Source organism: Homalodisca vitripennis, chromosome 2, assembly GCF_021130785.1.
Source record: "Homalodisca vitripennis isolate AUS2020 chromosome 2, UT_GWSS_2.1, whole genome shotgun sequence".
Taxonomy (NCBI): Eukaryota; Metazoa; Arthropoda; class Insecta; order Hemiptera; family Cicadellidae; genus Homalodisca; species Homalodisca vitripennis.
The window spans coordinates 143,385,855-143,457,943 of NC_060208.1; the positions used below are offsets into that span (position 1 = coordinate 143,385,855).

At 34.4% G+C, this 72,089-nt stretch overlaps 1 protein-coding gene across 2 annotated transcripts; it reads left to right on the top strand.

Moving 5' to 3' along the window:
* The first annotated feature begins 733 nt into the window (after nt 1-733).
* LOC124354828 (protein bicaudal D) lies at nt 734-60,139 on the top strand. 2 transcript variants are annotated; one of them, XM_046805573.1, is made up of 14 exons: nt 734-807; nt 9,750-9,937; nt 13,631-13,771; nt 14,500-14,724; nt 15,245-15,382; nt 16,395-16,494; nt 17,271-17,443; nt 18,138-18,311; nt 22,488-22,649; nt 33,488-33,701; nt 34,826-35,026; nt 43,896-44,150; nt 50,683-50,920; nt 55,071-60,139. In XM_046805573.1, exons 1-14 carry the CDS (start codon nt 780-782, stop codon nt 55,102-55,104), a joined length of 2,271 nt encoding a protein of 756 aa, XP_046661529.1. In that variant the 5' UTR covers nt 734-779; the 3' UTR covers nt 55,105-60,139. The 2 variants fall into 2 exon arrangements, with proteins under 2 accessions (XP_046661529.1, XP_046661530.1); XM_046805574.1 differs by having other exon boundaries at nt 55,074-60,139.
* The last annotated feature ends 11,950 nt before the right edge of the window (nt 60,140-72,089 follow it).

The following is a 72,089-nucleotide window of genomic DNA, read 5'->3' on the forward strand; positions in this document are numbered from 1 at the left end:
AATTAACGAAAAATATGTTTTCACACAGATTTTAATAATATCATTGTGTAAAATGTGTACAGAACCAACTTTAATACTGTGTTTCCTACCGTAAGCCATTAATGTATTTAATTAATTTAGATATTATTATTCGGAAATCATTAAAATGTAAAAACATATTATTTCATTATATTGTAGGCGTAAGTAGGCTATGCTGCGTACATTCAACGATGTTGTTTATGCAGTCTGGTGACTTGCGCGTTCTTTATCTTATTATTTGTAAATTATTTGTTTTATATCACTAAACACAGATATAAACAAGCTACATGTTAATGTAACTTGCGTTATTGTAGATGTACTGGTCAATAGTTTGTGATCAATTTTCAAACTCTAAACATTTAAAGTTTTTGTCCGAGAATAGACACAGATTAATATTTTGTAAGTGTAAAAAGTTTTAAAATATATTTCACTTCATTTTTAACCTATAGTTAGTTTTCATGAAATTTGACCTTAACATTTACAAAGGACGCAATTTTGGTTTATTGAACCTTATTGAAATTATGTTTCCTTCTGCATAAATTAGTTGAAGACGTACAGCCTAAAGAGTGGAGAGGGGGGTTCCCCCCACCAAAACCCCCACGGCGCCCCCGTTTTGGTGGGGGGTTTCTGGTTTTACCCCCACCATCGCTCTTGCAGTGCCCAGTTCGTACCTGTGGCAGGGGTACTGCTTCAGTTAGTAGCGAGATAGCGGTGTGTGATAGAAGTGTGCATCAGATCCAGCTGAAGAACCAAGAAAGAAAATGGACACCTCAAGCCAACGCTTAGTAGGTAAGTAAATTAATTCATTCCTAATACGTACATGTATTTATATTTTGGCCGGTTAACAAATCTTATTCTTGTTTTACTCGGGTATTTGTTTTTTGAGGGTAATCTATTGATTAATCTCAAAAACACTAATGAACTTCCATTAAAACATTAGGCACACTTTTTATCATAATTCAATTTCATAATAAAGTATTGTTGAACCTAATATACATTTTTGTGTAGTACATTTGATAAATAATGTAAAATAGTTAAAGTTTTGCTTTTTCGCTTACATATTGTACTAAATAGACATATATTTCAAAAATATAATTTTTGAAAATTATATTTAGAAAGATACAGAATAATCTTTTTTTAATACGCAAGGAAACCCCCAAGGGTAACCGGTTTACATATTTAAGTAATAATTTGTTACTATTAAAAACACAAAGCACAGTATATTTTAAATAGTAACTTTTGGATTAAGAGTGATAAATATAACAGAGTTTGAACGTTAACCACAAACTAATTAAAAATTATCTTGTTTGTTTCTGCTTTTAGCCATACAAAATATACATTTATATATTTATATTTATAAACAATGACTTCATATCTGTAAAACCGAAAAATGTGCCAGTCATTTGTACTTTAGAAGTTCAAACTGAAAATTCATGACTTAAAAGTTTGTGATCCCATTAAGACCATGGTTATTTAACATCTCAATTAGTATTGACCATGTGGTTAAAAAAGTCGGCGTTGGTCTCGTTATGATGCTCAGGTGTGCAATTTTGATAACCACTGTTAACAATGTTTAGGTTTAATTGCGAGGGGTTTGTAAATATAACGTGACGGGCAGCGCCTGCTCGTTTGAACGCTCAATCCGCCAAACTACTAGGGCAGTGGACAGTGTAGCGGCTTGCGCATTCAAACGAGTAGGCGATGGCCGCAGTAAATTACAAAATACCTACTCAATTAAATCTTTATTAGTCATTAAACGTTTTAAATAGTGGTTTTCAAAATTACACATCCAAGATAATGGCTAGGCTCCATAACCAGACCAATCTTTTATTTAAGCACCTTTTTATTTAAAAACCGGCACCTTTTTTATTCTTAACGACAGGGAAATTGGAAATTATTGTCTGTTAATTATTTTAGTTCATATTCAAACACAAATATACAAATGCTAAGTTTTAATATAACTCCCGTTACTTTAGTTCTACTAGTTGTTAGTTTCCATATTATTCTATAGACGATTTAGAATGCCACTTTAATTACAATATTTTTAAAAGCAGGAGTGTGTCACTGATGTTTTATTACAAAACGCATTAAAATTTTAAATTACGTATATTGGCTAAAGAAATGTTCAACCAAATTACTCATTTAAATTGCTTGTTTCCTTTCACATAGCCTACTTATAATAAATGGTACCTGAAATCAGCATTTGCAAAGTTTTTGCACACTGTATAATATGAATCATTACTAAGAGTTTATTCAAATTATTATTTATTCTATATTGTAATATCACATATTTTGTTTCTCTTGTTCACTTTTGTTCCAAAACTTGTAATGTTACCATTTTTCTCAATATGTTGAAAGTTGATTTTAAAAGTACATCGGTTGTAGGTTATAACGAAAATAAAGAAATATTTTAGTAATTCGGCAAGAATTAAATTAAATTATTGGAAGGAATCAGAAAATTTAAGTTCTTTGAACTTAATTTTTTGCAGGCTTCAAAGCTTGTGTGCTTGTTAATGAAGTATAGTTTGTTGTAAAAAGAATAAAAAAGTTAAATTATTTAAGGATTATAATTTTAAAGTAAAATATACACGATTTTACCGAATTAAACACTTTTAAACCGTCTAATAATTTTAATTATATAAATTAGACTTGGACCTCTGGATTCTTCTACACTGGATGTTTTAGCGTTTATGTGTTTGTAAATTTCTGATTACTGTTTTTGTGGAGTGTGCATTACCTCCTTGTAAAGAATATAAAATATTTCAATGCAGATGGTGCCTAAAGAAACATCTTTTTAACAATGTTAAAATTATAATATAGACTAATTATTTTATTTTGTAGCGATTAATTTCAGTTTATACATTATGTAATAGAACTCATTATTCTATTAGGTACATTTAAAACATGCGGCTTTAATTGTGTGGAACTTAAAGACTTATGCTAATTCTGCCATGATCCCTCTTTATGGAAAGTATCTCGTACCAGTGGCGTAGCGAAGGGGGGGGGTCCAGGGGGTCCGGACCCCCCCGAAATTTTAAGACATATTAAAAAATAAAGCATGGAGCAGGAGAAAAAAAGGAGAGTTATCATTACTCTTGTCTATAAACATTACATTGATTGATTTAATTGATTGAAGTGACCATTGTTAAAAATATAATTGTCCTTTCGTTAAATAATAAAGTATCAAACGATAGATACTTTTGGGTTCGGCCTTTCGGATAGTGTAATCACGGTATTTCTATAGGGCGCGGTCACGTGACGTCGCAAAGTAACCTGAACCGTAACACGGCGAACAGTATTAGCGACCACTTCGTTCAAATTCGTCTTGGGGACGTATTCTTTCTTATCCAGTGAATCCAACATTACATTGGTGTCTTCTAGTCGGCCAGAATCGAACTTCGTAAAGTTTCTGTAGCTATACAAGAAAATTTGTGGTACTAGAGTTGCTGTGAGAGAGTTTAATTTGCCTATTACATCTTTCCACTTTCTATAAGGCGTAGTTACTAAAGCTCCATATTTTTGGTATTTACCTTTTACCAGTGAACTCATTGGCAAATAACACACAAAACGTCCCCCGGATCCCCGGTTTCGGATCCCCCCCCCCGAACGAAATTTCTGCCTACGCTACTGTCTCGTACTTTCGAAATATGGCAAGTATAAGTAAAGAGAGTACTATAAAAGTAGACTTAAGGGGAGTCCAACGTGAAAATATTTTTTTATTATTAAAATATAGTTTATGCTGAACATTTTGATACCAAAAACACGGATTTTTGAAATGTCTAATGTGGTAAAATAAATATTATAGAACATGCTTGCACTGACATTTTTACGTTTTGATCACAACACAGCGGATTCAAGAACTGCAGTAAGTGACAATAACGTTTATTTTAACATTTTTTATAGTCTAGAAATGAACAAATACAATATTAGGTATTTCTGTTGGTTGTGTTGGCAACGTTGAAAATGACAAACATTACACAATGTGTCATATGTTATGTTTTGTTGACAGTGGCGTAGCGAAGGGGAGGGGGTCCAGGGGGTCCGGACCCCCCCCCCGAAATTTTAAGACATTAATAAAATGAAGTATGGAGCAGGATAAAAAGGAGAGTTATCATTACTCTTGTCTACAAACATTAAATTGATTGATTTAATTTATTAAAGTGACCGCTGTTAAAAATATAATTGTCCTTTCGTTTAAATTATAAAGTATCAAACGATACTTTTGGGCTCGGCCTTTCGGATAGTGTAGTGTAATCACGGCATTTTTATAGGGCGCGGTCACGTGACGTCGCAAAGTAACCTGAACCGTAACACGGCGAACAGTATTAGCGACCACTTCGTTCAAATTCGTCTTGGGGACGTAAAATGACCGCTTAGAATTAAGTTACGACGTTGATTTTAGGTGTCATTAAACTGTAGACGTGTATATAATTATCGAAAAAAAATCACTTTTGGTCGGAAAATACACTTGAAAAACTCAACTAATTTGAACTTCAGTGATTGAGGTAAACGTGGTGTTTTCGGTTGAGTTAGGACGACGATTTTTGCTATCATTAAACTGTACACTGTACGGTACCTATATAATTATCGAGAAAAAAATCACTTCCGGTCGTTAAATACCGAAGAAAAGCTCTCTACAGATTCAAGTTTTAACGATTTTTGATTTCACTGGTTGAGTGGTTGAGGTAAAAGTGGTACTTAGAATTATGTTAGGACGTTGATTTTTGGTCTTAATTCAACGCCGACTAATACATATATAACTATCGAGACAAAGAACGATAAAATCATTTCCGGTGGGAAAATACCGATGAAAAGCTCTCTACAGATTTAAGTTTTGACGATTTTGGATTTCACTGGTTGAGTCGTTGAGATAAAAGTAAAACTTGGAATTATGTTAGAAAATTGATTTTGGGTATCAATTGAACGCCGACTAATAACTATGTAATTATCGAAGAAAAATTGAAAAAATCACTTCCGGTCGGATAATACACCGGAAAAACTCTACTGACAAGAAGTTCCGACTACTTTGGATTTCACTGACTGAGGTATTATTTTATTTTCCTTAGTATATTCCGATCGGAAGTGATTATTTTTGTTTTTTTCTCGATAATTATATATTTATTAGTCGGCGTTGAATTAATACCTAAAATCAATGTCGTAACATAATTATAAGTACTACTTTTACCTCAACCAGTGAAATTCAAAATCGTCAAAACTTGAATCTGTAGAGAGCTTTTCTTCGATATTTACCGACCGGAAGTGATTTTTTTTCTCAATAATGATATAGTTAGTCGAGTACAGTTTAATTATAACAAAAAACTGTCGCCCTAACTCGATCAAAAATACCACGTTTACCTCAATAACTGAAGTCCGAAGTAGTTGAAGTTCTAATCATTAGAGTTTTTCATGTATATTTTATTTCTGACCGAAAGTGATTTTTTTTATTTTTTCCTATAATTATGTACTCGTCTACAGTGTAATAGTACAAAAAATCGTCATTATAACTCATTCATAAATACCTCAATCAGTGAAATCCAAAGCAGCCGAACTTCTAATCAGTAGAGTTTTTCCGGTGCATTTTCAGACCGTTAGTTCGATCTGTACCCGAGCAACGCTAGAAAATTGCCCTCCTTTTCTAAAGGGGTTTCGGCCTTCAGTGGCCCAATGTCCCCGAAGGGGTATTTCATTTTCTCCACAGAATGTAATTAATTGTGTCAATTTTACGCTTGAGTGAAGCTCTGTTTTGTTCTTCTTCTTTCTTATCCAGTGAATGCAACATTACATTGGTGTCTTCTACTCGGCCAGAATCGAACTTCGTAAAGTTTCTGTAGCTATACAAGAAAATTTGTGGTACTAGAGTTGCTGTGAGAGAGTTTAATTTGCCTATTACATCTTTCCACTTTCCATAAGGCGTAGTTACTAAAGCTCCATATTTTTGGTATTTACCTTTTACCAGTGAACTCATTGGCAAATAACACACAAAACGTCCCCCGGATCCCCGGTTTCGGATCCCCCCCCGAACGAAATTTCTGGCTACGCTACTGTTTGTTGACAAATGTTATATTGTGCAAGTTTAGTTTTTCTGATTTGTGTTGGTTGTGATTTGTTGATTCATACTGTAATAAACTATACCGAGACAAAAAAGTTGGTGTTCTAAACGTAAGTTTACTGGTAACATACATACTAGAAAACTAAGTGTAGGCACAAATAGTTTATCTCAGCCTAATTCAACAGAGGCAAATTCTAGGTTAGGCCTATCCAGTGAAAAAGTAACTATCCCTCGTGCTTCTAAAAAGAAACTTTCGACAAGTTTAGAAGAGAGCGATCAATCCAGTTCTTCTTTCAGCAATATAATATTGTCTTTAGACATATTGTCAACTGTAATATCTCAATTTTCAGCTTTTAAACAATGTGGTTCTGATTTGATACTCATAGAGAATATCGGTAGTCGAAATGGACTCGCCTGTAAGCTGACATTGAAATGCAGTAGTATAAACGGTACTTTGGGATTATACCGACCACACCAGTATGAAGAACACAAAAATATAAATTTATAGAAATAAACATGATAGAACGAAAAAACAACTCTTTAATTACAAAATTACAAACTTACAAGCATTTCCAGGTATTGTGATCGGTATTGTTGTCGCTGTTATCTTATCTTTCTCGAGAATCCCGATTACTGCAGACCACGCGGCATCACATGATCATTTAAGTTTTTTGCACGGTACATAATTGCCTTTCCATTACAATTCAATTTATATTTCTAATCTGCTCCTTTAGAATTTGATATTTTACTGATAGGTACTATCTCGAGGGATGTTTTTCTTTCGTTGACATCAGCGCGGCGCAGCACCCAAGGTGCTGCCGAAGCCCGCCCTGATGGCCGGAGGCACTCGCATTTTGGGTGGCAGAGTGTGATCAAGAATAAAAACAAGTTTTTATTGTTTTTGTTTTTTCAAGAAAGAGTTTAGTTTTTATTTGGTAATGTTTGTTTTTGTTGAATTTTTGTGTTTGGAGAAATGTAGGGGTAAAATACGGAAGTACAACAAAGCGACGCACCAGCTGAACGGGCGGCGAGACTGCAATCACGTTATCTACTAGACCGCTCGACTTTTATCTCTGTCTGAGGATGGGGAGGGGTTTGCGATAAGACAATTCCTGTTTTATATTGAAGAAATATTGTTCTACGCTAATCTGGTAATCAGTAGAAGTAAAGTGTCAAATAACGATTCATGTCTGGGTGTGGTCGGTATAATCCCAAAGTACCGTATATAAACTGTGCGTTCAGTGCTGATTTTTGGAATTCAGGTAAATGTAAGGAAACATTTGAGGTTAACTCTAGATTATTCTACGGACTCCGCTGTATAGGAAAGGTCCTGAAGCGGGAAAAATGCTTTGTGGAATATTGAATTTACCCAGGCCTAGTACTAACGTAAGGAAGTATACGTCTGAAGTTAGGGATGCGCTTCATGATGTAGCCGAAATTATGATGGAACAGGTTACAAGAGAGGCAATTGAAGAAAATTCTGAAGCAACAACACCTAGTGATATTGCAATAGCTTTTGATGGAACCTGGCAAAAGCGGGGATTTGTCTCAAAAAACTGTGTGTGTACCGTTACTAGTGTTGACACCGGTAAAGTTTTAGATGTGGAAATTTTAAGTAAATATTGTAGTGGATGTAAAAGGAATGAAGGATCTTTAGAAAAGAAAAGTGCTCATGAACCCAACTGCTTGAAAAATTATTAAGGAACAAGTGGTGGGATGGAGACAGTTGCCGCTGAATCCGTTTGTCGACGATCTGTAAACAACCGGGGTGTTCGCTACGTCAAATTCCTCGCAGATGGCGATAGTAACAATTCAATGCAGTGTTAGAAAGTAGGCCTTATGGTGATATGCCTGTAGAAAAATTAGAGTGCATAGGACACGTATCTAAGCGTATGTGTTGTCGTCTTCGAAAATTAAAACAAAAGTTGGGCGGAACATTGCTATCTGACAAAAAATCAATAAAAGGTGCTGGAAGGCTGACTGATACCCTCATTGACAAGTTCCAGTAGTACTACGGTAATGCGATTAGGGGCAATGTCAATTATATAGACAATATGAGGAGAGCTGTTTGTGCAATTTACACACATAGCCTATCTACTGATGAAGATCCGAATCATATTCTTTGCCCAACAGGTCCTCAAACGTGGTGTAAATACAATAAATCTGTTCATGAAGGCAAAGACGGCATAGATTACAAGCACAACCACTGGGTACTGACCTAAAGCTGTGATGGAGGCTATCAGAGCTGTATTCAAGGACTTGGTACACCCTGCTCTTCTAAAACGCTGCCTTCATGGCAAAACCCAAAACGTTAATGAAAGTTTTAATAATGTTATGTGGAGTCGAGTGCCGAAAAATGTTTTTGTAGGGCGAAACACTTTTGAACTAGGAGTGTATGATGCCACAGTAACTTTTAATTAGGGAAATATAGGTAGAATCAAAGTATTTGAAAAGTTAGGGATCACAGACTTAGGCAAGAACACATTGGAAGCACTCAAGATAGCTGATGCATCGCGTGTAAGAAAAGCGGAACTAGCGGCTCAGTTGGCTACCAAGGAGGCTAGGATCAAAATAAGAAGGCAAAGATTGGCAGAAGAAAAAGTTGATGATCCTGACTACAGCCCTGGTGGATTAAAAAAATCAATTGTAAAATAAGTCTACTTTATTTGACAATATATTAGTTTTTCTTCATCTTCCGAAATTCCAATTTTTTTGTACTTAGGTACGCATAAAAAAACTATTTAACATAATGTCATGAAACTTTTTCTAAACCTTTAGTACTATCTAATACACATTTGGACGAAGAATCATTATGATTGGGTCGAAATTGCTATAGGTAAAAATATATATACATACAAAATTATTTAAAAAGTAGTATTTCCGAAAAAAAATCATAAGTATGGTTGTTTTTGACTATTTTCATTTGACTCTTCGTTGAAATGTACCTTAAAAATAGATGAACAAATGTGCAAAATTTCATTTCTTTATGATTATTAGTTTTATAGCAATATGTACCTAAAATAAGCCAATTTTAACATGGGCGGTATAGGGACATTGAACTCCCCTTAAACACTTCATTCATTATAGGGGTAATTAGCCTTCCAAAAAACCCATATAAGTTATGAATCGTACTTGCTTTTAAGATTTACGAAATGCATATAATTAGCCTATAGCGTAAGTTAGCCATAATACGTTATTTTATGACAAAATTACTAGCAACTTAGTCCTTAAGACACTTTATTTTTGACAAGGCAACTTTCTGAGAGATGTGGAACCGTACATTGCTACAATATTCACAAAAACAGCTTACGTCTGCTAACTTCAGTCCGGTGTTGGTTAACCTGCGCTTCCTGACACTTTTACCAGCTGATTTTGATTGTATGAGAAAGTGAATAAGCTAATTGTCTAGCACTGACTGTTGACTGACTGAAGTAGACTGTGAAGTGGATGTTCAACTGTTTTGTGATTTTTAACGTGGGATTCATGAATGAATTTAAAGTACATTATATATTATTATTTTGTTATAATGTTTAGGAAAATGTTAATATTTACTGCTCATTAATAACTACAAGTAGCCTATCATGTGCATTTGCGTATTCGGCAATTTTTAGTATCAACAGGGGGGTTTTGTGCTTAATCAATTTTTATAAGTATACTAATAAATTTTTTATGGATTTTCAAGACGTCGACACTCTCAAGCAGGAGCTTGAGAGGCTGCACAGGGAGCTGGACCAAGCCAGCTCCGAGAAGATCCAGTCTGCTCAATATGGCTTGGTGCTGCTTGAAGAGAAAGAGCTACTTCAACAACGATGTGAAGAACTGGAATCTTTGTTTTACAATACAAAGAATGAATTGGATATTACTCAGGAGGTTAGTATAGGCTACTATTTTTATTAGTTGTATTTGTCAATATGTAACTAATGGCATTCCTAGTGAAAGGGTTAAATGTAGGTTGTATTGTATTGATAGGTTATAGGCCTACATTACCATATGACTTATTGTCCTATCTACTTTATTCTCATGTGCTAAATGGCTGCAGTAGGCCACAGTATAATAAGAGGCCACCACCACAATAGAATCATACTTATGATTATCTAAACTATAGAAACAAAAATGTTGACATGAAGTATGTTATATAAAAACTAGGCTATCTATGTTACGTATCTATAAAATGTAACAGACATAGGCTAATAGTTTAACATTTAGTTACTTAAGTTAATGGCCACCACAACAATCGAATAAGCGAACCAAATTGTCAATTAGAAATACCTAGTATAAACTATTGAAAAAAACCATTTTTATTATAGTTATATGAAACTAATTTAATGCTAATTTTTTTAATGTACTATGACAAAATTATTTATTTATTGGTTAAATTATTTGTGTGATATTTTGAGTAATAGCTACAACTTCAACGGCGATGAACATTGTTACTTGTGTCACAAGCTATCACATGCTCAATTTTAAAAATATAAGAAGTAAGTTTTACTCTGATTTTTGTATACACACATCTTTTGGTTGCTGTTTGATAAGCGGCCACCACGACAATCAATTCATTTACATTATTGATTAAAGCTAGACTACCAAACCGACTGAATTATGTTATGTATATTTCATATTATGGTATGAACTTAGTCCAGCTATTTTTTTATATCTAAAAAGTAATAATATTGATAATATTAATTCTTTCCCTGTCGGGCTGATATTTTGGTTAATTTTTAAAAGGTTTTCAAAAATGCTATAAAATGTACATGCTTTATAAAAATGTACACTTATATACATTCTTAGCCAAAGTAGGCTATGTATAATTTGAATATTGAATTTTAAAAAAATGGTAAAATGCTTACAAACAACTAACTTGCTAAAACTAGTGATTCCTGATAAATTTGAATGCAAAATCACAAATATTGAGTTCCCTGGCCTGGATTTTTTTGCTATAATGCAAGTTTAGTGACCAGGATGGTATTTTTACAGTTTTAGAAGCCAGGACGTAGCCCGAAATATTCACGAAATAAGAATAGGCCTATATATTGATACCAGGGACCCCTAAGAATATTCATGAAAAATTTCAGTAGAATTTAGTTCAGTGATTTTTACGTGATTGAGTAAAACACACACATGAACACACAGGCTAACATCATTGGATTTTTAATGCGACTAGTAGTATAGATTATATTTATACATATTATATTCTACTGTATTTTCATGGTTTCTACTATCTTGTATTTGGTTTGGTTTTAATTTTGATGGATCTTATACTATAGACAAAGTTCTATGAAACATATGAATGGCGTAAATGTAAGATTTAGTAGAATGTGAATAATTAATTAACATAAAGTATAATAACAAAAATTTCTTTGGTATGTTGTTCTAATACTTTTAGAAATGAAATGTCATGTTATATTTGAGTAGGACTGTGTTCTATTAAAAGTGTACAATAATTAAATTAGACTTTTTCCTTTTAAACAACATAATTAAGTTTTGAAACATAATAAGATATGAGTTTGTAAAATCAATTTATTTACACTTTGGTTTGAAACAAATTAAAAAAGTTGGATAATTTTTAACCAGTTGGCATGCTTAATGACATAGTAGTAATGTAACTGATGCTGTTGTCTCCCAATTGGAGTGGGTGTGTTTCATTAAGCCAATCTAGACAGTGATACTGTAATTGGTAAATGGTGGCAAGAGGAGTGTCACTCTGCACAGTGTGGTCTAGTGTAGCCAGCCACTCACCACCTGTCTTATCAGGTAGTATTGGCTGTCATTATATGGATGATAATGAAGGTCAGTGTCCATTGGTCAGGCTTTCCTTTCCAGCATTGCACTGTCTGCTCTCACCTTTCGCTATTCTTTTTATGTCAATTTTTGTATTGATTAACTGTTATAAACTTCATGGTATATTTTGTCAACAGGAAACTTATCCACACTGGTGTTATGATGAAATTGGTGCTCTATTTTGTGAATGCAGTTTATTATATTTGTTAAGAGATAGATTATATGATTCAAAATGGATTTAGACAATCTAATAGCTAGATTAAAAATAATATTTTTTGAAAAATGTGTGAATGACTGAAATCCATGTTTATTCATTACTTTAAAGAGTAGTGATAATATTTTTTGAAACATGTGTGAATGACTGAAATCCATGTTTATTCATTACTTTAAAGAGTAGTGATAGAGGTCAACATGGAATTGTGTATAACAAGCCAAAATTAACTTTTCAGTTTTATGCAGTACTCTAAATATGAAGAAATCCTTGCTTTCAATACCTTTAACTTCTGTTTTTTAATACATTGCTACTAGCATGTGAATAATAAATTTTTCTTCCTTTACTCATTTTGCAATCAAATGCAATTGTTTGCATTCCAAAATAACAATTGAATATTCGACTTTTCCGACCCTTGATTTAAATACATGTTGGTAATAAATCTCAATCAATAATTTATTTTAATTAAACTGTTTTTAAGCCATTAATTTTCTGTGCGGCAGAAGCAAATAAATATATTTCCTAATCTGAAAATAAAACAAAATCAATTGTTTGACCAAGCTTTGTTAATACCACATGTCACTACATACCCAACACAGTGCTATGACATATTTGGTGTATTAGAGTCATGCTAGGACGAACACAGACAAATGCCTAATAGCCAACCAATTAATTAATATATATATATATATATATATATATATATATATATATATATATATATATATATATATATATAAAATGTTTCTCCATAATGTTTGGTGACATATTATGGCCTCCTATTCATCCTTCCACCTTAAGCTAATCTTTAGTAGGCCTATCATATGCAATTCCATCACAGCATGACTTAACGTTAGAGCCTTAAGACTTACTTATCAATTCAATGTGGTTTAGATATGTTTATTTATGTTTTAGACTCTACTCTTAACCTAGCAAAGTACACTCGCTTAGGTAAATTAACTCTTAAGTTCTGATTAATCCACAACAAATACGTTTAGGCTTGAAAAAGATTAAAAGTACTTAGTAAATTATTTGATTTGATGATATTTAATTGATTTATTTGGTTTCTTAAGTGATTTACTTCAAACAAATCTAAATGATTTTCTAATGTTTGTTTATTAAGCATTTGTATCCAAGAATTTGAGATTCTGCAGTGTTTTAAAATAAAAATTTACTTCTTAATGTAGAAAAAATAATTTGATTTCTAAATTAAAAGTCTGATTACGATAACAGTAAACATATGAGCTAATTTTAAAGTAGTTCTATCCAGCTAATTATAGGGGAGAGAGGGTGGGTTATTACTTTAAAATTAAAGTTCTCTTGACAGGACTTGGTTTTTTTAAAGAATAACTTTCTTGTGGGCATGGCTGTTACCACTGATCGGTATTTGAGGGTGGTGGCATTGTAAGGATTAAATAGGCTACTTTATTAGTATTCTTCTAAATAAAAGGAGTTGATCATCAATTCTAAAATTATTTACTTTCCTTACGGTAATACATTGTTAGCCTGTATTTCAGTGTACAACACTACAATAAATCAAACTTTGCAAATGACAGTATTCTTCAATGTTTCAGGCACTGGCCAAGTTTCAGACCACCCACAAAGTGACCACCAAAAGTGGTATTGAGACAGAGGAGTCACTTCTCCTAGAGTCAACAGCCCGTGAAACGTCTCTAAACTCAACCATTCTTGATTTAGAGAATGATCAGAAACTTGTGAGTATATTTCTAAACATTCTTTTTTTGTATTTCTTTTTTTAATTATTAGCAAAAAATAAAGAATTTTCAAGAAATGTTTTTATATCTGCTCATGCCTACTACTTAAGGAATGAAAAGACTCATGTAAGTGCTCATGTAATATGATGACATTCCGTTCTTTGAATTCGTGCAGTGATCTGCACTAGTATTGCTTCCATCAGGCGTAATCAACAATCCTATTTGTTACCTACCACTGAGATATCACTTCCTGTCAATACTCAAACCACTTTAGATGCGAAAAAAGAATTTAAATTCCATCTAATAGTTTAACTTTCTTGTCAGGCTATACTATTTAAATAACAAATTTTACTTAAGTAAAATTAAACAACTAAGATAAGTTAAGTGTAGTGAGAAAGATTTAAAACATCTGACCTTTGTTAAAGATTTTTCTCATATGAATTTAGACTAGTCTTATGAATAAAAAAGAATCGCTAAATGATTTCAAAATAGGAAACCATTTAAATAAAATTTTTTTCCCCACAAGCTGCGTTTTATATAAATTTTAGGCTGATTTTGTATATAGAGTCTACCTAATATATTTTCACATTTGCATATAAGGTTATTTTGGAAAATCACAAAAAACTGATTAGGTCACATTACATTCAGCAATGAACACATGTTCTATATTCTATGCATTTTATTTTTCAAATGTTTGCTTCATGATCTTTATCCTTATCTGTTTCTAGATGCGACAAGAGTTGGAGCGGCTTCTCGAAGAGAGGAATCGAGTTATCCAGGAGAACGGGGAGCTTTTGAAAGAAAAGGCGGAAGCGGAGGTGGAGCGGAAAAACCTACGCGCTGAGCTCAAGGAGATCAGGTTCCGGGAGACTCGTATCATTACAGACTACTCAGAATTGGAAGAGGAAAATATCACACTGCAGAAGCAAGTGTCCGTCCTAAAATCTTCACAGGTAGTTTATTCATGTATGCCTGCATTCAACATTTTTTACTTAAAAGTATTTTTATGATCATTTTTTAATATAAGTAAACATAAGTGACAATTTAATTTGTAATTCTTACCACAACTTGAGTAGTAAGATATTTGATTTTTAATTTGTAATTTAAACTGTCTGTTAATGTGGACTTTTGTATTAATTACCAATAAATTTCTCTGAAAACCCTGAAGATTTTTTTGACTATAATTAAGATGTTATCATAAGCCAAAACATGGTTTTTGAAAACAGAAATGGTTTTTAATAACCCTAACTGAGAGTTCCTCTTGAACTCACTGATTTCCAAGTATCCAATTGTTATATTTTTATTTAATTTATTGGCTTTGATCAAAATCCCCATGAAATATTGAAATAATAAGAATCAGTCCAACTCTATCATAATAGTTTTAAATGTGAATAACAGAATTGAAAAAAACGTTAAAGCTATATTAGCTAAGGTGCACTGCATGTATCATTTAATAATTTATGAAATTGTCAGGTGGAGTTTGAAGGTGCGAAGCATGAGATCCGACGGTTGCATGAGGACGTGGAGGTCCTGCAGCAGCAAGTTGAAGAACTCACCAAGCTAAAGGAGATCGCTGAGAAGCAGATGGAGGAAGCTCTCCAATCGTTGCAGGTAAGGAAAGTCCACCTAGGTTTGTATGTACACTTTTAAATATGATACCAATTAAAATGGAATGCAATGTATAGATAATAAACAAGTTATCCCCTAATGCTTTGTAACGTAATATTACCAACCAGGGATAGAATTTCCATTATTTGATAGTCTTTGATGTTTCTTTCATGGTGAGTACAGTTGGTTGTAATATAAAGGAATGACATTGATGTAACCGTCTGTTAGAAAATAGGATCCATTTTCACTACAGAAACAATATATTTATTTAAAAAGTTCTATTCTTTTAATAGGCTAAAGTTGTTTGGTAAAAATAGGTCTAAAAACTAAAATATTGGAAAAGGTACCTGTTGAAATGAAGTTTTTAGTAAAAATATGTGTATCTAAATTTAAAAAAGCACTAAAAAATAAAATAAAAATGTAGAAAAACCATATGGATTTGGATATTTTGTAGTATTTCCTTGGATTAATGAGTATCTCCTTGAGAAAGATCTATAAAAAGAGATATTTTTACACTGGTTTTATGGATTATCCTCAACATAATCTCTAAAACAAAATCAATGTAGAAATATAATGTTGTACAAAAGTCTTTCTACTCTTTAATATTAATAATCAACTTGCTGGAATCTACATTGACTAGATAAAGCCCTAATATCCAGACGTCATACCTGTAAGTCACTTGACTAATTTCTACCTTAATCATAATTTTTGTACATAGGTATTTCATTATATTCTTTCAACAAATTAGGATTGGTAAAATATACAGATGTTTAAGCAAAACATGTAAAAAATTGAGTTTTTCACAAATTTGAACAATTTCTCTATAAATCTTAAGAACTATTAAAAAAATTATTTAGATCAGGATTTGAATATTTTACTTTCATTACATTATTGATCACAGCTCTATTACCTTATTAGTATTAAATGTTACTTTTCTACCATTTAATATTGATGTAAAACAAGAGGTGTTTATTGTTAATGACATTAGCAAGTGATAAAATTATGTTTGTTTCAGGCGGAGCGTGAAGCAAAGTATGCAATGAAGAAAGAACTTGACCATCGCATAAACAGCGAGTCACTATATAACCTCAGTAATCTGGCCTTCAGTATTAGAGGTAAAGATTTTAATATGAAAATAAATTTGTGGCTGTTGCAACAACTTCAAATTCTTTATATTCATATATAACTGTAATGATACCACAAAACTTATTTGCCTTTCTAAATAATACAAGCTAATACTTATAGAAATTAAGGATAAATACTATATGTGTGTGTGTGTGTGTGTGTGCGTGCGTGCGTGCGTGTGTGCGTGCGTGCGTTGCGTGCGTGCGTGCGTGTGTGTGTGTGTGTGTTTAGTATATACGAAGCCAGGAGCAACAAACATGTCATTGTTTGTTTGAAGTTTGTTTTTGACGATAGAAAGGTTGAGGAGGAAACAGGTTTTTCCAGACATTTGCTGTCCTTCAGTGGTACAAAGAAATCAGTAACACTATATTTTAAGGTATGCAACCTGATATCTTAGGTAAATGACTAATCTAACCCATTGAAACAGCTAATACCATTCAACTGACAATATCTTTTGTTGCTCCCAGCTTGTACAAGCAGTCATGTTCTGCTTATGCTTTAATTTTAATAAAAATTGCAAAATAGTTTATATATTGTAATTTTTTATAAAAATGTTGTTTTTTTGCTATTTAACTGCAAAAATGTTCAATGCGTACCATTTTGTAAATATTAAGCAAATCACACCTTTAAAATAAAATGTTCCTCATGTATTTGTTGGTATCTGTAGCTTCACTAGTTAAAATATATTTCTACGTCATTTTGTACCAAAATAACATTTTATTAAATATTTTGAGAGGAAGTAAAATTAATTTCTTGTCATTTGCAGGTATTACTGATGATCAAACTATTGGTAGCGACGAGGACGAGCTTCCTGTGCTAAAGAGAATTGAGGCAGACCTGAAGACCTCTGACTTGGCCTCACCAGATTGCAAGCAGGTTGACCTCTTCAGCGAAATTCATCTGAACGAGATCAAGAAACTTGAAAAACAAATTGAACAGGTGTGTAAGGTCAATCGTTTTTACTAATGTTAAGACTAAAAGATAAAAAAGTAATGCAATTCATATAAAGGAGAACCAATCCAAATATAGTGTATATTTCAAAATATTGGAGTATTAAATTTGAATTTTATAATGGTCTTTTACTTGATTTTCTAAAGACTAATCATGATATGCATCACTAGCAGCAATGTACGTGGAAGGACCGTAATGGCGACATGTCATTGGTTTTAAATTACTTACAAAGGACCAGTGAAGCTTTATGTAAAATTTAAAATCTATAGGCCAGTTCATTTTCGAGATATTGTGTGGTCTGACAGACAGACATAGAGAAATAACATTTTTGACCCTACAAGTGACAGGCTTTGCTAACACAGCCAATAAAGTATGTTATCTTCATGAAAAAATAATCATGATTGAAAGGGCCATAACTCTTTTAATTCCTTCCGTGTGTCATGTGCAAGGATATTTTTTTATTGGGAGTCTGTAATCCTCTTAGGGACAACAGTAAAGTATATATGCCAATTCAATTTCAGTGATATATTGTGTGCTATCTCCAGTGGTTTTTATTGGTGTTGTTTGAGGCATGTGTTTGCTGTGAATGTTATCACTGTCAACAGTAACCTTTTGTAAATCAATATTTGAAATTAAAATGTATACATATTCGAAATTTAAATTTATTTCTTGGTGTTGGTAGATGGAAGGAGAAAAATCCCATTTGACGACTAGCCTGCGAGAGTCACAGCACGAGACAGAACAGAGTAAGGCGGAGATGCAGGCGGCACTTGTACGCATGATGCAGCTGCAAGTGCATGTCCAGTCACTGGAACATATCCGAGAAAAGGCGAACAGTTTAAGCACAGACCAGGAGGTAAGAGAGTTTATGCTTAACTCTCGAACTAGAGGACATTTTCACCGTTTACTTACTCTCTTCCAGTGTTTTCTTCCCTTACTTAAAAAATTTACAAAAAAATAAAAAAAAATTTATACAATTACAATTTATACAATTATTTATTTATATACATAACCCACTTACTAATATATATATATACAGTTGTATATATGTACAACCAATTGTCTTCTGCTCAACAGAGTTTATGCTTAACTCTCGAACTAGAGGACATTTTCACTGTTTACTTGCTCTCTTCCAGTGTTTTATTCCAATGCTGAAAAAATTTGCAAAAAAAAATAAATCTAATACAATTACATGTGTATGTATTTATATACATATAACCCATTTACTAATACATATATACAGTTGTATATATGTACAACCAATTGTCTTGTGGTGAAGAGAGTTTATGCTTAACTCTCGAACTAGTTAATTTGCAAAATTATGGATAAGACCGATCAATTCCAAAGTAGTGTCACTAAAAAAACTTATCCAATAGCTGGTAAATTGGACTGTACCTCCAACAATTCAATTTACCAGCTAACCTGTAGGTTTTGTCCCAAGGACTACATTGGGCAAACCTCAAATTCTTTGCGGGTAAGAATGACCGGTCACCGTTTTTCTATCAATCACAAAGACGACAAAAAACCAGTAGCCTTACATGCTATTCACCATAACAAAAGCTTTGAGGATTGTTACAAACTCAAAGCTATAAGCAAAATTACTCCTTGTGAAAACAGCTCTAGAAATGATTTAAATTTAAGGAAGAATGAATTGGCACACCAACTTATATTAAAATCAAAACAACCATATGGACTTAACATTCGCTAAATTATTGTTTTCCACTTGAATAATTAGATTGTGATACAAATTTAACAAAATTCAAAATTATATTATATTATGTTATTATTGTTAAATTAAAAACAACTAATCAAAACTTGTGTACATGTCAAAATTGTATTTACATTTAGAATGTTTATTATCAGGTGTTTCTTCCTTTGTTTGTTTATTTTATTCTGTGTATATTAAGTGTACTTGAAAAAGTTGTTAATACAACGAAATATTGTACGAGATAATTGTAGTTTTCTTTTGAACTGCTTTAAAAGACTATATATATATATATATATATATATATATATATATATATTATATATATATATATATATATATATATATATAATAACCCACTTACTTATACATATATACAGTTGTATATATGTACAACCAATTGTCTTGTGGTGAAAAAATGTGAATTAACTCTAATGGAAAATGGTATTTAAGTTCATACTTGGCTGCAACGTTTTTGTTTTTGAATATGAAAGATTGTATATATTATTTTGCATGATTGTAAATTGATTTGTAATTTGTATTCATTAATATTGTATATAAAATGGTTTTGTAATTTGTATTCTTTTTCATACAGGGTGCTTACAAACTCTTCAGAAATATTATGGGCATTTGTCAGGACATACAAAAAATGTAATATAAACATGAGTCAGGAATGCTTAGTTTACATATTTCTGCATACATGTATTTTTTCCAACCAGTAAAGATAAAAAACTGAAGTTTGCAATATTATTTTTATTGCATTCTAAAATCAGGAGAAAAATTTATACTATACTATCAAGTTTTAAGATGGTGGATGGTTAAAGATTTAAGGCTTAATACAGTAAAAACTAATAGTACTTTAAAGAATAATAAAAGTTTAATTTCAAATATTTTGACACCTAGATCATAAAAAATGGTCACGACCCTGAAGAGACCGAACCATGGTTGGAACGGTCAAAAGGTCGGATATCAGGAGGAGCAAAACACACATTTCCTAGGTAGAAACAACTACATGTATGCAATGTACTACAATAAGCGAACAACTTTATTGTACTTGTAAATACCAGCATTCGTGCATTGCTGAATACATTTTAAACAATACCAGTCTTAAATTAACTGTGTGTGTGTTTATTTATACAATCTAATATTTTTACTATTTGAATAACATGGAAATAGAATTTTTTGTACATATTTTTTAAATATTCAAGTGTAAATTGTTTCGTAATTAGTATTGATTTACATACATACATGTATATTATTATCAAATAGTTTTTACAATTTAAATATTATGTTTATATATATATATATATATATATATATATATATATATATATATATATATATATATGTACAGAAGTTGGGCTGGAGAAGTGCCAGTTACAAACAGAACCACTTTCAAAAGCACAGTCCTGTAGAATGATGATGAGATTCTCAGTGCCGAAAACCGCTGCACCCCCAGATAGATACTTCTCTTATATACATATATATATATATATTAGTCAGGTCTTCCCTCTAGCTTATATATATATTATTTATTTTTTTTTTTAATAAAAAGTACAATTTATATTATTCTTTTCATATTAATTTTGGTACCTTTTCCCCCAAAATTTTATTTCACTGATTATATTTTTTGTTGTACTATAGTTTTCTGAGGTAGATCCCTACTCATCAGGAATCACTTCTGGCTGGTTTATACCTTCCAGTTGAACCCACTTCTGGGCACAGCAAAATCCGATATGTCACTTAAATCTGGGCAACCTTATGGATGTTCAGGAGCGGCACATTACTAACCGCAAATGTCGAGATTCTAAGGTTCATGGGCAATTCGATAGGTCTAGTCTACTGTGGTATATGACTGTTGGAGTTGGTGGGGTTTGTTCCCTAACCTCAGAGGTTCTTGCTAGCCTCAACAAGGGTGTGCCACCCCCTGCTTAGTTTGACTGGAGAGGCTGGTTCAGAGCTGGCCTCCCCTTCTTCCGGGGAGACATGACTTTGAGATGTAGTGCCCTAATTCTTCCTCATGGATCTCGATAGGAGGTGGCCCCTACTCCCTAACCTTACCCATCCTGAATATCCTGTCACTTCGGAAGCAGCGCAAAGATTCTTACAGGACTAAGTGCAATTTATAAGCTTCTTGTCCTAAGAGAAAAAAAATAGGTAGGGGACCCTTTGAGTCATCTATTGGCCATAGTAAAAATGTATGTATGTTTGTAAATGTAGGACATTGGAAAGTACTATATATATTAGTCAGGTCTTCCCTCTAGCTTATCCTGCTTCCTGATAAGTACCAGTCATATCAACAGACTCCTGCCAGGCTTGAGCTTCCCACTTGTTTCAGTGACCTTTGTGCACAATAAAAGAAGGCTGCCCATTGCAGCAATCTCTTCACACTCTGTGGCAGGATGCACTGAGATGAATACTACACAGAGCGGGACAGTTTCTCTATCCAGATCTAGGAGTGTTTAACATAGCTTCTTTATGATTATCATGTAAATATCTCCCAAGATTCCATTTCAGGGAAATCACACAGCTCTTTCACTTATATTGCTTGATCTTTAGGATTTAAATTCTGATTAAATGGTATTCCAGTCTCACCAGTTAAATTAAGTTGCTTTCTCTTCAGGTCTTCTCACTCTAATCATTCGTCCATGCTATTGTACAAGATGCATGTATGTCCGATCGTCTTAATTTCATCATTTACATGTAGTCAGTCCAGCAGCGTAGTCAGCTTCCATGAAGGTCAATGGGTCAAAGTTAATATTTCAACGCCTCAGAAAAAAAAACTAAATCTCTAGTCTGTGTCTACCAATCTCTTAGAATAGGTGTCTCATACTGTTCTTCACTAACCTCAGCAATCTCAAAAATATTACAGTGTGTTTCCTCAGGGTGGCTTGCCAGTCCCTGTTGTTATCTGCCAAGTCCTTCTATTCAGAATCACTATATTCATATGTATTTTACTTTCAACAGGACAAATGCTTAGATACTACTAATGTCCCGCATTTCATAAGTAAAATCACAATGAAATTTAACAGGGAAGAAAGCAAGCTCTTCAAGACCTGTAGTGATCATTTATATTTTCTACAGAAGTAAGAGCTGCTTCTGCTTGGATATTGAGAGATAAAGTAGATAAAAGTTGGATTGAGGATGAAACTGAACTTTTCAGAGCCTCTGTTAATCACACCCCTATTCATCAAGAAATGGTTAAAAGCTTGCCTATTATAATGGTTTATGCTGACCTCAAGTGAAAGGAATCAAGTCCACTATGAACTAAAGCAGCTGTAAATTTGGTCAATGCCCATAATATATATATATATTTTTTTTTTACAGGAGAAGTCAAGGCTGATGTTGCTGCAGTACCAGCAGTGGATGACACTTGCTGCTCGAGAGATGGAGCAGATCCAACGGGAATTAGAACAGTTGGAGAAAAATCTAAACTGTTCAGATGCTACACTGCAACTACGCACTGAACTCACTAATCTCAAGAACAAGGTCTGTACTGTATTTACTGTTTTGAATTCTATAAATATTAAAATCTTATATATTTATTACTCTCTAATACTTTATTAAAATTATTTATTTATTCAAAATGTTTGAAATTGAAATAACTTACAAACTTAACTTAAAAACCATAAGTATAGAGAGAGTTGCAAACTGAAGACTGGCGATATCATCTGGCGCTGCCTGGGTCGGACTTGCAAAGCTACAGTAAAAACGGACGTAGATAAAACATCAATTACAGTGACTCATAGCAAGCACACTGGTCCGCACCCGGTTACCATGAGGACGCTGCCATCTCCTTCCTCGACTCCTTCCGCGAACCGACCGTCTCTTCCCCCTTATCAGCCGCTTCACCTGCAGCTTTATCATGTGACTCTGACACGCCGCCCGTCACTTCTGCCATCTCACCTGTTACGGACCTTCCACCATCGGAACCAGAGGTGACAGACCTGAACACTGAGAATGCCGGGCTCAAAGAAGAAGTACAGCGGCGAAAAGATCATCTGATGTGCGTCCTGGACCACACAATCGAGTCAGACACGCGGCTGGCTGCTACAATACACAGACTCTCGAACTAGAGGACATTTTCACTGTTTACTTGCTCTCTTACAATGTTTTATTCCAATGCTGAAAAAATTTGCAAAAAAATAAATCTAATACAATTACATGTGTATGTATTTATATATATATATATATATATATATATATATATATATATACAGTATATATAAAACCCACGTACTAATGCATATATATATATACAGTTGTATATATGTACAACCAATTGTCTTGTGGTGAAGTAATGTGAATTAACTCTAATGGCAAATGGTATTTAAGTTCATACTTGGCTGTAATGTTTTTGTATTTGAATATTAAAGATTGTATATATTATTTTGCATTATTGTAAATTGATTCGTAATTTGTATTCATTGATATTGTGGATAACACCTCACGACACGATTCATCGATGCGCGCTTCCACGACAGACTGCGGTGTCCAGTGTGATCTTCCGTCCAAATGCAGAGACCAGCGATGTGCTGAATCCAGGGAACTCGTGGACAAGCTTAAGGTTACGAACGAGGTTCTTGAGGCGGAGCTGCAGTGTCTAAGGGGAGAGATGGCACGTTGTGAATGCCAAGTTTTGCTCCTTGGACTTACTAAGAATGGCCTATTTTGGCCTTGTATATCCTCATATAACATACGGGCTGAGACTGTGGGGCAGTTGTTCTAAATACAAATTTGGAAGGAATTCAGAATTCAAAAGAAAGCAGTCCGAATAATTTCAAAATTGAAATTCAGAGATTCATCTAAAAATTCCTTCAGGGAGCTTGAATTGCTGACTTTGCACTGTCTCTGAATCCTTGATGTTGCTCTGTACTGCCGATTCAAGTGTGAGTTGGTCCAAGGCAGAGACCAACAGATCTTCTAACTTTTTAAATCTTTTAACTTGTTTTCTAAATCTCAATTCGGCTTCAGAGGGGGCTTGTCAACTGTGGATGCAGTTGGAACCCTTGTCTCTGCTGCTATGAATGGTTTTGAAAAGCATGAAAGCACACCTTCCATGCAATACGGGTCTAGAGGCCGGGACAACTTCCGTATTCAACAGCATAGAACTGCCACATTCGAATGTTTACCATCCGAGGTTGGCGTAAGGTTTATAAATAAGCTCCCTGATGAGAGCTTTACATGATCCTAAAAAATTGAAAGCTCGATTGAGAAACCTATTGGTGTTGAGGTTGTTCTACTCTGTTGAAGAGTTTATGATGAGCCGCTGGGATTAAAATTGAAGTTAATTTAAATGAATTGGCCAAGTCCTTTAGTTCTGTTCTAAATTGTAATCAGCATAGTTGAAAACTTTTTAATGACTGAAATGACTCGCATTGAAATTAATTTATAAAGTTTAATTTATTTTACTACATATACTGTTTATTGATGATTGTATAGAATCAAGAATTTATTCAACAAATTACAAAATGTTCATTTTGTATAGTTGGCGTCAATATTACTTTTTTATGACCAAGGCATTGATCTTTCATAAGCATATTTCAATAGCCATACAATTTAACAGAAACAATGACTAGCCTAGCCTATAGTTATTCAATAAAATTTAACAATAGATAATGATAAGAAATGTAATTTAAGAATTAATATAATATAACAATAAATAACAAGTACAAAACAAGGAATGTAATAAGAATATTTTCAGTCAAAATCTAAAAGCTAATATCAATATCAGTCTTAAAGAATTCATTCATACTGTATAATGGATTATTTAGTAACCAGCAACAAATTTTTGTTTTAAATAATTTTAACTCAACACGGTGGGCTTCAGCTGGTAATCAAGTAAACATTTTTAAACCAATATATGAAAATGACTCTTGGAACTTAGTTAGCCTAACAAGAGGTAAATCTAAATTATTTCTATGTCTGGTAAAATGAGCATGTGAGTGTGACCTTAGAGATATGGCACCAATACCTAATTTAACATTTACTAAACATGAATAAAAACCGTGAGTATCCTTTCCTGAATGAACAAGGGTCTACAATGGGCTCTATAATTAGAGAATGTGATAATTCTGAGTGCCTTTTTTTGCAGGAGCAAAATTCTATTTACTTCATGACCACAGCCCCACAATAAAATACCATAACTTAAAATACTATTGAAGAATGCAAAATAGGCCATTCGTAAATAGTGTCTAGGGATACATCTTTTGAGCTTACAGAGTAAGTAAATTACTCTAGAGAGCCTAATGCAAACATGAATAATGTGCACATCCCAGCTTAGTTTGGGATCAAGGTATATGCCTAGTAATTTTACATGATCACTCAATTGTGGAAAGCTTAACTCATGACTACTTAAACCAAAAATAATGGATTGAGTTTTACTGTTATTTAAGAGTAAACCATTATTTTTAAACCAATCGTTACATTCAGAAAGGTAGCTAGACATGTGAACATTTAGATAATCCAAACAACGATTACTACAGAAAAGAGTTCAGTCATCGGCAAAGATTACAGTGTTACAAGTTAAATTAGATGGCAAGTCGTCACTACTAAAAATAAGAAAGGGCCAAGAACCGATCCCTGGGGTACGCCACTCTTCACTACCGCCACCTCAGAGAGCCTGTTGTTGTACAGGACTTCCTGGGTGCGATTGGCCAAATAGGTCCGAAAAAAGTTTAGCTCAACACCCCTTATACCGTAATGTTCAAGTTTTGTGATGAGGATGTCATGCGGAACACAGTCAAAAGCCTTTGAAAGGTCACACATGGTGGAAGGTGTGCTTTCATGCTTTTCAAAACCATTCATAGCAGCAGAGACAAGGGTTCCAACTGCATCCACAGTTAACAAGCTCCCTCTGAAGCCGAATTGAGATTTAGAAAACAAGTTAAAAGATTAAAAAAAAATTGTTATCTGGTGTATCACAGCCTCTTCTATAATTTTTGAGAAGATTGGTACAACGGAGATCGGTCGATAGCTTTCAGGACATAAAAAATCACCTTTTTTGAAAATAGGCACTACTTTTGACAATTTAAGACTTTCAGGAAAAATACCAGATACCTAACATAAGTTAACACAGAGGGTAAGGGGATACAAAATCACAGACCACTTCCTTGATAAGATCACTGCTGATATCATAGACACGACTTTTGCTTTTTTTTAAACTGAGCACAATATTTTACACATCCTCACTAGACACAGGCCTCAGTGTGAAAACAGGTACATTGATGGACTTCTTCTTGACCATACTCGTAGCATCAGCAACAGATGATGGAGCCCGGTTGCCAGATGATGGACGTCATCGACAGAGGAGACAAAGAAGTCACAGAAGATCTGTGAGGTCAGCGAGTTGGCCAAAGGAGTAGTTTTCCCCACTGTTGAGTTCTTAATAAGCTCCCAAGCCCTTTTACACTGGTTAGGTGCTTGAGCAATGTAATCAGCATTAGACTTTAACTTGACTTGTGCAAGAGCTTTACGATAGCAAGCTTTAGCTTCCATATATCTCTGTTTGGTAGTTTCTACAAAGACATTATATCTTTTCACCCACTGCCAAAAATCATACAGCTTTTCAACTTCTTTACGCTGTACTGACAGTTCATGACTGTACCACTTAATTACAGTTTTTTATTATTCCTGGGCTTGACAGTCTTATATGGAAAGCACTCCTTCATAGCGTCCAGAAAAGTTGAGTGAAACTTATAAAAGACATCATTATTATCTCCTGATAAAATATGACCCCAGTTAGTATTACCTAGAACTGATACGAAATATTCAACTTTCGATCTACTGAAGTCTCTGATTAGCTTAGGCCTTGGTTTTTCGTGATCTGGTGTGAGGTATTTTGCCAAACAAACAGTTGTTAGCAGATCATTGTGGTCAGACAAAGGTGGTGAGAGAACTTTGGTATCTACAGCGTGTATCAAAATGAATGACCTGATTTTAAAACTCAATATCTATTGCTAAAACTTTACTACAAAAATAATATTTATTGCAAAATACTCACAAAATGTTAAAGTTTTAGGTATGTTATTACAAATGTTCTATATGTCCGCCAGCAGCAGCACGGTCAACATCCAGACGATAGCTAAATTCCTCATTAGATTTGTTATTATTATTTACAACAAAAAGCGAAACTGGCTGATGGCTTGTGATGGTACGCCTGAATTAGCATCCCCTTGGGGGTCCTAATCCAGTGCCTTGACCGTGTCCATGTCCTGATTTAGCACCCCCTTTGAATGAGCACCTGCACCTTGTTGATGAGAAGAATAAGCACCTCCTACTGAATAAAACAATAAAACTCTAACCATATTGCAATTTGCTAATGGGTATATTTATTGTATTGCTATGATTTGACTTTTATATTTTAAAAACAAATAATTAAATACCTATTGTAAAAAATATTATGCATTGAATAAACTTATGTTAAAAAGCTAAGCTCTAGGCATTCAAATACAACTTTATTTTTAATTTAATTTAATTTGAAACCATGGTACAAACCACACAGAGGGACAGTTGAATGGAGTTATATCCACGTCATTTATTTAAACTATAATCAACAAAAAAATAAAAACACTGTAAAAACCATGTTAAAATATATAGCATTAAATAAATTACCATATTTTCCAAAGCATATTGCTCTGGGCAAGACAGACATATTGATGAATATGAATAAATATGGATCTCCATTGCTTAGTTTTCTCTCTGTGTGTGTGTGTGTTTTTTTAATTAAAAAGTTTATATCTCAAAACCTAATAAATTCAGTCCTACCAAGTCTTGGTCAAATGTTTATGGTAGGAAGGCCAGCCACAAAAATATATTATGATAATATCTTTAATACTTTTTATTAGTAAAAAGAATATGTCCTAAAGCAACAGATATTAAAACAAATTCATTACACATCAAATATACAACTATAATAATATCTATAATATCCGTAGGTAGGCCTGAAACATTTATTTCAATTGTTTTGCAGCTAAGGGCAGATGTACTGAAAAATACTTCTTTATAATAAATGGCAATTAAAAAACTGCCATTTTCATGCTTCATTTGTTAGATTCCATAAAACAATATTTTGAAATGTTATTATTAAATTAAACATGTAGCATTAGATTTATTATGTTTTAATACATATTTAAATACCAATTAAATCAAATAAGATCATTGGTTTAGTTGTACATCAAATATTTTCTGAGTACACAAATATTTCGCTCAAACATTTCATTGTTTAGGTGTGTACCTTTGTATGTCAAGTTTTCATCCATCTGAAAAATTCTGCAAAGAACAATTTTATACTCTAACAGTGAACGCATTGTCTAAAATACGAGCCTTAATTTTTTGTCGGGAAACATTGGGTAGTAAACAAAATTATATTAGTGTTTTTAATTTTATATAATTAAACTTAGACAAAAATACATTTTCTTGAAGCTATTAAATAAAATACGTAATTTAATTATGGCTTCATATGCAAATAGCACAGTTTTGATTGCATCGAGAAACATTATCCATTGAGTTTTCACAATTGGATTAAACTTGCACTGATAATGCTCAGTGAATACCTTTAACTAGACTATCAGTAAACTTTCTATTTATGAGGACACCCAATAAGTAATGCCTGTACATTAAAAATGCTACAGCATATATACTCGACTAACTGTGTATTGAAAACCATAGTTACATTTTACCTTTCGTAATATTCAAAAAATCGACTTTTTTCTGTTAAAATAACCAAATAAGCCAATATAAAGTCAAATAAAATACAGCTTTAATTTTTTAAAGATGTATAGCTGTACATAAAGCAGTAAATATCATGTATTAAAGAGGAAAAATTACAAATTATGGTATTTTTATAGTATTCTTATGGTTGACATGAAAGAACACACAGTGATAAAAATCTTATATCTCAAAAGTTCAATAGGATGAATCATTAAATAACAACAGCAATTATCATTAGTTTCACTTTTCTATCTAATTACTTGTTATTAAGAAACTTAAAGGAAAAGACCCTACATGGGCTTTTAATGACCTGTGCTTAGAATCAATGTTGAAAATTGTAGGTTTATGTTCTTTATCAGTGCGTTAATTAATTTTATAAACATATTAATTGACAGATTTAACTGAAGTAGAATAAATTATGGATATTATTTAATTAATTATGTTAATTAGTGAAATTTATAAAAAAATTAAGAAAACAAAGCCATGAGTGAAAATTTTTCCAAAAATAGGACAATGTGTGCGAGATGGAGGAACCTTAAGGTCTATTAGCCTTGTTAGTCATAGCACTTATTATGCAATATTAATTTGTATGGTAATTTTGAAAAACTAGGCATATTTTAGAAACTTATTATTTCATCGTTTATAAGAAATTTCAACACAATCGTAGATTGTAGCTTATAAGTTACAGCGTCACAAAAATTCAGATAAAAACTATTATGTTAACGATTAATTAATTATCTAAAAGAAAAATCTGCTTGTGTTTCTGATTGAATGATAGGGGGTGCTAATTCAGTGACTGGGCCATGTCTATGCGCTGAATAAGCACCCTCTTGGAAGAGGGGGGGTGTTAATTTAGGGTCTCGACCACGTCCATGCGCTGAATTAGCACCCCCTGCCGTGACGTCAAAGCCCGAGGGGGTATTTATTCCAGGGGGTGCTAAAGCAGCGTCCCACTTGTGATTACCGATGACTGTCAAACAAATCAATCATAAGGTTAGGAGAAATCGAAGGTTCATATTCCCAGATCTTTCAAAGCATTTTCCATGAATATTTACAACTCTGGTGTATGAAATTGTGGCTGAAAAATAAAAACAGTTCATTTTGAATTCGCCACACATATTTTAGTTTATATATACATCCAACTATTAAAATGGGAAATGGACAAGCCAGAATGAAAATGGAAAACGATAAGCCACAGAATTACTCGAGTTCAACTGAAGTGTAATGTGATGTTTTTAAATAGACAGCTCTATATTTCTACTTAGTGTTATACATAAATTTAACACGTAAAAGTTTAGCTATTTTTCCACATAATCACCGTTTCTGTCCAAACACTTTTGTAGACGATGCTCCAACTTCTCTATCCCCATGTGTAGAATTCTGCCGCCAATCCTTTGAGTAACCTCTTCCTTGACTTCATCATCAGTACTGAAGCGTTGGCCACCCAAGTGTTCCTTTAATTTTGGGAATAAGTGATAATCACTTGGGGCTAGGTCTGGGCTGTAGGGGGGATGGGGCACAATATTCCAGCCAAAATTTGTCAGCAGTTCTTGAGTTCGACGTAAGACATGAGGTTGAGCATTGTCATGGAGAAGCCTCACACCACTGGACAATCTTCCTCTCCGGCGGTTCTGGATCGCGCGTCTCAGTTTTCTTAATGTGTCGCAATATCTGTCAGAGTTTACTGTTGTTCCTGTGAATGGTGATTCTCCGATCTTCAAGCAGTATTGTCTCAACTTTTTCAACAACTCCATCTGAAACTGAAGGCCGTCCACTTCGGTTTTCATTGTGAATTTTCATGCGGCCTTCATTGAATTCTCTACACCATTTCCGAACGTGTTGAACAGATATGCAGTTTTCCCCATAAACTTTGATTAACTGACGATGAATTTCAATAGATGAAATCTGTTTTGCATTTAAAAAACGTATCACAGCATGAATTTCGCATTTGGCGGTAACAACGACAGGGAGCTACATCTTCGAAGGCAGCTAGGCCGGTGCTGTTGGACGTAGCGAGGCGCGAGTGGTATGGATAGAGAGAGGGACATTTGATGAGTAAGACAGTGTTGCCAGATTTCTCCCAACATATCGCTTTCTGTCTCGGCGGCATTGGGAACCTTATTTTTCTAATACCCCTCGTATAATGTAGTTACAGTTAACATAGAACTGAAAATATGCTTTTCATGTGGTACATTATGTTCATCTTTCTTAAATGCTTTATAAATTTAAAACATTTTTGTACTCAATAGCCATCTATTTCTTCAAATATGTTCCTAGTGGTTACCCATGGCTAATTTTGAAATAGGTGATACAGGCATATCTGCTTTGCAAAATGGCATAACACTTACGAGATAAGTGATGTTCATTAGAAGATACTCACTAAATGGTAATAGGAATATATATGAAATGGGTAGTTTGTTGAAGACCTGAAGTTTGAGAGTGAAACTGTTTCTATCAAATTCAACAATATAATTCAAATTTCTGTGCAAAACTCCATGGTTTTAGGTTGGAAACGTTTCTAAGTTTTCAGTAGTTCCTCTAAGGGGCTGCCTATGTCATATAAATGAAACCTCATGAGGTCTGCTCTGCACTTAATCCTCCAAAAAGCCCCAATTTAGTGTACAGTAACACCATTTTGTTTTTTCAACAGAAGAAGCATGTTGAAGTGATAATAAGTATTCTTATACAACAGCAAGTGCATAAGGGAATCTGCCACAGTCAACATGTTAAAAAACTGTACAATAACTGTCTAGCAATAATATATGTTGTTAACACCACTGCGGCTCTATCCTGAATAAGTGTTCTAATAAGTCAGCAAGTAGACAAGGGCATCTGCTGGGTCAACATATTAAGCAAAAGAGTTATTAAATAATACTCAAGTGCGTTTTAGCAATTGTATAAAATGGCACAAAAACGAAATTTTGATTAAAATATATTTTAAAATTGTTCTTGTGTTGATTACGTGGGAAAATAGTTTAAATCTCAATTATACAATAATCCATTCTTTCACAGTTTATTTGAGACGTCTTGTTGAAACATTCTGAGTATATTGCTCCTCATTTAGAAAAATTATAATAATAATATCTTTATTGCATTTAAACAATTTCTAACATTGTATTGCAATCGTCGACTTTTAACACGTTTTGTAAAAGAAAACCATGTACACACGTTTTCAATCAGTCAGACATACATTTTAAACATTCATACAGACACATCCATTCCGACATCAGATCCAGCTGTTGAATTTTGATTTTTAAATTTCCCAGCAGCTCATCATGAATTCTTCAACAGAGTAAAACGCTTTAGACACCAGAAGGCGCTTCAGATGAGTTTTAAATTGATTTGTGTTGTTTCAATTTTTTACACTTTCAGGGAGCCTGTTGATGAGTCTGACACCAACTTGTTGCGGGAGGTTTTGAGACAACATCAGTCTGTGTTGCTGTTTTCTGAAGTTGTCCCTGCCTCTGGTTTCATATTGGTGAACTTCTCTGCCACAAACCAAGACACACTTGGAGAAGCAGTACATGATCACCTCAGAAATATAGAGGCAGGGTAAAGTCAGCAATCCCAACTCCCTGAAAGATTCCTTGCACGACTCTCTAAAGTTTAACTCTCCAATTACTCTTACAGCTTTCTTTTGGAGTTTAAAACTCACTCCATTTTGCTTTTGGAACAACCTCCCCAGAGTCTTATTCCATACGCTAAATGTGCATGGATAAGGCCATAATAAGCCATCTTTAAGACTCTTGGGGAACAGAACATTGCTAGTTTTCGCAAGGCAAATATGCCTGAGAAAGCTTTAGCACATATGTTATCTACATGATCGTTCCAGGTCAGTCCCCTATCAAGGAAAACGTCATGGAACTAGTTTCCTCTAAAAGGACTTTATACACAAAAACAGCAGGCTGCTCTGCATCTGGCTGTCGGAGAGAGAAATGAACAACATTTGATTTAGACTGGTTGGTTTTCAAGTTTATTTCCGAAAAGAACTGTATAACTGAATTTAATTCTGTGAATGATGTGATCTCCAAATCTTTAATAAGAGATTTATTTTTGAAGCAGAGAGCCGTGTCATCAGCATACTGAATCAGTTTCCCATGCTGGATTACTGAATTCAATCTGCTGACGTATATCAGAAATAAAAGGAGCCCGAGGATTAAACCCTGAGGGACAACGTGAGCCATTTTGATTTTTTCAGAAACAACATTTATATGTCAGAATGTAAGTTATATTTAAAGATAAAACCTTTGTGAAATTATAAAACATCCTGACACAGTAAATTGTTTTAATTTTATGTCCTATTCAACTTTACTGGGTATTTATTTAAAATATTCATAAATGATTAACTTTCTGGTCCCTGACTTATAACGTTTGGTAATCAAGTATATAAAATACATAAAATTAGATGCCCTTTCAGAAATGTTATTAATTATTTGGTTTGGCAAAAGTCTCTCAAGTATATATTTTGTGGAATGTAGCAAGTACAGATGTTTTACACAGATAAATTGAATTCTTATTTTATGATAGTTTTGTAGAGCAAATAAGATTGTCAACTCAAAATTCAACATCAACAACACACTATAATTATTAATAGCTAATAGCTATGATTTCTGCAGCTGCTGGACAGTGAGCAGAGAAGCTTGGAGCTGGAGTCTGATGTGCGACTGCTGGCCCAGCTGGCTGGAGAGGCCAGCAGCAGCCTGGACACTGCACAGAATGACTTAATGACAGCCACGGATGAGCTAGCACAGCTGTACCATCTGGTGTGCACAGTGAACGGTGAGACGCCCACTAGGGTTCTACTCGACCACGAGAAGCACACTGATCCCAGTAAGTGTCTTTCAATGATCTTTTCATGTTAAACCCTTCACAGTCTGATGTAATATTACGCATTGTTATATAGTTCCTGTTTCATTTTATTGTCTGCAGTAAAATAGCGCAAGAAGCATTATTATGACAAACATGCACGTAGTTCTGGCGTTGCCTACAAGATGTCAGCACTTTCTTGGTCCTCTCTCATGAGTGTTGGCACCTTGTGAGTTTGCTATAACCATACAGTGCAGACAGCTACCATGTGTTGGTGTTGCATGTTACCTGTCCTTAAGTACTTTATGGTTTTATTTCTAGTGTTTATTGTACCATGGAAATGTACAATGCACTAATAGACTATTGGCTTTGTTTGCGTTGTGATGACACAAACATGGATAGGACTTAGTGGACAATATATATATATATATATATATATATATATATATATATATATATTTAACAACAATTTTTAAAAGCACTCAAAATAATTTTTGCATTGAAAAGTATAGGTATATATCTAAACTCTACAAACCAGTCTCTGTAAAAAACAGCAAATTCAGCAAAACAACATAACTCAAGGTACAAAAGAAAACCATACAGGGGTTAATAATTGAGGCAGATTCCCATATTACCATCATCTAACAAACATTTTTGATAGACCTACTGTTGATTTACAAAATATTTAGCTACATAAAATCCAAATGGATTAGCATTAAAAATTTAACTTTAATCTGGTTAATTTTGGAATAGCCTTAGTGGTTTTAGGTCAAACCAAGTAATACTATTAAAGATCAACTATATTTAATTAATATATCTGTTGATATTATTATATAGATTACAGAGTTCATTTGAAAATTTGGTATTTTTACTACTATTTATAAATTTTTAACCTAAACCATTAACATATATATACTCTTAAGATATCCAGATCGTGATCTATCAGTTTTAACATGCTTGTCTTCTTTAGTTACAGTAATTGCATGACCAAGCCACACCATATAAAATTTTCCTTTAAAATGTCAACTCCAATAATTTAAATTGCTGGATGATTGTGTCTTTAACTCTTCATATAACAGATCACTTCTGGCTGGTTCTTACAGCTCCTTTCTCTGAAAAACAAAAGAGTCAAAATGAATTCATTGCAGAGTCAGAAGGTGACAAGGAAGGTGTGCAGTTATTGAGGGCAAGACTTAAGTCAGATCTCGCGAATAAGGAGCTGGAGAGTCTCCAAGATGCAGCTGCCATGGCACGGCATGTCGAGACTGTCCTTGACCAGATCAGACATCTACACAAGGCTGTACACCATACCATCGAGCGTGCCAAGGGCCAGGGCTCCAACACTGATGGTAAGTTGTCTCGATAGATTATGGTTTAATTCTTAATACATGGAAAAGTTAGTAGTAATGGAATTTATTTAATAATGTGTTTTCTTGTACTGATTCTGTGAATTAAGATGAAAAAGTAACTGCTTAAGTATGATGTCATTATTTGGCTACTAATTCAGTTTTTTTTCTTCCACACAGTTTACTGTGGTGTCTCAAAAATTTATTGATCTGATTTATTACTTAAAATCTGATTTTCACTTTAAATAAATAAATACAATTTTTGAAAATAACAATTAATTAACCGCAAGTTCAATAAGTGGAATACTTTTTAACTTTCTTTTTGTTCTGACTGATTGTAACTTTGCATATCCGAAGCTATATGCATTTGTAACTCTGGATATCTGAAGCCATATGAGTTTGTAACTTAGCATATCTGAAGCTATATGCATTCGTATATACATCTTTTGACATATAACTATGAACTTTGGTGTATTTCTGCAAATTTTACTTTTAATTTTTGTACTATATTTTTCTTGGAAGCCATTGAAGTTTTTCATGGTACATAAAACCCCTTATAATAGTGCATCCTGGATAACACCAGGAATAAGAAAGCAAGCATTATATGACAACAGAGCATGATCTTCCTGCTGCAGGACTGGGACTGCCCGGTGTTTGCTACTGTAAACAAGACTATTTACGTTTGTTAGGTTTTCATATTTAGTTATAATAATTAATCAAATTTTACGCATTAATATAGTCTTTTTACTAATAACCAGAATTGTATGTTATTTAGAACTGCTCTTTGCCCACCATTGTTCGATACCAGTTTTATTATAAGACATCTATTTCCGCTTATCTTTGTACACACACACAAAGTGGAAAGACCTTGAGAACTGGTCTAGTGAGAACACCATTAATTGTTTTTAAGGTGATCACTCTTACTATTCCATCTGCACCAGGATGCGTTTTGATGACACGTCCCATTGGCCAGGTTAAAGGTGGTGACGGAGCTTGGATGAGCACTAGGTCGCCCACTTGTATGTTAGGCTGCGGTGATGTCCACTTGGAGCGCTGCTGCAGCGAATGAAGATATTCTAGATGCCATCGCTTCCAAATCCTCTGATGGAAGGCTTGTACCAAGTGCCAATGGCGTAGTCTGTTGGTCGGAGTGTTGTGATGGTCAGCTTCCGGTAGAGCGGCGAGCGGAGCCCCAATCAAAAAATGACCTGGAGTCAAGGCTGATAGGTCTGATGGATCAGCGCTGAGTGGAGTTAACGGCCTTGAGTTAAGCATGGCTTCAACCTGAACCGTTAACGTCATGAATTCAGGAAGAGTTAAGATTGTTTTTCCCATTACTCTTCGGATATGGTGTTTAGCACTTTTTACGGCACTTTCCCAGAGCCCGCCTTGATGAGGGGCAGCTGGAGGATTAAAACGAAAGTCTATGCCCTTTAAACTCGCAAAATGTGAAATTTTGTCCATAGCCGTTGAGGCTTTCACGGTTTCACTTAATATTTTTTCAAAGATGATTCTGCACCAATGAAGTTAGTTCCGCAGTCCGAATAGATTGTTGAGCACAGACCGCGTCGTGATACAAAACGGGTTAATGCTGCTAAAAAAACCCTCGGTGGTTAAATCTGTTACTAACTCAATGTGCACAGCCTTGGTTACCATGCATATAAAAATACACAAATAGACTTTTATTTGTCTAAGAGCTTTAAGATGATGCACTCGCGCACAAAAGGGTCCGGCGTAGTCTACTCCTATAGACTGAAATGGCCTTGAGGGTGTAACCCGAGAGGCAGGTAGGTCACCCATCAGTGGTGTTCTATTTCTAGGCTTGTGACGAAAGCACGTAGTACATTTGAAAATACGTGAACGTATGGCACTGCGAGCAGAGATGATCCATATCTCTTGTGAGAGAAGAGCCTGAGTCACCTATGGTCCGGAATGCAGGTGTATCCGGTGGTAGTAATCGATAATAAAGTTTACTACTGGGTGTTGTTTTGGTAGTAGCACGGGGTGTCGTGACTCATAATTTAGATGGCTATTTTTTAGCCGGCCGCCTACGCGAATAACATCCGCCTCATCGATGAAAGGCTGCAACTTCCGGATTGCGTTGTTACACTGCTCATTCTTTTTTAACAATAAATATTCTGAAGAAAATGCTGTTTGTTGTACAAGCTTAAAGATTTTTTGTTTAGCTGTTTTCAATTCAATAACAGACAATAGTTTTGATTTGTCATTTGAAGATCCATTTTTACAATTGTTGATGAATCTTAAAATATAGGCCATAATTCTGATCAATTTATTCCAAGAGGAAAATTTGGTGAATATTTCCCAATGTTCAACAATAGAGCTTTGTAATACGCTCAGAGAAGTCTCTTTAGTTTCTCTCTCGATTTCCCTTTTATCTTCAAAGAAGGTGAAATGAGGCCAATTTTGTCGGTCCAGTTTTAGCCACTGGGGACCTTCGAACCATAGTGTATGGTTTTTCAATTGTGATGCTAATAGGCCACGTGATCCGACGTCACTCGGATTGTCGCTTGATGTGACATAGTTCCAAAACCGTGACGGAAATGTCTTCTGAATTTCTGCCACTCGATTTGCTACATATGTTTTCAACTGATACGGTGGTGTTTTTATCCAGTGTAGAGCTAAGGTTGAGTCCCACCAGCGGAGCTCGAATGGTACACAGACGGCTCTAAAACAAAAAGCGGCACAGGTGCTGGAATTCTGGGAGTGAGACCATGTAGGAAGCTGGTGGTTCCTATGGGTCCGTATCCGACAGTCTTTCAAGCGGAGGTCGCAGCCATTATGGAATGTGCTCGTGAGAATCTTCGTCTGCGATATAGGGGCAAGACGATTAACATTTTCACGGACAGTCAGGCAGCGCTGATGGCGCTGGATTCTTGCGCAATCAAATCCAAACTGGTTTGGGATTGCTATCAGACCGTTTCCTCCCTTGCCAGAATCAACAATGTAACCGTTTGTTGGGTTCCTGGTCATAAGGGGATTTCTGGGAACGAAAGAGCTGATGCCCTGGCCAACCAGGGCTCAGCAACAATTATGACGGGCCCTCAACCATTCTGCGGTGTTCCAAGGTGTGAATCCTCTAGGGTTGTCTCAAAATGGATTCGCGCGGAGCATGGGAGAAGGTGGAGGTTGCATCCGGGTTTGAGAGTGAGTAGAATGGTATTACAGTCACCTTCCTCCAAGGTGGCCTCGGACCTTCTCTCATTAAACAGATCAATGTCTTCCAAGGTCATTGGTCTCATTACGGGGCATGGTCACCTGAAGAAGCATCTACACAGAGTTGGTATCCTTCAGGAGGATCCGCTCTGTGGAAGGTGTAATGAGCAGGAGGAGACTGCTGAGCACCTGCTCTTTGATTGCCCAGCAATAGCAAGAGAGCGGTATGCCATCTTTGGTAGCTTGAACAGGGGTGGCGAGTTTTCCCAGGAGGACTTGATAGGTTGTTTTCGGCGGTTTGTTGAACTGCTGAAGTTGTAGACTGGTAGTCCTCATGGTGTTTTCGGGGTGCGCAAAAGGCCCTTGAGGCTTAAGTGCATGGCAGTAGGCCGCCCCAAGGAAGAAAAAAAAAAAAAAAAAAAGGTTGAGTCACTCCATAACATGACATGATTGAAAGTAATATTGCTGAATTGTTGAATGCAGTAAGTAGCTAATTTTGACAGCAGGTGTGCTGCGCAGTGTTCAAGGCGTGGTATTGTGATCTTCTTTAATGGAGATACTCTAGTTTTCGACATAACTTGTCTTATCACTGGGGCCTCATTGATTTGGTTGCACTTGATAAAAATGACGGCTGCGACGCCTTTTTCAGACGCGACACAAAAACCATGAAGTTCTATGCTGCTGGCGGCGTGGAGGGGAAATACGCGATCGATTTTGATGTCACCCAGATGATCCCGTGTGTCGTTCACAAACAATAGCCATTTTTCTGCTAGTTCAGGTGGCAATTGTTCGTCCCATTGGTGCCCTCGTGTCCAAAGGAGCTGCATAAAACTTTTCGCTACCATTATCAGTGGTGATAAGAAGCCGCACGGGTCATACAATCTGGCTATCAAACTTAACACATGTCTCTTAGTTAAGCTACCTCTCTGATGTTTGAAATTGTAGCGAAAGCAATCTTCAACTGGATCCCAATGGAGTCCTAAAATAGAAAACTGCGTAGATTGTGAGTCCTGCAGAAAGCGAGGCGTCTCACGATGAGTAGCTGGTAGTCTGTCCAGAAGTCGGGGTTCGTTCGAAGCCCATTTTCTCAACTCGAATCTTCCCTTCGCCAGTAGCTGGATGAGTTGGTCTTGCAGTTAGATAGCTGATTCTAGTGAAGCACTTCCTGTCACAATGTCATCTATGTAGGTGTGATGCTTCAATGCGTAGGCTGCGTCCGGGAAGGCGTGTCCTTCGTCCTCTGCTAGCCGCGAGAGTGTCTTGATTGCTAAATATGGAGAACTGTTCATCCCATATGTCACTGTTGTTAGCTTAAAAGTAGATATCTCCTGTTCCGGAGTATCTCGCCACAAGATTAACTGAAAGTTTTGATCTTCAGGATGCACTAAGATCTGTCGATACATTTGTTTTATATCACATGAAAACACTATAGCGTGAGAGCAGAAGTTTATTAAAATACTGAAAATGTCTGGTTGTAGTTTCTTTCCAGTTATTAGCACGTCGTTCAAGGACAAACCTGAAGTGGTCTTGTTGCTTGCGTCAAAAACAGTCCTTAGCTTGGTAGTAGAGCTGTTTTCTTTTATTACTCCGTGGTGGGGTAAATAGTAGTGCGGTTCGTTGGCGTGATGTTTCTCCAAAAGTGTCATATGACCTGTTGCTTTGTAGTCTTTCATAAAATTCCTGTACAGTTCAGCGAATTGTGGTTGGGTTTGAAACTTCCTTTCTAAGGATACAAAACGTCTTTCTGCGGCTGCTCGAGATGAGCCTAAACAGCTGGGTTCTGTTTTGAACGGTAATCGAACAACATACCGTCCGTCTTCATTTCGCGTATGAGTACTATCAAAAAGTTCATCACACTTTATTTCTTCAATGCTTTTGTGATTGATGATAGGCGGTTCCTCTTGAACCCAAAATTTTTGTAATGCTGTGTGAAGCGAGTTGTCGTGAGTAGACAAAAGTGCAATCGAATAGTTACTAACTGGTTCTGTCGAGGTGACACAAGGAGCTGTTCCCATAAGTATAAAGCCGAACTGAGTGCCGATCAGGTGTGGCAGTCCCGGTCCTAAACTATGATTTTCTTGTGTGAAGACAGTGGGTATTATGGTTCCACCCAACAATACATCAATGCCGCAAGGGGTGTCAAAAGTCGGATCCGCTAAGGTGTAATGCTTAACTAGACATGACAACTCTGGACTTATTTTCGCCCTTGGGAGGTTTACAGATATTTTATCCAAGATGTGAAACTCCTGATCAGGAGCTATGAGCTGACCTGACAAAGTGTTGACTTGAAGAGATAACATGCCACGTGTGTTAGAGGCATGCCGTGATAAACCAGCAATTTGAATGTTTGAATGATAACGTCTTGCTCCTAACAATGAGGCTGCCTGACTCGTTATCAGGTTACAAGTACTTCCGGAATCCAGTAACCCGCGGAAAACATGGGATTGTCCATTTTCAGCAGTTAGTTTCACTAAGATGGTACCTAAGAGTACCGTTGACTGTTGTGGCGGATGCACAGGTGGCAGCGTCTTGGTCGTAGACAGCGTGGCTGGAGTGCGACTCGTGATGTCAGCTGGAGGGGATGGTCTCGCTTCTCTCGACTGTGGTAACAATCGATGATGAGTAGTGTTGTGACGTCGCTCCACAGCTGATTGATGACGTGTCGAGTATTGATTGCTTGCTTCACTTCGCTCAGTCGCGCCTGACTGGAGATGTAGCAATGTGTGATGTCGTTTGCGACACCGTTTACAAGTGTGCGATGATTGACATTGAGGCAAATTATGATCTCTCAAGCACGAGAAGCATTTTCGTTCTCGTTTTACAAGTTGAAACCTTTCAGCTGGTGAAAGTTTTAGAAATGTGGGACAAACGTGGATTTTGTGATCAGAGTTACCACAAGCAAAACAACTGTTACTATTTATATTGTGAGCTGTTACTAAAGCGGTGGGTTTGTGTTTGTCTTCAAACCGCGTGACCTTTTGAGATCGCTGATTGAAAGCTTTAACTGGAGCTTTCTTTGCTGACGAGTGGAGGTCTGCATCTTCACTCATGTTACATTCTGTGTTCAGAAACAAGATTATGTCTTTGACTGTAGGCAAAGTGTGTGTTTCCTCTTCGTTCGAGGACCTAAAAGATTCTAGACGTTTGCGTAAATCTCCATCTAATTTACGAAGTAACAATGCTGAAAGCAAAGGGTTGGCTTGTGTGGTTACGTCACACTCAATGGCCTTCAAAGCCTCACTGTGTTCATGGAAAGTGTTCACGAAAGTTCTGAGTCCTCGTACTGACTGACTGCTAACATCGGGTAAATCTATCAAATGGTTCAAATGTAGAGTAACGAAACGTCTTGTTGAGTGATAACGCTGGCGTAAGATATTGTACACAATTAGATAATTTGCTGTACTAATGTTGAAATTCTTGATTAAAGCGAGGGGTTTGCCAGAAAGAATCGAGAGCAAATATTGGAATTTGACTACACTTGTTAAGGCGGTGTTGCGATGCACAGTGCTATCATACAAGTTGATAAAGGATTTCCACTTGGCGGGGTCGCCAGAGAAGTGGTGAAGCTCTAGCCGCGGCAGATTGATATGTGACAGCGTGGTTTGCCGCTCACTATGTACTGACGGTGTTGACGGCACTTCCTCAGGAGACATAGCGGACTCTATCAAACCAGAAATCTGAACGAAAAGGTCGTTAATTTCGTCTTGATCCGTAGAAAGTCTTTCCACGGACAATTCTTCGGTCGTTGCAACCTCCACGATCCTAGCTAAATTAGCTTTGAAGTCATTCCGTTTTTTTGAAACTTCGCTCAGATAGCTGTTTAACGTACGTTGAACAACATGAGTTAAAGGGATTTCGCTCTTAACTATTTTTTCAACTTCTTTTAGAATTTTGGTAAATCTATTCTTAACTAGCAGCGTCAACCTTTCATAGGTACTGACTTTGATTGGAGCCATGATTAGTTAGTGAATATTTAACTTAAAATATGAAATTACTACAGCAAACTAAATAACTAACTAAATTATAATCAATAACAATTATGACAAATTAATTAACCCTTGATAATGCAACAATATTTCAAATAAACAATACACAATAAAAATCATCAATCACCAATGATAATTGGTTACACAATATTTCCAGAGACGTAGTTAAACACTGTTACAAGATATTTCAATTTCCTCTCATAATAAATTCTTACTTAATTATTACAATCACAAATGAGATACAATAGTTGGCAAAACAATAAATGTTGCAAGTGTAATGCAATGTAGTGTATGTAAGGTATAAGATGTGTCAATGTTTGTTTACAAACAATGCATTTAAAATTGTAGTGTGGTATGTAAGAGTAGTAGTGGTAGTAATGAGTTGAAGATGGCCGCGCGTCCCTTGGGGACGCTAACCTTTGGCGCTACAAATACTAGTCTCTCACACAATGGAAACACAATGTCTTATTTTCCAACACCAAATAAAGTTTATTTATCCATAGTCTGATGAAAATCCGGCTCGAAGGACCAACGTTGATTCATTTGATATATAAAAAGGCAACTTATTTCTGGTCTACATGATACGTCTAGAGCAGCATGAAGAGTATTCAGAAAAGAAACAAAAAAATGTCAAAAGTAAAAATTATAGTGTAACGTGATTGTGTTGTAGGGTAATATTATTGTAGATCGAATAGAAATTGTCAAAATTAGATTTTTGGCACTTTTTTAAAAAAAAGCATAGCACACATTTTATCAAAAGCACCTGTAAATTGGTAACCAGTCCTTCAAAATTTGGGAGTTTTAGATAATCTGAACTATACAGTAATTAATCCCATATTTAAATGGAAATATTTTTAGATAGTAAATTGTAGGTTTATTGCATTATCTCAATATTTTTCAAAGTTATATAATTTTCAAAAACTAATGCTTGTAAGATTTTCCTGTGCTTTAATTTTTTTAATTTCTTTGGTGTAACAGGCCTCCAGCAGTTTAAAATCTGACCCTTGGGGAACAAGGTGCACCTCCAGTCTAGGAAAACAGAAATTTTTTAACCTTATTGAATTTTCTGTATTGTTTTATCTGAAAGTATTAACACCTGTTTAAACCTTAATAGTAATAATCATGCTATTGTTAATTATATTTGTTTACAAAATCAACCTATTGCGATCGTCTTCATAGTTTCATTGCTTATAGGTTTATTGTATTGATAAAATAAGGTAACTAGGAACAAATTTTCGATTTGTTGACAACCCATCATTTTGTCTGCCCTCTCCCTTCTGCCCAAGGAGAAATACTGCTTATGTTACACTTATATGATACATCTAGAGCAGCATGAAGTGTAATCAGAAAAGAAACAAAAAAAAGTCAAAAGTAAAAATTTTAGTGTAAATGTGATTCTTGTGTTGTAGGGTAAAATTATTGAAGATTGAATAGCTATGGCTGTCTAACTTTAATGTAACATTTCTGTGATTTTCCATGGTTTGAAGACTTACATGTAAATTATTTTAAAACTATACACATTTAAAAAAATCACTTATTGATTTTAACACATAAAACCGTTTTAGAAACATAACTCTTTGTAAACATCAACTGATGACGTTCAAAGACATTATTAAGCCTGTAAAAGTTAACATATTTTGAGTTAAAGTAGTGCTTAAAGCATGATGATCCATCCACCTGTTTACTGTCCTAATTACACTGGGTGTCTACAGTGGCTCACAGCCTAGGTCTGGAAGAGGTACAGGAGCTGCAGGAGCAGGTGATCAAGCTCAAGTCGCTGCTGTCCACCAAACGGGAGCAGATCGCTACATTACGCACAGTGCTTAAGTCCAACAAGAACACGGCGGAGGTGGCACTCAACAACCTTAAGTCCAAGTACGACAACGAGAAGGCAGTGGTCAGTGAGACCATGATGAAACTTAGAAATGAGCTTCGCATACTGAAGGAGGATGCAGCTACCTTTTCCAGTAAGTTGGGATCGTTAAATTGTAATATACTTTTTTATTTATTCTGGTTTATCATTGTATTTGAGTAATTTAAATTATTGTTTAGAAAATCTTCTCTTTCCGGTATGTAATAATAATCCAGTAAAAAGTTAATAATTTGTAATAATATATCATTCAAATGGGTTATACGTTTAATAAGTCACTGTTTGTGATATAGTAGGTATGATCTATCCACCCTCTTCAGAGATTTAGTAAGATATTATGTGTATTGGGATATGTATACAAATTTGGAAAGATTAAGTTTAAAATGTTTAGTATTTGAAAGTTATTTTATGAATCAGAATATTAAGATATAAAGTCGTAAATGTTTCCATATTCTAATGAAATAATCTCCTTTTCTACAAAATAAACATTTTGTTAACATTCGAATTATAAGATGTAAATATTGATTTGTTTTATTAGTGGTTTCTACGTATACTGATTTACTTTGACATCTCTCTTAAAATCATATGTTCATGTGATGGAAATATAAAAATACTCTTACATTAATACTATAGAGTATAAAAGAAAAGAAAATCTATGAGTGCTATTTGGTAAATAACAGAGGTATTGAAATAAAAAAACTAAAAAACTGAAGTAGGAACATTGTGTTATATACGTTTAAAAGCTACACTCTTAGGCTATTTTTTAATGTAATCCTGTTCAAATTGAGACATTTATAATAACGTAACACAGTTTTTCAAATCCACCTATGTAGAAATATGCTGCGTGAGATCTTAACCACTGATTAACGCCAGCTTGAAGTTCATTGTCACTACCTAAGCACTGCATTGGAAGCCAGGCCTTCGCTCGAAAGAGGTGATAATTGCTTGGTGCCAGATCTGGGCTATAAGGCAGATGATCAAACACTTTCCAATTAAAACCATCCAAGACTTGTAGTGTACGATTGGTTGTTTGTGGATGTGCATTGTTGTGGAAAAACAAAATTTTTGAGCTCCCATTTTCTGCTAGACTTGTTTTGTATCACTCACCATAGCTTCTGCAATGTTTCACACTTGATTGTTGGACTCTCTGCGTTGATTGTTGATCATTATTCAAGGGAAACAACCAGAATCACACCCTTAGCATCCCAAAAAACAGTTGCTGTAATCTTTCTTGCTGAATTTGGAAACATTTTCTTGGGTTTTTTGGAGAATGTGTGTGTTCCCGTTCCATAGACTGGATTTTTTTCCCAATTGACATGCTTTACCCATGTTTCATCACCAGTAACAATACGATCTAGAAGTTCGTTGCCATGTTTGTCGCATTCATTAAGGAAATTTAGCGATGCAACAAGTCCTCATTTTTGTGATCTTCCGCAAGGATTTTTGGAACTCACCTGGCACAAAATTTGTGGTACCCATGCTTCTCTACAACAATTTCATGATGTATACTTCGTGAAATTTGTGGGAAATGTGCCGAGAGTTCAGTCATTGTAAAACGGTGATTATCATGAACTATGTCATTGATTTTCAACATCAAATTTTCAGTCACTAGGCTAGGCCGATCCCTACAACTTTCGTCATGAACATTGGAGTGGCCATTTTTAAAGTCAATACACCACTGCCTTACTCTGCTTTCACACATTATTCCATTTCCATAAACTTCACACAGTTGGCGATAGATTTCAATTGGTTTATGGTTTTTTTTCCAACAAAAACCTTATCACTGAACACACTCCACAAGTGGTGTGGTTTTCAATTGCAGCATACATTTTAATTAATCACAGTGAGTAAAGTAAGAGATATAGACCGCTCATGATTACAGCTCAATGTGCACTAAACACCATAATGTTTCAACACCAATATGCTCACTGCCGCACCATTAAAAAACGTCTGTTACTTTCTGGATAGCCCTCGTATATCAATTGAAAAATAATAATATACACAGTGTTTACATCACTATTCTGTCATACCAGCTGGTTGAAAACAGCTGATTAATGATTAATGAAACAACTGAAAGTGATGCAAATTTCACTTTAAACATGTGAAAAATTCTGTTTATTCAGCATTTTATTTCTTATTGAGATTTCTTTAAATTTAGATACCAGTAACTAAATTGGCCATGAGAACTACTAACAATTGGGTCTATTTAGATATTTTGTGTTTTCAATAAGATTTAGTGTAGAAATTGTCATTCTATATGTTCAACTTAATTCCGTGTCTCTTTATTTGATTCTGCTGGTTATTGAATCCAAATGAATGACAATCAGCTGTTCCTTCCAGCATTCTAGATGTAATCCATGGTATTCTTCATTATTAACCCTTTGAGTGCTGGAGCATCGCTATTTGCGATCCTGCATTATATGCAAGAAATGCCAGAATCACTGTTTGCGACTTCTGCATTAACGCTTATATTTTATATAGTATTTATCTAAATTGGCTCAATGACTGTACATACGCATTCCAAAGGCTTCAATGTAACTTTTGATGAAGGTTTTGTTGCATTTTGGGTAGATTCTGATTTTTATAGTAGTTGTAAAGAGAGCGTGTCCTAGTCGAGTTTAGAATTGACAGCGACACAGACGAGCCGTCACATGTTTTGTTTACGCTGGTGTTTATTTAACAAATTATTGTAAATATTGAAAGTTTTTAAGTGTAAATGCGTTTGTAGTGTTAGTATCTTCATATTATTTTGTTTGTGTATGTTGTTCTAGTCTGTGTGTAAGTAGAACAATGACTTGACCGTGAGTTATGGTGATTGTATGCAGCTAGTACTGTCCTAAATACATTTGTATAGTTTTTATGTTTTTTGTGTTCAGTGATATTTATAAACAATGAGTCGTAAAAACATTGCTGACAATGAAGACCTAGTATTGTAGGCATTATATTTAAGCATTAGCAGTGTAGACAATACACAGAGTGTCAGGTTAGGTTAGAAACTTCCTAGTTTTGTAGCGGTTCATATTTTCATATTTATTTTCAAACTTGATTTATAAGTATAAAAAAAGTTTTCATGTGTCTTTTTGTAAAGAATTAGGTGGAGTATAAGATAACATAACTGGAAATAAAAAAAATAAAATATTTCAATAACACTACGTTGTGTCAAAATAAAAAACAAAATGTTTTTGCTCATAAAGGTCTTGTTAAGGTTTTTTTTTATTGGTATAAAAACGTTAACTTACTAATGAATGTATTATATTATTTATATATTAAAAAATTATATAATTTATGTATTATATTTATCTACAAAAAAACAAAAACCCAGGACATTATACCAATAAATATTTTTTTTATGAATTTTTAACCAGACCCTTACAAAATCAGGCATTTTGGCTCGGCATTTTATGCATACCATTTAGCAAAACGCCATGGCACTCAAAGGGTTAACTGTTGCATGTTTACATCACATTTTATAGTATTTAGTTGCATTTATATTATTTGTAGCAATATGATGTTTATGTTCTATATTTAAAACATTTTTCTATGTCTGCAATTTGGTAAAATACGTCTAGTTTAACTCTTGACAAAAATGATTTTGGAAGAAACATATTTTCTGAAACTTTTATATGTGTATGTACAATAGTATATGAGCAACTAATAATACTTTTTATAAAAAAAGATGCTTTTATATTGATTATATAAATGATCGCCATCAATCATAGTACTTTCTGATGCATTCAACGGCTGAATAAAATTTTCTGGAAATCTTGGTTTGTTCACAATGAGAGACTGAAATATCAAAGCATAACTGAAAGCAAATTCAAGGCCAAGAAAACCAAGGTCATTGTATGAAGTTATTGACAAAACCTTACAGCACAATAGATTAGACACACGCTCCCCAGTATTATCATTCCAAAAACAACACTTTCCCTAAAAATGCTTATTAAATAACTTTTTATAACCTTTCCCGTACAATACACCCAAATCGACTCTCTGGCAAACGCCACCTCTTGTATAAGTGATCCATTTTTATTCCCCGATACTGGAAACTATTTTGGCTAGTCGGTAATTGAAGAACATTTCCCTGTTCTTTTTAAAAAAATTTTTCTTGTTTTTTTTATGTTTCTGCACGTGGTTCTTTGTCATTATATTTTAGTATTGTCGTGAACATGGCAAGTTTAAAGTCGTAACAGTTTAGTGAAATAGATCGTGAATTAGACATTCGGCTTCAACATAAGTCAATGTTATAAGTATGCTGTTTTAAAATTATTTTACTTTGTATTTTTGCAACTTTAACATTAGAAAATAAAATAGTTACTTCACAAATAGATACGGAAAGGCTTTAGAACGGTTCTAAAAACATACTTTTAGGTTAAAAGACAACTTTTGTATGAAGTAAAAAGTTAACCACTACATTTTTCATTTGAGCAGCTGGATAAATAGGCCTCATTACAGGCATCGACACTACTTAATATGCAACGGGATAGAGTTATAGAGTTTTCATTTATATTGATTTAAATTGGTTCTCATAAATAAAGTTTAATAGGAAAATTTAGATAGCATAAGTCTGACTTTGCTGATATAACTTTGAAATGTAACAACAGTAAATGAGTCACCATCCCTACATGCCACCCACACAGCCACCAACACCCCTGCCACATCTTATCTTGAAATGACTCACCAACCCTGCTGGCAGCAGCAAAATCTGTTTCCCCCTTATCGCTCAGTGATTTTCTTGCAATGGCGAATTCAGTATCGTATACTCTTACCTCGATTGAGTTTTTCAAGTACTAATGAGTTTATTTATATAAGGCGTGTTCAGAAAGTAAGTACTGTTTTTAAAAAAAACAAGTAAAACAATTTTATTTCTACATGAAACTCCAAACTTTAAACTATTATTCAACATAGTTTCCACCGATATTCAAACACTTGTTGTAGTTGTTGATCAATTTGTCTGCACCCTCTTCGTAGAAGGTTCCCGCCAACGAATGTAGCCACGACTTCACGGCAGTTTTCACTTCATCGTCGGTTTCAAAGTGTTGACCACCTAGCTCGCGCTTATGTGCAGGAACAAGTGGTAGTCAGATGGTGCCAAGTCCGGGCTATCGGGCGTGTGATTGAACTACTCCCAACAAAATTGTCGAACCAATGTTTGAGTGTCACCAGCAGTATGGGCAGACCATTGTCATGGAGTAACACAATTCCGTTACTGAGCAGTCCTCTCCGTTTATTTTGAATTGCCCGTCTTAGTTTTCTTAAGGTTTCACAATACCTTGCCGCATTAATGCTTTCACTTCTTCAGAGAAAATCAAGCAGCAAAACACCTTTCTTATCCCAAAAGACAGTGCACATAATTTTTTGTGCAGACATTGTCGTCTTGAATTTTTGTTTCTTCGGGAATTGCGTGGGTCACCACTCCATTAACTACTGTTTGGATTCCGGTGTAATATGACGGACCCAAGTTTTATTACTTGTCACAATTCGGTTTAAAAAATCCTCACCATCATTACTGTACCATCAAAGTCAAAGTACTTCTGAATCTCTTAGTTTTGTACACGTCAGTAAGCATTTTTGGAGTTCATCAGGAATACAGCTTGCGATAACCTAAGCGGTCCGTAAAAATTTCGTACCAAAGAGTACATGAAATTTGTTGGAAATCGTCAGATAGCGTTGTCATAGTGAAACGTCTGTTCTCTTGGATATTTTCGTCAACTGCCCTTACCAGATCATCGGTGATGAGAGAAGGCTAACCGCTGCGATTCTCATCATGCACAGTTATTCAACCGCCATTGAACATTCTAAACCACTTTCTCACCATTCCTTTAATCATCATATCTTCCCCGTAAACATCTCAAAGTTGATGATAAATTTCAGCCAGTTTCACATTCCCTTTGTTCAAAAATCTTATTACAGAACAACTCTCACAACCAGTGCGATGACTAATTGTCTTAAACATTTTAAACGTTTAGAGAAAACTGCCCTGGTACAACGATTGCAGCACTACAGCGGCAGTAGAATGAAACTGAAACGGTACTTACTTTCTGACCACGCCTCATATTTATTTGATTGTAAATGTTCTATTTAATATTGTTCTTGTTCTGTACACATTATAAAATAATACAGTTATGTTATAATTTGAATATAATTACATATATTTCTAGGAACTTCTTCGAATTGACACAATTTAAATTATTGGAAATTTGGTTATTCCAAACATGTTCAGCTGCTAATTGTTATAACTGAGGTTTTACTGTATTAATATTTTGTTTTAATTTAAAATGATTGATGATATATATGGAACTGTATTATCTAAGACAATAATATGTCAAACTTTTACTCAAGATATATGTTTTTACCTTTGTTATCAATTAAGAGACTAAATTGATTCTTCAGACAAAGTGTAGATAAATGGAATTTTGAATATAAAATGGTCAGCTAAATAAGGGTTAAAAAAAAATATATTTCAGATATATCACTAAATATTAATGTATATTTCTTGCAGGAATATCTATTATGGTGAAATGTTATATTTTTTTGGTTTTATTTTTGGATTGTACATTATTGTAATATTAAAAGTGGTGATGGTCTATGTAGCTATTGTACTAATGTAGTAAAACCTCATCTCTGAACAGGTCTGCGAGCCATGTTTGCTGCTCGCTGTGAGGAGTATGTGACTCAGGTGGACGAGTTACAGAGACAATTGGCTGCAGCTGAGGAAGAGAAGAAGACACTGAATCAGTTGTTGCGGCTAGCCGTACAACAAAAGCTGGGTCTTACACAACGTCTGGAGGAAATTGAGATGGATCGGGAAATGCGCAATGCACGGCGCCCTCCTCCCAACAATGCGACCAGAGGAACATCCAAGCCCAGGTTCGCCCAGCCGCCTCGCAGGGACTATTTTTAAATTTATTCCGAATGGTTTGATCAGATAAAGGTTTTGAGAGGGCAAAATCCCAATGGCTGTTGGTCTATGAATAATCTAGAAATTTTTAAAAGCAATTTGATGTTTTCATTTTTTAAACAGAACTAAATTATGTGACAATGGTAAGCGTTTTAAGTAAAAAAGAGCCGAGGCATTTAAAAAGTTATTACCAGTTTAGAAGGAAGGGTGCAATACTGGTTGATACCCAGTGTTTGGATTATTGACAGAAATTAATACCATTGATTTCAGTTCAACAAGTTAAACGTAGATTCATTTTTCATAGCTGTTTTATTTTTAACTTTATGTTGATCTTAAAATATAAGAAAATAATTTTGAACAAGCATGAATCTCTACAATTGCTTCTACAATTGTTACTTGTAATGTACCAACATTTTAAAATTAATAACATCCAGAAAACTGGTTTCTTGTAGTACAAGGTTTTGGAAAATGAGATTTTGTAGAAGATGGGAACTTAATATTGTCAGTATAAAACACTTAGTACTTAAGCTCTTGTGCTAATAATTTAAGTAGTATTATTTAATAGTTTCAATAACTGAAGGAATAAAGAATCAAGTGATTCAAGTTATATATATATATATATATATATATATATATATATATATATATATATATATATATATAATATATATATAATTGTTATTCAAGAAAATGTTTGATAGTAATCTTTCTTAGTTAATATCAAAGATTGCTCTAAGATCTCAAGATTATCTTATGTGTTATACTATCCTGCTTGTTGGGATCTTGCTCTCCTGGCCTTGGTACTATTTCCCCAGTTAGCTGTAAGATAGTCAATTATGGTTCACTATAAAAAGTAAGCTGAATAATTTATATACTTTCCAAAGTTTGTTTTATTCCAGACTTAATATTTTTATTGGGTTTCATAAGGGATAATAAAACATTATCTACGTGCCTATCAATATAAATACTGTCTATATGATTTGTTCTCTTGTTTACTTTGGTATTCAAATATTTTTGCATATGTTATGCAAAAAGCTCTCTGTTACTCACTCATTTTGTAACTAAAATATAAATGTTGTTCTATTTTTAGATTTATGTTTTACTTTTATAAACAAGTTACAAGTAAAAGAAAAACAACCTATTCTTCTCTTCAATACAAGTGTATTTTGTATAACTGATAACTGTATGATTAAGGAAGCTGACATCCAGCTGAGAAACTTGATTGCATTTTAGTTTATATTTCAATTTTGTTTTTCATTGTGATAAATATTTTGTTACAGCTAAAGTAAAGGTGCAGTTAATTTTTACATAATAATAAATCTGTAATCTTCTAAATTTATGTTCTAGGCATATCAGGGATAAAAGTAACGCTTTAGCTGCCACTTAGAGATCAATTGCATAATATTTAGTATATTATATAGCTTGCATCTATGCCCTACATAAAAACTCAAAACTGAGGTTTTATTTAAAATGTAAAGCGTTTATTGATTTTAAGAAACTTCCTGCAATTTAGACAATGCATTGTATATAACTGCATTACCATCCCATTTTTTAAGTTCTGTACCACCTGATATGGAAGCTGTTTGAGTTGAATTTTTATTATATTATACACTAATTTAAAACTGGTACCAGCAATTCTTGTAAAATTACAATACTGGAAACTTTGTAAACAATGTTATGGACATTTCCTTTTGTTTGAAAAAAAATTGATACATTTCGAAGACTGGTATCTGCTACCCTTGTCACCAGTTTAACCCTAGAAAATAGTAATTCATTTAGACAGTGTTGATCCTCTGCATTTCTTGTTGTAACAATTAACATTAAATGAAAATACAAGATTTTGGTTCTATCCTCATAGTTTTTTCTTGTTTATGATGAAGTTATAATGAAAATAATATTTATCAATAAAAAAGAAATCATGCTTAAATTTAAACATGTTTTTAACAACCATTTCCCTATTAAATCATTGTTTTTTTTAATAAAAACTTAAATTTAACACAGTTACATTTTTTAATGTTTGAAATATATTAATTAACTAGCTGTAACCTGCTACTTCAAATACAACTTTAAAAATGGAACTCCGTAGCCTATTTAGTAAAAGCATTTATGACGTATTATAAAGGAGCCCTGTGATGTTTTTCAAATGTCGAATTGGTTGGTTGTAGAAATTCTTTTCCGCATGAACAGAACCAACTCAGTCTTTTTAGTCACTAGTGTTACCCCCACGTTCTCAGAGGAATGATTTCACACTTCGCATTACCATGTTCAGCACCAACTGTGATTTCTCTGTATATCCCACAAGGAACGCTTCTCGGAACATCTGCAAACGCAAAACAGAACTCTCACATAGTTTTTCTCAAATTTCAAGGAGTTTGTTACACAAAATTGTTACGCAGAAGTTAAGTTACCATAAATTTTATGGAAGTTGGGTACTGAAAACCTTAGAAACCCATAAAAATCAGTGTATGGCTGCTTCATTGACATTTTTGGACACGTAACAAAAAAGATAGTGACTTGCTGCTCAATCAGATCAATATAGGAGATGAGACTTGGATAAAACATGTAAATTGCGAGGGTTGTACTACCTAGTTGAAGTTTCAGGTGGCAGAATTTTATAATGCTGGAATTTAAAAACTAGTTCACCGCTATGATATGTGCCTAAATTTGTATTGTCACTATGTTGAAAAATAGTTTTAGTGTTACTTTCAAATCTATATAATACAATTTTTTTCTTGTACTTTGTTTTTTGTGTATATCAAAACGTAATCTACTTTCTCGATAGCCCCTCATAGATAAACTGATAATAAAACAAGTGATCTAATTTAAAATGAAATGAAAATCACAAATAATAATTAAAATTTGTAACAAAAATAAAAAAAATTAATTAATTTCTGTATTTGTTACGTCTAAATACAAAGGAAGAACATTAAAGTTATATTCAGTAGACACATAATAAAGTACATGGACAGTGATAATTTAAGTGCAGACCACATAACTAGCATGTACCTTGGCAATTGATCTCAAGCTAGTATCATGTATACTAAGACACCAATTTACTGCACAATTTAGACTTCACATTCTGCATAAGGCTGGGAGGCAATTGTGTCTGCCTGTTGCTTGTTTTTCAGCTTTTCTTGGTCTTGGGTGTCAGGTGAAGGGTTTCAGAATTTTTCTGTTTTACATCCCACACTTCTTCATTTCTTAGCTTTCCTATAACATTAGTCTTACAGTTTAAAATAGAAATCTAAACAGGGGAGCAGATAGCAGTTATTGAAATTTATCAATAAAGAACTTAGCACATAAATGTTAAAAATATTATAGTTTCATTTATTGGTTAGACATTGAAATGTAGCTGAAACAGCATAAAGTAGCCTCCATCTCATCCATCCATGACGGGGATAGGTCAGATAACCTAAAAGTGGTGTTACCTGAAAATGATTTAAAATAACTTTATTAAGGTAATAAGGTTATATTTTAACCAGTGGATAATTTAATTGATTACATAAAAATACGTATCAATTAATATATTCATAAGCAAATGTAGTGTAATAATAAGTAATCACTTGCTTAGCCACAATAGAATTCTGAGTTGTTCCTAGTGCTGCAACTCAGACAAGGCAGTAACAAAACACTTATTCATTTAAAAACAGAAAAACGTGGTTGTGGCAGTTTATCGTCATCAGTTGGAAGTCATATGTTATCAATTTTCCTGTAAATAGTTGGTTAATCCGACAGGCAGTTGTTTCAAGGATGATTAAGAAGGAGGCTACTATACTTACATATTATTGTTATTGGTATTGTTACTATTGTACAGTATTATTATTATTATTCAATATCAGGCAATAGTTTTGTTTCACCTATTTATTTATAAATGTATCAGTGGTAAGTGAAATTATTTTAAAATAATAGTGCAATATAAATTTTTATGATATGTTATAATTTAATTTATTATAATCTCAGCTAACATTTAATCCACTACAATATCCATAGATATGCAACAAGGTTTTACTGCTGCTTTTACTTAGTTTATAATATAGTAGTATTATGCAGCTTCTGATAAGAAATACTACTTAAAGTTAATGTATTTATATATTAATTATAATGTTGTTCATCTTCCAGCAGAACGAGGAAACGCATGACAAGGGAAAAATAAAAAGACATGTGCTCCATTCCTATGTGCTTTTAAACCTGATTTTGTGTAATTTAATAATAAAACACATTTTTATTTTATGTTTTGGACCGTGCTAGGACACCATCAAGTTGGTACTGTTCTATACTTTTTTTAATGAAGTGAAGTAAACCAGGCACTATAGTGGGTAATACACATTTTACAGGGACTGTATATTTTGAATATTTTAAATCTTTAGTCTTTGTGGAGGTGGTAATATAACCAATTGTACTTTACTGGGTTGTATATATAAATAAGAATATTTATTAGTTATGAAATGAATATGAACATTTTATACCATTCAAGTGGGGTTTTTAGATCAATTCTAATTATGTAGTTGGTTACTGAGTGTACTAACGTTTACCATCAGTTTAGGCTATTTTTCATACTGTTTAATTTTGCAGCTGTTATTTTTAGCTATTGTCATTATGAGTTAACTAAGGTGAATGAATAACATAGTATGTCTTTTAATTTAGTGCATAATATTCTCATAGCAAAACAACTTCTTAGTAGAGGTGTTAGCGAAAAGTTTGTGTTTTTAGAGTAGAAAATTGACAGAAAATGTATTTCCTTTAGTATCGGTTTACAAATCAGCATCGTTTCTCATGTATTACTGTACATTAGCCATATCAAATAAAATTTGTTAGTGTTAGAGGTGTAGGTAATTTGTGTGTTTCCTTTTCACAGAATAGTGTTTAAACATATTTGTTGTGTAGATACTGCTGTGCTGTAGTATGAATTGCATGGTAATATTGATTGCATTCTATCTCTTTTCAAACTCTTTTTGTTGTTTTGCATTCGGAATCAGTTCCCATAACTAAACGATTGTGAAAAGTAATGTTAAATTTCATATTTAGAAAATGGCCGGAATTGTCTTTAACAAATTATGTTGCTGTTGACCTAGTTGTTGATGTTTGCGGTTTCAAGGTAACAGATGTGGTTTTAATGGCTCGGCTAGGAGGTGTTTTGCACAAAAATGTAATATACTAATTAGCAATTCATATTGAATTAGTTCATAATTATAAGTTATTTAATTGTTTAAAATTATTACTACATCTGTTTAGTCATTGATTTCTGTGTAAAGAGGTGGACAACCTATGGAATGTTCAGAATTTAAAATTGGCTTAAGTGTTCTGATATCATACACATTAATTACAGAGTGTTGAGAAATTCCTATTGCATTAAACACTATTATGACATCAAACGTAGGTAATTTTCAATCTTCAAAAAGCTTACTTTTGAAAGGAATATTTCACGTTATGAAATATAATAGTAAATTAATAAATATTGTACACTAACATACAATTACAAAAAAGATAATATTAAGTTTTCCCAACAAGATTTTGTCATAGACACACAATTTGCTACCTTAATTTACGTTTGTTCTATTTTCTAAGATACTGATTTCATTGTAGTTAAAATGAATGTTACATTTCATCATAACCTTTTTTTGGTTGGTTTATTTAACAAATAAATAAGTCAAAGACATATGTCAATATCTGTGGAGTCTTATTATTATCTTCTGAACAGATCAAACTTTCTAAGTAAATTATTATTAGTTAAAGTTTTTCAAGGTTATGCAGTAAAAAATAAAATAAGTACTAGTTGTCTTTCCAGCTTTCTGTTATTATGAGAATTGTAAATCAGTTGTCTTTGTATAGTTACTAGTTGTTTCTTAATTTTGTAAACTTTGTATTTCATATGATTGTTAGGCTAAACAACTCCTAGCGAGCATCTCAGACCCACTTCTGTCCATACTAAGGAGACAGTTGTTGAGCTATGCTTTGTATAAAGCCAGCATGTAAATAGCGTAAGTTAGCCGTTTGGTTCCGTCAAGTCCTGCCGTCCAGTGCAGCCACCCTCACTGCCGTCCCTTGTCGCAGTCAGTTTTGCCAACCTCTGCCCCACAAATATTCCAGTTGATGTTGTGTTCATTTCAAACAAAATCTAAAAGTAACTAGTTTATATACTATACGTTTTAGTATTACTAATGCATTATTGTATTACACAACATAAAATATAAAGAAATTGTTAAAGTTCTAAATTTTCATTGAGTTTGTTTTGATTTTAGTGACTGATTAGTGTTGTTTAAAAGCATTTAAGATTTCAAACTCAATAAGTAAGTTTTGTGACCTCTCCGGGAATTGTGCCTGTAACCTCTAATTTAGAGCAAACAGCCTATTTGTTAATAATTAATTGTGTTGTACTTTTAAACATACAAAATCAAAACACATTTCATAACACAACAACAAATTCTATATTTCATAAAAGTAAGCTATGCTTTTAATACCATTATAATTTGTATCTAAGATATTTGTTAAATTTGAAATGTACTATCTTAATTTGTTGTAAAAATTCGTAAAGATGAGCAGATTTTAAATCTCGATTACAGTATCGCTTGACTACTGAGTTACCAATAATTCTTAAAGGATTAATATATCAAATAATATATGATTAACATAAAATTGGAAATGTAGAGTATTAGTTGCCTAATATGGCAGAAAGGGCTAAAGTTGAATTTTAACTAAAAATTGTAGAAAACTTACAAATTCCGTAGTCTAGATAGTGTAGTGATAAATCAAGTGGTAACTCTTTAATTATTAATAGGTCTGACGTGTGATTACCAATGAATTTGACCGCTTGAAATTTAACTGTAAATAATAGTTAAATTGATAGTTGTTACCATTGTTTCATTAAAAATAGTGATATTATGTTATTAAAATCAGTGACCTAATCAGTTATAAAATTAATGTGAGGGTTCATTCAAGTTATGTTAACAAATCCTTTAGTGAAAATTCATATATTAATAACCAAATAATGTTTATGGTAGCCTGAATATTACAAAACAACCATCCTAAATCAAAATGGAAAATTAGCATAGAGTTAAAATTAAAATTGTGTGGTGTTTGCCCACTATTATTGTAAAATTATTTTATCAGAGATAGCTATTTTATTTTTTTCTTATAGAAGCATTTATTATTTACCTTGTTTTTTTATTAAAATTATTGAAACAAAACAAAAATTGAACATCATGGTATTTTCTTTTCTGTAATGAAAAATCACTAAAATGTTAAAGAATTCATATAGCTCTTATCAAAATGCCCTCCATGGGAATATTTGTGCCAGAGGTTTGGTTAACCTATTTTTGGAATTGGCTTGGTCAAAATGCACTCTTTTTACTGTGTTAAAACATGTGATAATTTTGTTGCCTAGTTTGTGAGTATTTCAACCTTCTATTGCAGTTACTGTACTGGATTTAATGGTTATTGGGTTATTTTCTACTTTTTATATTGTGTGTTGAACAATTGTAATGTTCCATTATAATAATAATTATGTTGCTCACATTACAGTATATTTATCGAGTAACTGTTGTGAATTCGGACAGTTATTAGTTTTCTTTACATTTAACACTTCCAGAAATTTATTTTGGGTTAATGAATTCTAATTGACAGGGTTACTAGATTAGGTTGCTTTATTGTTGATTACAAAACATTTTTATTGCTTGTGGTTTTCAAGTTTGCATTGAATCAAAATTAATGTCTGAATTAATTATTTTGTTTATAACATAATTGTTTAGTCGTTCAGAGAATTTTGTAAGTGATTTAACTTACATTTTATAAGACTGCTTAGACCAATTTCATGTGATGTTTTAATTTTTTGTGGATCAATTTCAATATTGTTACATGATATCCTAGCATTGAGCTGCTCTGTATTGTTATACATAGTGTTATTATAATTTGATATTTATTTTTTGCTTAAGATATTGTTATTATCTTACTTTTCCAGTATTTAGAAATTAAACACAAAGAGGTTTCTTTAGTCAGTGGTAACTCGGGTGTTCTTTTTACATTTTTAACCCAAAGGTTTTAGAATTGTGCAATATTAAGTAAGCTGGTAATATATGTAAATATATTTTGTATGTATAAAAAACTAAACATGTAATTTTATATACCCTTAAAGAAATATTGAAACTTCTAACCTGTTCTATAGTATTGTTTCATTTATATGTAACACATAGTATTGACTTAAACACTATTTAATTTTAAGAAGTTATTTTTAAAATAAAAACTAGGTTGTGTCAATTTTATTGTTGTTTTATGTTTTTTCACTGGACTTTGATACTAATTGGGGGGAGGGAGTGGAGTAGCAAGTATTTATTGTTAATTGTATAGCAGTTAAATTGAATCAGGTACATGTTTTAAATTATTTTTAACTATTTCCAAAAATGGTAATTTATGAAGGGGTTCCCAAAAAACTGTAATTATTCTTAATAGCTATACATTAAATTTTTTACAAAAAAAAACTTATGGCTTCCGAAATACTTTCTATTATACTTGATACATTTGTCCAATCTACACAATAACTTAAAATATCTATCATATTTATTGGCATTAATGGTCAGTAGCTCTTCCATAGTTTCTTTCTTGAGGTTATTAATATAATTAAATCTGTCCTTTATACAGTCTTCGTACATGAAAATAAGGAAATATCACGTGGAGCGAGGCTAGTTGAGTAAATTTTGTGAGGCTATCTTATTATTTGTCCATATTTCTGTTTAATTAAATCACAATTTTCTGCTGATTTTAATCAGGTAAACAAAAATAAACTCATTGAATACAAATATTGTATCTTCAGAACTCAACAATTCTTTTTAAAGGGGTTATTTCTACTTCATAGCATTTTGGATTGTCTTACTAAATGTTTTTATGAGAAAATAGTTCAAAGCCCACTTGCAAAATTTTATATTCCTCCTTAGGATTTGACTCATGACTTCATGTAGAACTGTAGCCTTACTTTTATGCTGTGGAATATTTTGTAATAAATAATCCAAATAACAATGAATTGACACTGACCATTTTTACAATATTATTATTATTTTTTATGATTTGGATTTGTGATGTTTTAGTGTAGTTAAATTGACATATTAATTATTGTAGTCTATTTATTATGTTGTTAATGTTTTACATGTAAGGTATTTATTTGAAATACACTATTTACTAATAAAGTGTCAATAACTGAAGCACATATTTATATTTTTCCACCTATAAAGCACAGCAAGCACAAATGTGCACATTTGTATGTGAAAAAAGAGACCCAAAAAATATCAAAATGCTACAATAACTTCAAGTTTTTAAACTTCTTAAAATGGTTGAAACAAACAACCATTGTTGAAACAACAGTAACCAATATAATATTGGTTTTCAAAAGTAGTTTAGATTTATAGAATTAAACAGATTAGTCATTTAAAATTAGTGTTTTGATCAATCCCGGATTTATCATTTTGGCACTCCTAGGCCCAATAATTTCTTCCACCTCCTAGTCTGGTTAAAGTTACTTTCCTAAAAATATTTTTCTCAAAAAATTATATCAGGCTTATATCTTAATCGCTTAAACACCACTCCACAATGGAATTTTGTCATTTCAAGTTTCTTGAGGAATTTACTTGGTTTTGGCTTAACAAAATACCATTAATGTTTTAACAAAATATTGGTTAATACCTTTGTGATTGGTCAATTTCAAGCGATTTCAGATGAGCTTTAAATGCCTTCGGCTATAGGGCATTTGTTAGTGAATTTGGTAATCTGTTGAGAAAGACAACTGCCTGGGAATGTTAACATTCAAACAGTACCGTACTGTGTGCCCCAGTTCGGTAGTTGTTTCTGCCTCTAGTTACATAAAAGTGTATATCACTACCTCTTATGGTATTACATTTAGATTTTAAAAGAGACAGGTATCTAAAATATAGAGGCAGGGTAATGTTAACAGTTTTAGGTCTTTGAATGCTTGCTTACTTGACTCTCTACTGCACAGTTTGGCAATTATTCGGATCACTTTTTTGAAGAATGAATATTCTTGAGAAATTTGAGTTTACGCAACCTCCCCTAAAGTTAATCCGTAGGATAGGTAAGCTAGATTACTCCGTAGTATGCTGTCATCAGTATCTGGGTCAGGCGATACCCGGATAGTTTTCTCAAAACATAGATTCCTGAGGATAGTTTTGAGCAAATGTGGTTAATGTGACAGTCCCAAATCAACCCTCGATCAATGTGTGTTCCAATGAATTTTGTTCTGTAAACCTCTTCAATCTCAGTATCTTCCAACATTACTGTAGGACTTTTGCGTGAGTTTTTGTTTTGAAAAACAGATTGTAAAATTTGACTTCGTTTAATTGGTTTTAAGTTTGAGCTCATTAAATTGTTGAACTGTGTTGTTGAGCTCAACGAATGTTACTTTTTCGAGTTACTTGATTGAATTTACGTTGAAACAGAGAGTCATGTCATCTGCATACTGGATGATCCGTCCTTGTACAGATGAACTGACATTGTTAATGTAGATGAGAAAGAGTAAAGGACTAAGAATAAGAGAGACCTGCGGAACTCCATATCTTAGTATTTCCTGTTTTGATTGAACGTCTGAAATTCCTACAAATTGAACTTGATTAATGAGAAACAATTCGAGCCATCTGAGGGGGATTCCTCGTATCCCGTAATGCTTTAATCTGGAAATGAGGATACAGTGGTCAACATAATCAAAAGTCTAGGAGAGGTCCAGAAATACACTTAGTGCATTTCTTTGACTTTTGTTTCCCATTACTATCCAATCCACGAGATGCACAACTGATTGAGTCTATTGTCGATTTTCCACTGTGGAAGCCGAACTGGTTTACTGAGGGTAAATTATGGTCTACATGTAAGTAAATGCTTTGAGCATTGCTTGAGGAGCCATGTTGAAACGTGATTAGAATAGTTTGATCATTTTAAAGGGAGGTCTCCTATCACTAGCAATCTCCTTCTCTGAGACCGGCCGAAGCTATGGAGCTTGGTACTATTGAAGGGGGTGGCTGACTTGAGTTGCTGGGGGGAGCTTTTGGTTAGTTGCTACTACTGAAGCAAAAAAGTGTTAAATTCATCTGCGATCCTAGAAGGATCATTGATAAGTTCTTTGGTGACGTTGAGTTTTATTTGTTTGTCAGTTTGTGTTTTCTTATTGTTAATTATGGGCCAAGGGGTTTTGATATATTTTTAGACATGAGCAGAGCTTTATTTACACCATAAGCTTTTGCGGTTTTGATGAGTTTAATTTCCGAAAAAAAAAAATTTTCTACAAATTAGGATGCCTTTTTTTTATCCATGTGCACTTTTTTCCTTGAGTTTTGTGAAATTTGTTTTAAATGGCAGCTCTTGTTCAGGTGGTAGCTGAAAATTGTATCAAAATTTTGAAATTAAGGTTCAAAGGGATCTCCAAAATTTAGAAAGCTCCAACTTAAAAGAAGAGAATTTAGCAGCTGGATATTTATGGATCTTGTATCCCTGATTGTTTTTTGGATTCGTGGTTGGCTCATAACCATTGATAACAGCTTGTTGACCATAATAATCAGATACCTCGGTGTTGATGACCGTAACCTGCACGCCTGGTAAATCAGTGACAATGTTGTCAATAGCTGTCGCTGTCTCAGTCGTTACTCTCGTTGGCGAGTTAACTGACCTCTCAAGGCCAAACGACCTTAGCAGATCAGCAAGTCTTTTTGTTGTGGGGCTATGAACATCCAAAACGTCGATTTTAAAGTCCCCCATTACATTAAAATCGTGACTTATTTATTATATCAGACAAAGTCTGTTCAAAACTTAAAAAAATTATTCTTCGTTGCTGTTGCAAGATCTGTATTAACCTATAACGTCGCTTTGAGAATGCTTTGTTTGTAACTTTACCCCTTTAACTTCAAAGTCCTTATCTGTGGGATTTACAATTTGGTAAGGGAGGAGACATTGTGTTTGGTAAAAATTGCAACGCTCCCTTTTAAAACAGTAGTAATTTGCCAATTGATAATTTTTATTTTGAAAATGTTCAATGTGCTTTTGGTGATACTATGTTCGGTTACCACTATCAAATCAGGATGATGATCATTGCACATGAGAGAAATTCCATCACTTTTGTTTGTGCGTATAAATACATTTTGATGAACGAGAATTAATTTTTTTTGTTTGTATTTTTGTACATTTAGATTTTTGAGTTTTAATTGATTGCTTATCAATATTAAACGGGCTCTAGAAGTCGATTTCCAGAAAAAATTATATTTACTACAAGAGATAGATTTATCGCTTTCAGTCTCTGATTTTCTTTTATATTTTTGACGGCTTCGGCAAACGTCTCATGCGGCAGAGTGAAAGTCTCCGGGGTCTGTTCGAGGTGGTCGTGACGGTGGTGGCGGGCAGGCAGTACGGACGTCAGGAGCAACCTCAACCGTCGAGGCGCTCAAACCGCCGAGAGCCTCCACGATGAGTCTGGCCAGCTGCCACTTGCCTTTAATGTGGAGATGCATCCCATGCCTAGTGAAGTGCTTCCATTGCGGTCTGTTCATACCTAGGACAGCGATGGGGTGCCTAGCAGCCAGTTCTTTGATGTAAGCATTCACGAGGGCGGTGTGCTGGTTAATGCCGTGTGTAGAGGGTAAGTCGTGGCGATGGGGCAGCGTGGCGACAATCAGCCTGTTGTAAGAAGCTACGGACGTGATCCTCTTCTCCGTATATATTCCGCTGTTCACAATCCGCAAGGTCACTGGTCCCGGTGATCAGGACGCTGCACAGAGTTCCGCTCGTCACCGGCTGAGGTTGAGATGAGATGATCTGAAGCAGCTTCGCCGCCAGCTTGCAGACCCCTGTTAAAGAAACGCGTGTAGGTAGGAGCTGGGACGTCATTCCGGCGATTTGGCGGACATGGCTATATCCCTCGATCACAACCGACTTAAATGATTGTTGTAGACGTATTGTGTAGGTTGGAGTTTCAGACATTCAATTTCAGCTTCTAATACTTTGACTGTAGTTCTTAAACTTTTTATAATTCATTGCAATGATCGGAAACTGGGCTTGAAAGAGGAAGGGTTTGAGTTTTTGGGTGGTTAGAGGGATTGGGTCGCACTGTACTGCACCGTCATTGGATTTTACAGGTTTTGATGACACTGATAACTGGGAAGTTGCGGATGAAAAAATTTCAGATGTGTATAGACTAACGGGCTTATCTGATTTAATAGCATGGTTTAGTATGGATTCGGTTCCGTGTGTAGACGTTTTATTTCTTCCTTCAGAAGTATATTTTCGTGTAATAATTAATTTGGGTCAAAAAGCGGGTGAGTTGATGAAGAGGCCGAGGAAGTGGTTGTAGAGATTGCTAAGAATGTGTTGTAGGAGGAGAGGGTTGTAGGTGCGGCAGGAGAAGGAGTGGGGGAAGGGGTTGTTAAGTGGTGTGGCGAGGGAGGATAATGCGATGCTGGAGACTGGGCCGGTGAAGCCGCTGCAGAAGACATACGTCTCAGGGTGACAGGGTATTGTCTAGTGTGCTTGCTGTTGACACTAACCACTATCAAGTCGGCGTAACTCCTAATTGATGCATTGCAGGTTTTCCCCAAACAACGCCAAGACACATCACCGTTTTTAAACACTCTAAAAATGTCTATATTTATGATCATCGTATAAAATGCATGGTTTTCCTTTGGTAGTGTGTTCAATTTTAAATGACATTTTAGAAGTCTGATAAAAATTAGTTAATTGAATAAATAACTTAATAAATAGGATGAATTTTAACGAACAATAACAAATAGATTTCAGACGTAGTAAATATTTAGATACAGGAGACAGTAGATAAAGAGGACATAAACGTTCAACAATCAATAAGCTTAAACAAGTGGTGGTGCGTGTTGAAAGGAAGATTTGGGATTCTCGTGTTATCCGCTATTATTAGTCGAGATACCACCCTGGCCCTGGTCTTGACCAAGTAACTTTGTAAGATTTCTTGGCATACTTCTGGGTAATGAGCTCACTAGGGATTGCCATTTTAACTACCTCTTCAAAAGATTTCGCACAATTTGTTATGCACTTAGCCATCTGACTCATGTATGTAGCAGGGATTTCCTTTTGGTTTTTTTAATGGTTTTGTTGTTCCTTTCGACGGTTGCTAAGTGATAAGAACTTTTGATATAGAATTCCAATTTCAGAAATGGACTCTCAGGACTATTGGGCAGGTGGGTAAAGATGGGTCAAAGATGTTTGATGCAGTCGTGTGTCCCTCTTTTAAGAGTATGAAATCATGACAGTGGCAGGGCTAGTGGGTTGAAGCATGTATGTACAGGTATGTTACAGAACAGTTTAATACTAATGTTTTACACCACCACTACAGCACAAGAGTAAGATTGTGTGCGCTGTTGAAGCTGTGATCATAATGTATATATAGTTTCTATCCTTTACAACCATAACACGGACACTTTCCACCTTTTCCTGGATAGTAATGAAATGTTGCATATCAGAATGCTTAATACCCTGAAGGAAGCTACAACTCCTGAGAGTTTAGAATACCACTAAAAACAGTTGCACAATATAACCAAGAGAAAAGGATTAAAATTAATTCTTATTGTGATTTAATAACTTTAAAATCGTAGTACGAAAATGTTTTCACCAATTTTAGCTAAACATACGCTATCTCATCTTGCCTTTAATAGAACTCTAGAGTAACCTAATCTAATCATTCAATTCTCACATAAATTAACCTCCATTTGCATGACAAAGCATTATAAGATTGTTAAAAATGTCCTCACCTTATATTGCTATCTACAAACATGCCTCCTTACCTACAAATCATGTTGATTAGTTATATCAATCACTAACGAGAGTACGTTGATTCCGGTGGCATAGGCATTACCAAGGAGTCTATTGTGGATCATAAAGAAAATCAGTCTACTAGGACTGAGTGCGGGTCATGTGCGAAGGGGCTTCTCTTGATCTTTTTTTCCACTTGCATCAACTTGACCTACACTGGAGCTGTAAGAAATATGGACTACATAGTAAAAAGTAAACGGTTAGTTCGAAAATTATTAATTAATACCTTGACTAATAGGGCTCTATCTAGGATCGCGCCCAAGTACGTACTTAACTCCGGACTTCAACTTCAACTCATTGGAAGAGCCTCTGAGTAGAAATGTGCCAATACCCTCCAACTGACGCCTCACAGTAAAGGCAACCACAGCAGCCTTAGTGGGGATGACATTAAGGCTCACCCCATCACATTAGTTTCCCACCATGTTTAGAGCTGTTTTGGTCAGTTACGTGACTGTTGTGTTGAACTTGCAACTTACAAGAATCACAATGTACCCTGTGCAAAGACGCCACTACTGTTCAAATACATGATCAGGTGGTCCACAACTAGGTTCCACAGGAGAGGAGAAAGGACGCCGCCCTGGGGACAGCCCCTCGTAGTCCTTGCACTGACACTTGCTCCCATAAGAGTGGTAACAACCACCTTGTCTGTGAGTAAGGACCTTATACAGTTAGACATTTGACTATCAATACAGGGTCTGGAGATCGCATTGATAATCGCCTCAGTGCCTGTATTGTCAAAGGCTCATTTGATATCCAAAAATACACCTATGGCTACCTCCTTTGCTGCCAGCGTCTTCTCAATCATGCATACCAGTTGATGCAGGGCCGAGTCACATGATCTTGTGTGGGCATGCTGATTTGAATGTAGAGGTCGCTCCAAACGAGATCCGTCCCAAACAAACCTAGAAACTATCTCCTCCATGGTTTTGAGAAGAAAAGAGGACAGACATATCGGCCTCAAAGACTTAGGTTGATCCAGACCTAAGTTCACTACCGAATTATTGATCCTTGTCATGAACAATACAGTCCGGAAAGTGTGTTCCCATCATAACTTTTAGAACTCTCTCCGGTTTAGTAATGTATATAGAATAGAATATGAATTTATTCCTACCATTATTTACATAGTTTTATGTACACAATACAAATTTGGCTCGGAATTTCTAGCCATCGAATCAAGTAGAGATGGCTAGCACAAAACGAAATTGACAAAAACAATGTCTCTTACAGTCTAAATAAACTTAAATCCTCGCAGTCCACTGCAGTGTTCGCAACGAAATAAAAATAACATACAAATAAACAATAATACTAAAATACACTTAGCAAGAAAACATTATTACAAACCCAAGAAATTACGTATTCTACAATACAATTAATACATTTTTGTGTATAGTAGGCTAAGAGTTTAAGATATAGCAGTACAAAATATAAAACAAAAGAATAATTGCATTCAGGTTTCCTAAAAACATTAAAACTTCAGTGCAGAATCTCAAAAAAACCTTTGTGTCTTCTTTTTCTAGTAGCCATCTTTTAACTTCTCTTTTGAAAAAATTTAAGTTTTTGGAGTTTTTAATACTGTGGGTTAACATGTTAAAAATCTTTGGGCATATAAAAATAAAAGTTTTTCCGAACATAGTTTTATTGATTTATGGTCTTATGTAAACAGAGTTGGTAGCAGCACGAGTGTAGAGTTGAAATTGTTTATTTCCATCATTTCCACTTCGAATGTAGAATATTTTCAAAACATTAAATATAAAAAGGTGTTTGAGAGGATGTTAGTTACTCGGAATAAAGGTATGGATGATTCTCTATGAGGCTTACGTATGATTATTCTTACAACATTTTTTTGAATTACTTCTATTGGTTGCAGTGAGATATTGCCAGCTGCTCCCCAGACCTCAATGCCGTATATCAATCTTGAATGAATTAAGGAAAAATATAAAACTCGGGTAGTTCGTCATTTAAGAGATTTTGTAAAAAATAGAATGTTCTTATGCTCTTACGTAATTGTGCTTGTAACTGATTAATATGTTGTTTCCAAGAAACATTTTCATCCAAACTTACACCTACATATTTAACATGTGCTATCTGTTTAATTTCTGGGCAAAGGCAATCTTGAGTTCTGGAACAATTAAAATACGTGTGAAATTTCAGTGTATCTTTAAAGTAAACCTTTTTAAGGTCGAAATTTACAAAATTAGTTTTATCTGCGTTAATTATCATTTTGTTACTAGTACAGTCTGTAAATCTGCATTAATATGTTCCCGAATTATTTGCCATGATCGCTGTACGTATCGAAGGGCAATATCATCCGCAAAAGCTATGATTTTTCCGTGAAAGGGTACATTCAATAAATCATTCATGAAAATTATGAACAGGGTTGCTGACAAAACAGACCCCTGTGGTACACCTAGCAATATAGGCTTTGAATGACTTAAACATTTTTTAATTTTAATTCGCTGAGTTATTCTCCCGTCAAAAAGCTTCTAAACCAATTTAATGCGTTTCCTCTGATCCCACAACACTCCATCTTATTTAAAAGAATATCGTGATCAACAAGATCAAATGCTTTAGAGAAATCAACGAATAAACCTGAGACTTTACTGTTATTATTTATACCATTTAAAATTCCCTCCGTGAAAGTTAAGATTGCAGATTCGGTACTTTTACCTTCGGTGAATCCAAACTGTTTAGAAGAAAAAAATGTATTTTTATTGAGAAAACAAATTAGCCTAGACTTCATACATCTCTCAAACACCTTAGATATTACAGACAAAAGAGCAATCGGTCTGTGGTTCTTCACCTGCTCCCTAACGCCTTTTTTGAAAATAGGAACTACTAGCCTATAGTTTGTTTCAACTGAGTAGGAAACTTGCTAGATTCAAAACTCAGATTAACAATGTAACTCAATACATGTGAGATAGTGTTTTTTACGTATTTTATTAACTGTACCGAAATATTGTCTATTCCAGTATATTTTTTATTTTTTAATGAGTTAATTGTGTTTGAAATTTCTAAAGGAGTAACTGGGCTCAAAAATATAGTGTTAGATTGACGGCGACAATGAGCGAGGGTATCAGTGAGTGGGCGGGGGTATAAGAGGGGCCTGTTATCAGTTGTTGGGAGATTGACACAAAATACTCATTGAATACGTTGGCTATCGTTTCCGGATCTCCAACAATGCGACCATCCTCTAGCTTTATCTTAAGATTAATATTCTTATCAGTTTTGTCAGTTAGACTGTTTATTATTTTCCACTGCTCTGTAGAGTTTCCTGCATTAATATGAATTAAATTGTGGTAATAATTGTTCTTAGTTTTCTCTATTTCCAGATCTAGATCAATTTTAAATTTTTGAAAAGTAAGTACTACAAACGGTATCGTAAATTTTTGATAACTTATTCCTTTTATAATTTCTTTCAGAATTAGCTCGGTTATCCAAGGACTTTTAAACTTTGCCTTTTTAAATTTGTTATAAATAATTTTCTGGTTCGAAATTATACATCCATTTAATATATCATAAAATATGCTAAGCGCTATGTCAGTGTCGTCAGTGTTGTACACTTTGTCCCAATTAGTGTTTAACAAACAGCATTTCGCATCTTCAAAATCAACTTTCTTAATAACTGTTTGTTCATTGTTTGTTAAGTTATAGATATTATGATTGTTCATTACTAGTGCTATTAAACTATGGTCAGCTATATTTAGTTGAAAAATCCCTGATTTGAATTTTTATAGATTTTTATTTCTTATTAATCAAATACTTGATAATAAATATTTGATAGATTATTTTCAAATACGTGGTCCAAACTATTAATGAGCTGAAACTATTATTGTAAAATAAAGAGAGGCAAGCTTCCGATTCAACGGTAGTCTTTTTAATATCAATGTAGAAATCGCCCATGACTATTGAATTCGATTTCAAACATACAAGGTGCGGTTCTATCTCATCGAGAAAGTCTAAAACTGAGAAATTGTGAAATCTATAAACACCGAACAGAGTCATTGTAAGGTTATCAAAATATATTTGCAGCTGTATAACATCTGCAGATCTCATGTTACATTCTACTAAGCTACATTTTAGTCTATTAGTAACGTATGCTACTTTTCCTCCTGATCGGTAAGATTCATTATAATAATTGAAAAAAGATGTGTAATTAGGAAGTTGATAATGTGTTATTTCATCGTTAAAATCCACGTTTCTGTAAAAATTATTACATCTACCTCACGTTCCAATTTTTGTAAATAAATCAATAGTAAATCGAAATTTTTCCTAAGACTTCTAATGTTCTGATGAATGAAGGTTAAGTTATTGTATTTACTGAGGGGGAAAAAGATTGATCTAAAAAATTATATGTGCGATTCATTGTAGATATTTATATGTGTGTTAATAGCAATAAGAAAATTAAAAATAACATTGTCTTGTATATCCTTAAACTGTTCACAGCTTTTTGTTAGTCAGAACTTAAGTCTATTCTCTTACACTTCTCCCCTTCACTTCTCCGTACGAAGATCCTCCCGTCTCTGCTCCACACGTACTTGTAGTTCTTCTCTCTGGCAGCTTCCTTGGTTTTCGACAGCAGTTGTTTGTTCTCCGGCGAGAGGTGCTCGTTGACAAATACTCTGGTTGACGAGTTGAAGTTGGGGTTGATCTTGTCAGCCATCAGAGGTCTCACTCTCTTGGACCCATTGATCCTCACATCCTTTTCGTCGTAAGAAGTAAATCTCACGACGATTGGGAGCGTCGTCTTCTTGTTGAGGTCGGAACGCGGTGAGCGGCGACTACCTTTTCTTTCTTCAACTCGACTCCGATGGCTTTGCCGACGTCATTTAGTACAGCGCAGATGTCTTCTCTTTGAGTCTCAGGAATACCATCAATCTCTATACATATTTTGCTTTCGAAAATATTGTTCAATACTCCTCACTCTAACCTCCAGATTAGACACAGCGCTGCGCAGCTTGGTATTTTCCTTTTTTAGTTTAGAGTTTTCGTCCTGGATTATCCTGAGTTCCTTCGAGATACCATCCATCAGCTTGTTGTTCTCCTCCACAATACCATTTAGAAACTTGAGCGAGTCTGCCAAACCCGAATTGTCAGTGGTCATTTTCCTCAACTTGATGAGCATTTCTCTCTTGGAAGCTTCCATGGTATTAATAAGGAACTCTTTACTCACGGCTGTAGTCCCAGAATTGCCGCTACTCAATGAGGAACTCTCAGGCTTACAGGACTCGCAAACTCAGTCCTTCTTAGCACTTCGGGTTTTTTGCGGGACGCAGTTCCGATGACACCACCCCACAGTTACCGGCGCACTTCACCAGGTCATCTTCAACTTCACATACAGCATTAAAAACACTGCAGCTAACCGGCATTATTTAAAAATGGTAACTTCGCGATTTATAATTAAAACAACGAATGATTGAACACGTTATCCTTGCACGTAGCACGTTATGACCTTTGCTCAGGAGCTGTAGCGATACGTCCGCCTAGCTCGGCTGACTGATAACGACTGTATACCTTGATCGTCTTTGAGACCACCAAGCGGTGAGATGGGATTTTTTGCTAATAGTTTCTGAACCCTTACACAGCCCTGCCCACTATCGATGTCGGTGCAGAGTTTCTTCCAGGCTAATCTCTTAGCCGTACAGACCTTGCGGTTGTACAGTGCAGGAGCCTCGTGGTAAGACTCCCAAGCTTTAGCTCTCCTGAATAAAGCCCTGACTCTCTTCCTCAAAGAGGCCAGTTCAGAGCTCCACCAGGCTACTTTGGATCTTCTCCTATTGATACGAGACAGCTGACATCAAAAGAGCTCACAATTGCAGAAGTCAAACTGTCGGCAGATTTGTCCAGCTGCACCGTGTTGTGAATCCGTTTCCCATTACTACCATATAGTTGCGCTCTGAGATATTTCTTTTATAATACCCAGACTGTGTTTCTCGGATTCCTATACTGAACATTTTCAAGCACTAGTTCTCCGATTTTAAAGCAGACGTGAGCATAAGCATAGAGGGAGCGCTCGTCAGACACGTGCCAGCCATGTATCCGATTAGCTATACCCTCCATCATCATGGTCACATCTATCACTAGTGTCCAAATACAAAATATTCTTGTATTTGATCTTACTTACTTACCCTCTCTGTATAGTCTACTCTTGCCTTTACACTGAACCGAAGCTTCTTGAGGAGCATGGATTTTTTCATTATAAACTATCAAAAATGTTATCATTCCACCTAATGCCACTTGTCTAATATGCCAAAATCCATTTACCAAATTCATACCAAAACAAACAGTATCACAATTTTAATTCCTTGGAGTCCTAACCAAACTATA

Bases quoted from the DNA above. Each gene is read 5' to 3' on its own strand.
- LOC124354828 (XM_046805573.1), top strand. From the start codon at position 780: ATGGACACCTCAAGCCAACGCTTAGTAG. The intron at 16,495-17,270 runs GTAAAGATTTTA...TGTCATTTGCAG, and splicing joins TCTGGCCTTCAGTATTAGAG to GTATTACTGATGATCAAACT. The intron at 18,312-22,487 runs GTAAGAGAGTTT...TTTTTTTTACAG, and splicing joins GTTTAAGCACAGACCAGGAG to GAGAAGTCAAGGCTGATGTT.